At 43.2% G+C, this 69,314-nt stretch overlaps 6 protein-coding genes across 11 annotated transcripts in view; 2 read left to right on the top strand and 4 right to left on the bottom strand.

Annotated features, from left to right (window-relative positions):
• Positions 1–14,982: 14,982 nt before the first annotated feature.
• LOC128760758 (rac GTPase-activating protein 1-like) lies at positions 14,983–20,781 on the bottom strand. Of its 2 annotated transcripts, none has more exons than XM_053868405.1 (17): positions 20,693–20,781; positions 20,300–20,394; positions 19,964–20,166; positions 19,550–19,704; positions 19,388–19,457; positions 19,225–19,278; positions 18,924–18,998; positions 18,718–18,835; positions 18,301–18,446; positions 18,032–18,196; positions 17,865–17,960; positions 17,594–17,792; positions 17,287–17,392; positions 17,081–17,213; positions 16,908–17,016; positions 16,096–16,204; positions 14,983–16,005 (listed from the first exon to the last, which is right to left on the bottom strand). In XM_053868405.1, the coding sequence occupies exons 2-17, from the start codon at positions 20,382–20,384 to the stop codon at positions 15,930–15,932; spliced, it is 1,899 nt and encodes a 632-aa protein (XP_053724380.1). In that variant the 5' UTR covers positions 20,385–20,394; positions 20,693–20,781; the 3' UTR covers positions 14,983–15,929. The 2 variants fall into 2 exon arrangements, with proteins under 2 accessions (XP_053724380.1, XP_053724381.1); XM_053868406.1 differs by having other exon boundaries at positions 18,301–18,443.
• Positions 20,782–22,021: 1,240 nt separating this feature from the next.
• Positions 22,022–28,629, bottom strand: LOC128760804 (major intrinsically disordered Notch2-binding receptor 1-like). 2 transcript variants are annotated; one of them, XM_053868477.1, is made up of 5 exons: positions 28,595–28,629; positions 25,885–27,878; positions 25,364–25,573; positions 24,299–24,409; positions 22,022–24,191 (listed from the first exon to the last, which is right to left on the bottom strand). In XM_053868477.1, the coding sequence occupies exons 2-5, from the start codon at positions 27,865–27,867 to the stop codon at positions 24,177–24,179; spliced, it is 2,319 nt and encodes a 772-aa protein (XP_053724452.1). In that variant the 5' UTR covers positions 27,868–27,878; positions 28,595–28,629; the 3' UTR covers positions 22,022–24,176. The 2 variants fall into 2 exon arrangements, with proteins under 2 accessions (XP_053724452.1, XP_053724451.1); XM_053868476.1 differs by having other exon boundaries at positions 22,022–24,409.
• A 1,789-nt stretch (positions 28,630–30,418) lies between these two features.
• Positions 30,419–38,302, bottom strand: LOC128760315 (evC complex member EVC). 4 transcript variants are annotated; one of them, XM_053867619.1, is made up of 20 exons: positions 37,943–38,302; positions 37,765–37,878; positions 37,579–37,665; positions 36,477–36,700; positions 36,326–36,410; positions 36,148–36,246; positions 35,908–36,027; positions 35,678–35,836; positions 35,386–35,602; positions 34,687–34,829; positions 34,382–34,480; positions 34,092–34,304; positions 33,797–33,906; positions 33,403–33,604; positions 33,085–33,309; positions 32,893–33,019; positions 31,899–32,001; positions 31,710–31,821; positions 31,550–31,640; positions 30,419–31,480 (listed from the first exon to the last, which is right to left on the bottom strand). In XM_053867619.1, the coding sequence occupies exons 1-20, from the start codon at positions 38,120–38,122 to the stop codon at positions 31,335–31,337; spliced, it is 2,856 nt and encodes a 951-aa protein (XP_053723594.1). In that variant the 5' UTR covers positions 38,123–38,302; the 3' UTR covers positions 30,419–31,334. The 4 variants fall into 4 exon arrangements, with proteins under 4 accessions (XP_053723594.1, XP_053723593.1, XP_053723595.1 ...); XM_053867618.1 differs by having other exon boundaries at positions 30,420–31,480; positions 31,710–31,836; positions 34,092–34,301; XM_053867617.1 differs by having other exon boundaries at positions 30,421–31,480; positions 31,710–31,836.
• LOC128760314 (limbin-like) lies at positions 38,210–53,579 on the top strand. The gene is made up of 23 exons (XM_053867616.1): positions 38,210–38,649; positions 39,348–39,414; positions 39,491–39,651; positions 39,777–39,833; positions 39,897–40,083; positions 40,164–40,261; positions 40,330–40,392; positions 40,469–40,597; positions 40,684–40,823; positions 42,717–43,041; positions 43,109–43,348; positions 43,423–43,598; positions 43,691–43,850; positions 44,652–44,828; positions 44,901–45,211; positions 45,289–45,463; positions 45,629–45,757; positions 47,507–47,734; positions 47,820–48,031; positions 48,100–48,187; positions 49,065–49,231; positions 50,758–50,859; positions 51,045–53,579. The coding sequence occupies exons 3-23, from the start codon at positions 39,517–39,519 to the stop codon at positions 51,373–51,375; spliced, it is 3,630 nt and encodes a 1,209-aa protein (XP_053723591.1). The 5' UTR covers positions 38,210–38,649; positions 39,348–39,414; positions 39,491–39,516; the 3' UTR covers positions 51,376–53,579.
• A 212-nt stretch (positions 53,580–53,791) lies between these two features.
• Positions 53,792–58,479, top strand: LOC128760316 (cytokine-like protein 1). The gene is made up of 4 exons (XM_053867621.1): positions 53,792–54,076; positions 54,153–54,197; positions 56,459–56,605; positions 56,704–58,479. The coding sequence occupies exons 1-4, from the start codon at positions 53,936–53,938 to the stop codon at positions 56,803–56,805; spliced, it is 435 nt and encodes a 144-aa protein (XP_053723596.1). The 5' UTR covers positions 53,792–53,935; the 3' UTR covers positions 56,806–58,479.
• A 5,546-nt stretch (positions 58,480–64,025) lies between these two features.
• The window catches only part of msx1a (muscle segment homeobox 1a), an 11,210-nt gene continuing 5,921 nt past the window's right edge, over positions 64,026–69,314 (bottom strand). The window contains exons 2-3 of the mRNA XM_053868327.1: positions 65,768–66,337; positions 64,026–65,197 (exon numbers count right to left, since the gene is read on the bottom strand). Coding sequence (XP_053724302.1) covers positions 64,779–65,197; positions 65,768–66,176 — 828 coding nt within the window. The 5' untranslated portion in view covers positions 66,177–66,337 and the 3' untranslated portion in view covers positions 64,026–64,778. The remainder of the gene's footprint in view (positions 65,198–65,767; positions 66,338–69,314) is intronic.

The following is a 69,314-nucleotide window of genomic DNA, read 5'->3' as shown; positions in this document are numbered from 1 at the left end:
CTTGTTTTGATTCTATCGTTGTGGAAGCGATGACTCTATTGTGAGAGGATGAAGTGTCTGAAAGGATCAGAGACGGACGTCAACACTGAACGCTAATGTTAATGGAATGTAAAACTCTCTTCAGAAGGGTCAGCAGTACCAAACAGGTCATGGGTTTGGGACAATGGGACCAACTGGGTCTTTTAACGGCGAGTATTGACACCTCCTCACAAATGTTTTGATAGCTTCTGTGCTGTTTTGACAGGTTGCTGTCATGGTTTGCAGTTTGTTTTCATTGGAAAACCCTGGGAATTTGCACTTGGTTTCAAAACTCATTCTAGACAAACTTTCAGGGCAAAATGGAGATGCAAAGCAGCCAAACTTGCTTCACCTGTTTCTCATGACGCTCTCCATCTTTTGGTTAGAAGAACAGCTTCCATGCTCACTGGCTCCATTAGAACATCATCCAGATGTCATGCAACGCTTCACCATTTCTCCTCTGATCTGAAGCTGAAGAGCTTTTTGACCTGCATTCTAAAGGATCCACCTCCAGTGACTTCACAAAGGCTTGGTTCCGGTTCTGGCTTCTCGTTTTAGTTCCTGCTTTGATTCACTTTGAACTAGATTTACACTTAGTTGGCGTGATTCAGCAGAAGCACCTCTGTAGAATCAGACGTGATCATTTCATGCTGCAGATCTATGCACAGTTCCAGAGGCGTGTCATCATTCATACCTTCTCCTCTGTCCTCTCCACATCCGTCTCGTGATGCTCGAAACAAAAAGCAAACGCCGGTGGCTCTTGAAACTCATTTAATCACCGAATCTTGCATGAGCTCTTCAACATAAATGTCACATTTGCAACATAAAGTGCAAATGTTAATTTGAGCGCTAATTTATATTCAGGCTTTAATCAAAACCAACAAAGAAACTTGCATCCAAAAGAGGGAACTTCACACAGGAGCCGACACACAGGTGGCTCCAGTGGGCTCCTGCCGACTCCATCATTAAAAGTTGCTCACTTTAGTGTGGTAGATTCAAGTCAAACCTGATGCGACACCCAGGGAAGAAGCACTGGGACTGGCCCGACAATAGGTTTGCGCTGCGGTCAGCGCCACTCAGAACAGGTTGCCAGGAGGACCGATTGCATCTGTTGAGCCATAAATTAGACTCAAAATCCATTGAACCAGAAAATGGCAACACTCTGACCCGGTCGAAAAGCAAAGCAGCCGGTTGTTTGCACAGAGGAGCCTTGAGGAGGAGGACTGCGTGAGCATGAAGAAGATAAATGCTGCTGTTAGAAAGCCATTGGGCCGAACATATCACACAAAGCAGTACAATTACCCAAAGCATTGACTGAGCGGCATCTTGAAACGTTGTGGTCTGGATGAACGAAAACCAAAGCTTCAGTACTGAGTCATTTTAATGCAAGTTTGTTGTAGGAGGAGTGATCAGTTGTGTGTCACAATGATGATGGGAGTAGTTTTCTATTGATAAAAATTCTTAATAAAACGTAAGGATTTTTTTTTCTTTATCTCTGCAGCACCATCTCAAGAATAAATATTCAATCATATTCGTGTTCAATTGTGAAGACCGGTGCATGTCATCTGCAAACAGCAACTCTTTCTGATCCTTCTGATCTTTTCTCCAAGCTTCTATGACATGAATGCTCAAAATTGTGGTAATCCTTGTCAATTCAAAACAAAATCTTGAATAGAATATATAGCGAGTAGAGAAAATATATGTCAAACCCAGGCCTGACATGGAACGGTAAATTATTTTATGAGACCCACAAAAGCTCTCTCTCTCTCTATCTCTCTCTCTCTCTCTCTCTCTATATATATATATATATATATATATATATATATATATATATATATAATTTTATTATTTTGTCGTATGATTTTTTTGTATAGTTTACAATGACCTATTTACCTTAGTAATGAATCTGGAAAAAATGTTCAAGAAGGAAAGAAAAATTAAAAATAAAAGATGTAACGGGATTGGGGAGAATTATGAAAGATGAAAGATGGTTTGAAAAAAAAAAGTGCTGTGAGTCAGTGGTGGCGGTTGGACAGGTTGTGTGTTTTGAAGCAAACCACAGAGAGGCCCTGCGTCAAAATTAGCATGCAATTATTCAAATGGATCCTGATTTTGGTTTGTGTTTGAACTGTTTTTTTTTTTTTTTTTAAACAAAAGAATGGCTTTTACTGTTGTTCAATAACTATTGATTTAGTTTGGAGTTTGAAATGTTGGCGGCTGGCGTGATCCAGTTCCACACCTCTGCTCTAGGAACTTTAAGCACAGATTTATTGCCAGATATGAATAAAGTAAAACACTGGCCGCCCAAAAAATGTTTATTTCACATTAAACATACAACACTCTTTCATCTCAACTTGATCTGAGGGATCAAAAGGAGCAGAGAGGAGAACGGTTTGTGTCATTTCCGCCAGTGTTTATATATTTTCTTTCCCCAAACAGATTGTTGATTCCCAGATTTCTGTCTGTAACCTGTGAATGTTAGATACAGTGAGAGCCAGGTGTTGCTCGATAAGAATCAGGGCGAGGCATTGGTCTTTTTCACTGTCACTTCTTCATCCATTACTTCTCGTGTTCATCAGGTTTCTGGTCGTACAACTCTCTGTCCATACGCCTCACTCTTGTTCACCTATTAGTTGCACTACCGTAGTCACTGCAGCATTGTTTCTTAAGTTCTTTGGTTAAGTGAATTCCAATTCCTTCTTTAACCCACAACCTTATCCCTAAATCCAAGTGTTAAGGGACACTGTTATGTGTTATGTGTGACATAGAAATGGGACTCCCTTTAAGGCCCATTAATGCTCCCTTTATGTATGAAATTGTACCGTTTAAAACCATGTTAGCGTCACTGACCACATGCTTCCATGTTGGGATTGTTCTTCACTAATATATCCACCAGTTATCTTCATGTCTCTTTAGAGTTACGTGTGCGGTACTGCTCCGGTGGGTCTGTATCCATAAGCTTTGTGGGAACATGCAGAAATACAGAGGAAATGAAGGCAGAGCTCCATCCACAGCATGAAAATGGCCCTTAAAATGCAGCTACTTCCTCAGACTGTGGGGGGCAGCATTACGCTTGAGCTGCGGTCAGTCTGTCAATTCAGTAGAAGATTGACAAAAGATGGTAAAATTAAAGTAAATGTCACACAACAATGATTTAAATAATCCATAAATTGGGCATAAATTCAGATAAAACAATGGTTTTATAATATTTCTATATCCATTAACAACAACAAAAAAGTACCTACATTTGCAGCTCACTTTCTTCGCCGCATGGGACACCGTTTTCTATTGGCTGAAAATATGCAAAGCATTCTGGGTAGTTTTCCTCAGTCCTGAGGTAGCTGACCCGAATCTTAAAATTGAGGAAGAAACTTCCAGGATCATGCTCCTCAACGTAGCGTCCTGAGAATCGGCACAGTGCTCGCACGCCGCAGAAGTGCCCATTTTTGAGGACTCTGGTTGAGGAATGAGAAAGGAATCCACCAAACCCTCTTTACATCCCGAAGATTCTCAAGTTCTCACGTTCATGTGTGAAAATGATGCTCCACTCTTTCATAAGTTTAGAGCCTGATGAATCGTTTGAACGTGTCCGTGCAGTCTGATTCCTCAGGTAGAAAGGTGACATCATGCAGCTGGATGTTAGAAGTTGTGCTGTGGTTACACTACTCCCTGTTCTACTCTTCAGTTCTATTCTTCACGACTGCAGACGTGTGGGTTGTTAACACGTTCCCGGAGTGAGAAATTCAAACCTAACAGTCCCAGACAGCCGTGGAAGCTCATCGGAGAAATGAACGTGTGCACTACACCTGTGACGCTATACTCTCCACGACCGACCTGCGTTGACACGCGTGCGTGACCTGGGATCTGCTCAATGTAGTGCTGCCTCCCCAAGGCAACATGCAAGAGAGGACGAGGTTCATGCCTGTCACCTGTGCGTATAATGTCAAAGAAAAGCTTTATCACCTCAATTTAAAGTTTCAGCAGGGAACAAGACAAAAAAAAAATACCACTCCCATATCCTAACAACCACCAGGGAGCTATAGATGACAGCGTTGTGGATACGGCTGGAATGAATGGGTGTGTTTTCTGCTGCCATGACTACAGGGTGCAACAGTGCGTCCTAGTGGCCAAACGTGGAGCTGCACTTTAAATATCGGCTGCTGGAAAGGAGAATAAAATGAGCAGCTTTGATACACACATAGGTTGGTAGTTAATGTGGACCTTTACAGTCTGAATCATTTATGGGATGATGTTGAATGATTATGTGGCGAGTCCTCTGTGAGCAATACACACAAACAGAGCAGGATACCAGAATGATTTCTCTCGGCTATAAAGGTCCGCTTTGGGGTGTGTGTTGAGAACCAATGTATATTTACTTTTACATACAGATATATATATATATATATAAGAGAGAGAGAGAGAGAGGTTTGTATTCTCGCTCAGCGATGCAGAAAAAAACAATCCCAAATTCTAAGGCAGACACACACATAGAAGCACACACCTGCACGCATGGCATGTCCAGCCCCTCCAAAGCACTCGAGCATTCATGCACATGCGCCTCCACTATTCCATATCATGCCCCCCTGCACACACATTCACATTCAATTACGAGAATGGTGATGCAGCCATGCAGGAGGAGACACACAAACACACACCTGCATGCATGCTGGGGTCTGAGGGAAACGTGTGTGTGAGCTCAGTGTCACAAAACAACACATAAATCAGGAAGACTCCGGGAGCAGTGGGAGGTGCGCCGGTGCTCTGAGGCTCTTGCTAGATGTACAGTGAACATAGTCCGGAAAAATATATATATAACATTTAGCCTACGCTGGAAAACAACTGAAAATCACCACAAGGTCTTCAGCGTCTGGTTCCACCTTGTTCAGAATCAGAATTCAGAATCAGAATCAGATTTATTGCCATGGTCAGTGGGGAGCCCACTGACTAGGAAAGTGCCTTGGAATAAAGTGCATCAAAAAACAAATAAAATAAAATAAATAGAATAGCATTACAACAAGGCTGTTCATGAATTTAACAGTCTGACGGCCGAGGGAAAGAAGCTGTTCCTGTGACGGGAGGTTCTGGTCTGGATGGACCGTAGCCTCCTGCCAGAGGGAAGAGGAACAAACAGTCTATGTCCAGGGTGAGAAGGGTCGGCTCTGATCCGACCTGCACGTCTCTGGGTCCTAGAGGCATACAGGTCATGAAGAGGTGGCAGGCTGTAACCGATCACCTTCTCAGCAGAACGTACGATGCGCTGCAGTCTGCTCTTGTCCCTGGAGGTGGCGCTGTTGTACCAGACAGTGATAGAGGAGGTGAGGATGGACTGGATGATGGCCGTGTAGAACTCCACCAGCAACTTCGTCGGCAGTCGTAGTTTTCGTAGCTGCCTCAGAAAGAACATTCTCTGCTGGGCCTTCCTGATGAGGGACCTGATGGTTGACTCCCATTTGAGGTCCTCAGTGATGGTGGTTCCCAGGAAGCAGAAGGAGTCCACAATAGGAATGGATAAACCAGCCAACATGAGAGGGGACAGAGGAGCTGTTACTCTCCTGAAGTCCATGATCATCTCCACTGTCTTCTGAGCGTTGAGCTCCAGGTTGTTGTTGCTGCACCAGGACACCAGCCGCTCCACCTCCCTCCTGTAAGCCGACTCATCTCCATCTGAGATGAGCCCGATGATGGTGGTGTCGTCCGCAAACTTGATCAGCTTCACGGACTCGTGGCTGGAGGTGCAGCAGTTAGTGTACAGGGAGAAGAGCCATGGAGAGAGAACACAGCCCTGAGGAGACCCAATGTTGAGGGTCCGAGTGTCAGAGACAGTCGTCCCCAGCCGCACACGCTGACTTCGGCTGGTCAGGAAGTCTGTAATCCATCTGCAGAGGGAGTCAGGCACGTCCAGCTGGCGAAGCTTGTCTTCAAGCAGAGTTGGAAGAATTGTATTAAAGGCAGAGCTGAAGTCCACAAACAGGATCCTGGCATAGGTTCCTGGGGAGTCCAGATGCTCCAGAACGAAATGAAGGGCCTGGTTCACTGCATCGTCCACAGATCTGTTGGCTCTGTAGGCAAACTGCAATGAGTCCAGGTGAGAAGCAGTGATGGACTTCAGGTGAGATAGAACCAGGCGCTCAAAGGACTTCATGACCACAGACGTCAGTGCCACCGGTCTGTAGTCATTCAGTCCTGTGATCCTGGCCTTCTTGGGAACAGGGATGATAGTGGAGGACTTAAAGCAGGCAGGAACATGACAGGACACCAAGGAAGCATTGAAGATGTCCGTGAACACTGGAGCCAGCTCAGCAGCACAATGATTCAGGATGGCAGGGGAAACTCTGTCCGGACCTGCCGCCTTCCGAAGGTTCAGCCTCCTGAACTGAGTGCGCACGTCTTGCTCCATGATGTCAAGAGAAAGAGGGGGCCAGCATTCTCATAAGAGTACTGTGATTTTTACTCCAGGTTGATGAGGAGCCGGTGAGAGGAAATATGAGCTTCCAGGTTTGGAAGGATTCAGGATAAGATGATGTACTCACTACTGTGCCGTTGCATTCACTATGGCTATCAATCGAGTAACATTTTCATGACGGTTCATCGCAATAAAGCATTGGTCAGCCTGCAGTTACCAGGGAATTAATCTCACCTTTTGCATCTGTTCTAAATGTAACTTAAAGGAAGATGTGAAGACAGTTGGCAGGGCAGCGCCCCGACAAAAGTGATACTTCCCTGTTAAATGCAGCAGCATTCGCTCTTTTGGAGTCCAGTTTCAGGTTAAAAGGCTCACGAGGCTTTCTGAACTACTCGGCTCCGTACCACGGAACAGACGGAGGGCCATTCAAAACGCTCATGTGGAGAAGCACGTGCGCTTTATCAAAAACAGCAGCATTACGATCGACTATAGTTGAGATGATTTTAGCGCATTAACTTTGAGAGCCTTAATATTAACACGTATTTTGAATCCTATTTCAAACACTGAACTTTCTGGGTCAGTATTCCATGGCAAAAGCGGAACAGCTTTTGGAGGCAAGATGAAGCCGTCTGGAACGTGTTTCCGCTGTGTTGCTTGTGAGCTCCATGAACTTTTGCATGATCCCCAGAGGTGGGAAATGGATCCAGATGTGGCTTACACTTCCCTCACTAAAGATGGCTCTCTGATGAGTAAATGGTTAAGTGGAAATACTTCAAACCAAAGCATACAGCTTCTGTCAGACGGCTTGATGCTGAAGAGGGTCGAGGAGATAGCGCGTGAGGAAACAGGAAAAAGAACCAGCTGCATAGCAAATCTGTTTATTCTGCACAATTTGGCATCAAACACAACAGACTGCTGAGTGCCTGCTCCTGCTCGTAGTGCCCTATTAAAATGGAATTTATTGCTGCCTTAAGAGCAAAACCCAGCCTCGCACTCCTTTCTCTCATTTGCCGATTTTTCTCCCCCTCCAAACTGGGGCGAGGCCATCCGGGCAAGTTTCTTCCCCACGTTGAGAAGCAGCTGTCAGGCAAGCCTGCAGAGCCGCTCATTACAGGAGCCACTCGGCAGGAGAACACCTGCGTGCTCACCTACATGTCTGTCGTCACTGTCAACTCTCCAGTCACACAATACAGCAGCAGGAGGACTTTTCCAAGTTGGCAGCATTGGAACCAAAGCTTCTTTAAATGACTCTCATCGTTCAAGCTCCAGTATCAAAACAGCTGCATGTATTCTGGGAGTCCTCGAAGATCTCTAACCTTCTTAAAATGAATCATTCTAAATATATGCTCACCTACATTCGCTCTGATTTTTCATGTGTCTGGGCAAACACACAAACTGGTCACCTGGACCACTGTGAGCGACCTGTCATTGTGGTGACTGCTATAATAGTTTATATTAGCATTTAAAAATATTACAAATGAATATATGTACCATTTGCATGATTCACATTGAGGAATGGAACCTGTGTGAAATAAAAAATAAAAGCTTTCAATTGTCTTTAAATTTATATATATATATAAATATAAGATATTAAAGATACACACAGTCAAACAGCGCTGTGAGCGCTTAATTTTATTGGTCTAATGTCATAATGCTTTATGTCTGGACAGCAAGAATGCATATGTGTAACTGAAAGTACAGTATTTTATATTCAATTCAGGATGAATTTTTGTTGCGCAGCATAGATATTTTTGTAGAGATCAGCTTGAAGTCGAGCAGAACCTCATGTCATCATCTTCTACATGAGCGCTCCTGAGATTTGCCCTCAGACTCAGCTCCTCTTCTCCAGGGCTGATCAAGACTCCATCTTCAAGTCTGAACATGATCATCCATCCATCTCAATGGTGGAAGTTGGGAGAAAGTGTCATCTTTCCAAACATAGTGCATTTTTAAAAGGCATCTTTGGTTGAGCATTCGATCGTCAATCTTGTGAAAAAAAAAACCATTTGAAGCTACAATAAACCAAAACAGAAAATTGAAACTAACACTAAAACTAAACTGAAACTTTAAGACAAATATTAAAAACTAAAAATCCATTTGAAAAATCTATAACTACTATCATCTTGGTTATGAAGCCGTTTGATAACCTGGCAATTCTTCACTTGATTCCAGAGTTGCTCACCAGCGTACCTGCTCTTTAGCCAAGTCATGAGTCCTTGACACGGGCGAGGCTGCTGTTTTGTGGAGTTTTTTGGGCAGTTATTCAAATAACCTGACCTTACGTTTGACCACAACTTCTCAGTTTGCACCTGTAAGCAGCTCTGGAAGTTGTGCTGTCAATAAAAGACAAACTCAGGCGCAGGTTTGCTCCATAAATCTAAATAAATTCATATTTAATGATCAGCGCCAACGTCTGGGAAGGAGGAGCATTCTTTCATTATTGCTTCTTACCCGCGCTGCTCGCTGGAGATAATTGATTTCTCTGTGGTAACAAGGTATCGACCACGCGGCGTAGCGGGCTAAGACGGCAGTTCGATTCAAAGGAAGGGCGGGAGAGACAGAGCAGGGAAGGATAAATAGTCGGAGGAGGAGGAGAAGAAGAGGCAGAATGAGAACAGTAGTGCACAGAAATGCAACAAGCCATTTGGAAAGTCTTGTGGCAGATGCTAGTTCATTTTTATAGACGCAGCATCGACTGAGTTTTGTACGTCGTGAGTTCACCTACTTAATACACCAACACATTGATCGTCACGTGAGCTGCAACGTCAATAACTAGGAGCAAATGTTTTAGCTCAGCTGGCGTGGAAATCCACTCCTCAGCCTGTGATCAGAGATTCACTGAAATCACACACCGCTGAAACTTCACTGACTCACACCGGGGTGGGCATCAATGACCCCATGGAGGTCGTTGTTTTTGTCTCAGAAAAGACAAGCTTCATTGGAGAAAGTGTGGTGGGTTGATAATGTGTTTACCTTTTCGCTTTTCTATTCTCTTTAGTCTATTTAATAAATATCTGTTTTTGATTAGTTCTGTCTTGTGAGATCGGAGAGGAGGCGCTCGGCCCATCATGCTTCATTCCCACTGAAGCTGCCTTTACTGCGACACAGGCTTTTAGCTAGGAGGACGCCACAAACTGCAAAACATGAACAAATGGACGCCCTCCTGCATCCAGAACAGGACTCCCAAAATGTCAGTGCCTGTATGATGCGCAACTTGTAGTGTCGTCACACTACTTTGCATGAAAAGAGTGTTTCTGTTGTCATCGAACAAGATCCAAATTTGTTGTTTTTCAACACTTTTGCAGCAGTAGCTTGGTCATCGTGGGCGCCGTATTTGTTTACCGGCGGATGTCTGTCACTGATGAGAGGAGGAACTGCAGATCAGTTCCAAACTTTAAACAATCATTTACAAAGCTAACTCATATTTTTTAATTGTAAGATACATTTACACCCTGTTTTTTTTTTTTTTTTACAAAGTAAATTGTAAGGTCAGTCGTTGACATGGCGTGTCTGGAGGGCAATGGGCCGGGGGCGGGGTTTAGGTCACCCACAAGGTGTTTACTTTTATATCAGGTTATAACCTAATCCTTCTGATTTCAAGTTGTAGAGCGGTGACGAATGTGTGCGTGTTATGTTGCGGTATAGAGTGTTTTTAGTCAGTGTTTAGATTATTTTGCGTTAAATGTTCATTACAGTGGTACCTCGGTTCTCGACCACAATGCGTTCCAGACGGCCGTTCGAGAAGCGATTTGTTGGAAATCTGAATTGATTTTTGCCATTACAATGAATGGAAAAAGAAATAATGTGTTCCAAGCCTTAAAATAGGCTTTTGTAGGAGTGAATGTAGAGTGTCTGCTGCAGGTGCGCTGTTCGTCTATGTGTGTGGCCGCTGCATGTGGGAGGGGTTGCCGAGTGAGTGAGGTCTCTCCAGAAGTGAAGAGGTGCCCGGTGCGTGTCCAGCTCTGAATGTGCGCTTCTGTGCAGTTTGGCTGTGACAAAGTCATAAACCAAGTAACGCTCTGTCCCAGACTCGCCTCATCCCTGTCCCAGCTCCAGCCCACAACAGGACATCAAACCCTGGAGTGAGCGCTCCAGCCTCGGAGGTGTGGAGAGTGAGCACCTCCCCTGTGACACTCTACCACGGTCCAGTGCGGAGACAGGAAAGGTTTTACACCTCAATATGAAGAAAAAACAGTCCGTAAATGTAGCTAACGGGACACGTCTGCATACAGAGGCTGCGTTATACACAATAACAAAGCGCGTTGTGGGTCAGCTGATCGGTCCGCGCACGCTATGGTTTTCCAGCTTTTTTCATGGGTGTTCGAGTTCTGGATTTTCGGGTGGGGTTTTATTTTTGTTCGAACTCCGATTTGTTCGAATTCCGGGATGTTCGAAAACCGAGGTACCACTGTATTTGTTAGGTAGTGTAGCAGTTAGCAGTTGAGGTCAGCGTTGTGTCAATTCGACTTTGTATAACAACCATTATTTTCTTTATGTATCCGTTTTATGAATAACTGTGTTGTTTAGGCTTGTGCCTGTGTACATCATTTTATTAAATTCTAGCCAAAGCTGTCTGGGTGGAGACATCGGAATCCAGTGTCCTCATTTCTTTACTTTAATATTTGTCTTTTTAAGACCATTACACATGGCGCACATTAGAATAAGGGAATTCGGCCAGTTGTAATGTGATGAAAAGAAGTTGTATGAGGGGAAAAAAGCACACAAATACACACAATGTGATTTTATATGTGATTACAAAGTTGCTGTCCACACTGGAAGTGCTCAACTGGATCATCGTTTCATTGTCCTAGTGCCGTCATTTTCTGAAAATGTCATGGAAATTAATTTGTTTTTGACTGTCACATTGACACGTGACCATGATTAAAATTTTAATCTCAATTAATCTCACTAAAGATGAGTTAACTCTCAATGAATGGCAAAGGAATCGGCCATGTTGCATCTGCTCTAAATCAGGGTGGCTAACAATCTTTCCAATGTTCTGCTGTTAGCATGTTGTTCTGAGGTTGCGTCTGATCTGTTGGGTTGTTGGAGGAAACAAGTGTAGTGTCATTACTATTTATATTTAGAATGTCAACATGAAATAATAGGACAGATATTTATTCTGTCTGTGCTTTATTAGTATCATGATTGAACACTAGCTGCAGGGTGCATCATTGTGGCAGATGAAATCTTAATATTAATCAAGGAAAAAAAAGAAACAGAACTTCACCAGTGACACAAAATCGTTTCAATCGCACGTCATTATTTCTAAGCATCTTTATTTATTGGCTAGTTAAAGGAAGCCACCGTTGAAATAGCAGGCAGCAGCTATCAAGCGTGCTGCCCTCCTCTTGTTAACTGCCTCTGTAAATGTACCGACGCATTCGTCGGAAGCTTGACTGACAGCTATTGAGTTCACATCTCTGAGGTGCTGACATTATTGGATGCAAGATAAAGCAGATCCTACAGAGCCGCGGTTCAACACGGATACTCCCCCAGTTCATCAATAAGAGCAACAGCTGTATGAAGTGAAGCATCTATTGACTGACTGCAGCTTCCAGGGATGTTCATCATATTCTTCACTACGGTAAAGGAATCCGATTGCGTGGCTGCGGCTCTGTGTTTGCGGGCTGAGAATGTAATTTATTTAAAAGCTCTTAATTGGACGAGTTTCTCGCTTGGCCCCGGTGGTCTCACGGCGCGGTGGAAGCGCACTTGTGGAAGAGCGCCGCAGACGCGCAGCCAGCTGTTTGAGGGCTGCAGCCGGCGAGCGGCTGCTGCGCGGCGCCACATAAATAAACACACCATCCCCAGATGAGCGGACAGATCAACACAAAGGAGACCCGATTCCAGGCTAATGAACTATTAATGCTAATTGGAAATGCAAACATTTTGGAGGGTCTCCTCTTCGGTGTGGGGAGCAGCTGGGCCCAGCTCTCCCAGGGTGCGGGACCGTGTTGAATGAGGTCGTTTGGAATGTATGTCACAGTGAGCGCAGCTCTGCGGGCGCGCTCGCCTCGCTCTTCATGGAATCACTAAGGTGCGTCAATGATCCCGGCTTTAATTCCTGTCTGACCTGACGGCGCTGTCGCTCGGCCCAATAGATGATGGAAATGGTGGTGGCGACAATTGGACCGAGCCGAACCATCATCATTCATTTCCCGCTCGACCTCAGATAAGAGCGCTGGTGCGCGGTGGAGATTCAAATGACCGCGGTCAACACGGCAGCTGAAATGAGAACTGTTTCAGTCGACAAGGTTACTCACCTGGTTCTGATTCAGGTCTGTTTGGAAATGAAAATAACCTTTTGAAGTTTACCCTCATTTCACATATGCTTTACCTCCCTCAAATACAACCTTGAATGCTGACTTCCATTTTTTTTTTCCACGTAGGAAAATGTCACTTTATCACTTTCTACGAGATTGTCATGGTTTATCTTGCTCTCCGTGCTGCAGTCCCTCCATATAGACCTGGGTCTGCCCCGTGGCCTCCCCCCACACACAGGAAAGAGCTCCTTACAGGCACCAAAATGACCTTGGCCCTCAGAATGGAAATGAGCCATAATTTCTTGGAAATTGTTATTTGTCGTAATGTTGTGATTTGTACAGCTACGGCCTTCGCACACCAACAGCGACACAAATAACGCAAAAATTCGGAAATGAATTTTGACACACCTACGCATGCACATCAGGAGCAACACAACTGAAGACAGCTGCAGCAAAGAATGGGGCCCTATGAGTTCCACAATCACCGCATCACAGACGGAAATGCAGAATTTGCAGATGAAGGATTTTACATGGAACAGACCGAGCCGCGCGAAGCCCTGTCTGTTTAGGTATGTAAGAAAATATCGCTAAACTCAAATATTGCGAAACTTGATTGCACAACATAGAATCCATATTTTTTTGCTGAAATATTGCAAAACTTGATGATGCCTGATCATTTTAGTCAGCTAGATCAATATTTAATACTTAGATAAAAGGACATGTTGCATTCGTGACATGTTTAATACAAAGAGCATTTTCTTTATGTACACCAGAGTTGTTTTGCTTGTTTAAATTTTGCAAAATTTAACTGAAAGTCTGACTGTACTGAATTAAGTTCATTTCATGAACGTAATATTGTACTGCATCATCTGGTTTCACCTTTAAAATGATGATTGTAATTACAATATACTGCAATGTAACGTATCACCCCTCCTGTATGGGGATACGCATCATGTCGCAAGACTGCTAACATGGAGCCCTACGCCTGTCAGCAAGAGAGCTGTTCCCTGCGCTTACATGGAGCACGGGGACATTTGTATTCACCTTTCAGCGCGATAAACATCGGGGTGTTCATTATACAAACACTGCCGTCATATTCAATCACCGCTGTTACTTTCCTCCAAACGTCTCTATAACCATTGTCTTAGTAGATTTTATGTGTTTTGTCGTGAAGAACCAAGTTGTACGCAATGTTTTATTTTTTGGTGCGAGTCCAAGTCCATTTCAGCTGTGCGTAAAAACACAAGGATTTGATCCTGGTGAAAGATTTCTGTTCCTTCCACAGAACGATGAGCAGAAGGATGAGGAGTTTGCTGTTCAACTCAAGATTATGTTCCCATCATTGTGTTTTCATGATGGAATATGGGTTTCAAATTGAGAATCGAATTGACTGCAGGTAAAAGTGCTAACAATTGTGTTGGAGTGAAAAATAAACCTGCATCGTTGGAGTCTGAAGTCGCGTTTCGACTGCTACACTGAATATGAGAGAATAATGAGTTAATTGTGTAATGAGGCTCGATAACATCTTCAATGCTTTTATTCTAGATGATTATCTTTCAGGCGATGATTTTTAATCCAATAATTGGGCAGTTGTCGGAGTGAAGACGTGACATATGGCTCACTTTATTCACAGTGACTATGATAAATTAATTTCAATAATTATTTCCCACATGCAGTGAGAAGTAAAACATTCCCCTCAGTTTTTTGCAGTCCAATACTAGAGTACACAGGTTGTTGTTTTTTTTTTAATCCTTGAGGAGACAGCGTAAGGTTTCTCATTGCCATAACCCTTTACCCAGCCTCTCACCTAAAACCTAACCATCCAAAAAACAAAAAATACATGGCTCACCTTAACCATTACTCTGAATTAAACTTAAACCTTACTATAATGACCAGCCAAATGTCCCCACAATAGCAAACTGTCCTCACAAGGATAGTGTTTTGTCAAGAATTGGTCCCCACAAAGTAGAATAAAGAAAGTAAATGCACACATGTTTCTATCCATGTGTGTCATTGAGGGGTTTCTCATTGCCACAATGCTTTCTGTCCAGATGCTAAAATAAAGCACAACAGATCAACTCTCTACATATTTGTACTACACACCAGTGGTGGGCTGATGAGGTTTCATGACTGTGCACTGATTTTCAGTGGCCACCAGGTGGCACCGTCTGCTGTATAATGTTCGAACACCGTTAGAGCAACCGGCACAGGTTTAGTGTTCAGTTCAATATTAAACGAGACAACACTTGTTTTGGATTTCTTTTCAGCTCAAACATAGTTGAACTTCGCGTTTAATCCAATCTGCCAGACTAAAACACAAAGATTTTTTTTTCAACAAAAGACTGCACTCAGACAAGTAAAGGCACAGAGGAAGAAAATACAGATACAGCAGCACAGTGGTAGAATATCCCAACAGAGTTCTCACTTTGGCACATGATGCTGCCGGTGGTTTGGATGCACTAGTTCAGAACTTCAGTCCACATGATGGTTTCCTCTGTGCGGCTCCAACACGGGTCGTCTCAGAGAGAAGAACTGGCTCTTTCAGCACTGACTCATTTGGCAGTAAGCACATACTTTTCTTGCCTACATTTCTTACAGGTCTGCCATTATGACATAAATAACCCTTCATCTACTGTTTTTATCTACTATGAGCACTAGTGTCAGTGTTGCGGACTAGTTCTGTGCAAAGCAGAGCCGCTGGGTGCGGAGGAGTTTCAAACGTTATGCCGCAGCGTCCTCTAGTGGAGAACACCCAGAAGCGAAAAAAAAATAGTGACGAGCTCTCCACACCGATTCGGTTCTCCCATTTAAAGACCATTGCAACGTTTAAACCTGGTTCAAGGTGGCTGGGATCATTTAAAACATCCTTGTTAAACATAAAAAAAAATAGCATGATTTGTCTTCCAAATCAGACGGCAGTCGTTTTTTGGCGAGCAATTCTGCGGTTATAACCACAGGTTTGTTAAACATGAACATAAAAGTGATTGAATGACACATTCCAGACTAGTGGAGGTTACAAAAGGAGATTAGCTTCCTAAAGACCTTGGCAGTTACGCACTACATTACAGTAAACAATACAGTTATTAGTAATACAAAAGTGTAGTGAAGGTATGTGCAGATATGCATTGATTAAAAATAACACTTTGGAAATTGCACACTGTTTAAGCATAGTTATGATTTGGTTATTGCAGCTAGCAGCCCAACATTTAAAAGTGGGTCACCTTCATCTCCTCCACTCTCCATCACTTCAACTGAGGCGAGGCGAAGAAGTTGGCCTGGCGGTTCGAGAGAGTCGATGCTTTGTTCTTGCTTCCAAATCTAAAGGTGAAGAACCCAAAAATGAAAAGTCAAACTGAGCACTTTGGTCAGGCTCTCTTCGAGTCACGCATGTGGGAGATAAGGACGTACAGTGTTGTGCTGGAGAGGGTTTGGAACATGCGCTGGGACAGAGAGCTGGACGAAGGCGTCTTGTTCATCATCTGGTGCTCTGGTGTCCTCACCGGTCCCAGGATGCTCACTGGAAACAAGATGAAGGTCAACACAAACACAAAGAGAGTCAAGAGTCGTCTGTAAACACAACTGGTAAAGAGAACTGGAGGAAGTGGAATCATGACAAAACCACAGCAGACAAAGACAGTACTGACATCACTCAGTGATGTTCTCAACACATCGGTGCGATTCAGGAGACATGCACCTGCAGATGTAGAATCCCAGTGATTTCTGCAGTTAGTTAAAGGGGGCTACGTTTTAAGAGCAGGGGTGAGCAAAGTGTTTCAGAAAGAGCCACAGCGGGTGCAGGCTTTTGTACCAACTGATCATGAGGCCACCTTTTCACCTATCAGGTGTCTAAGGGGTTCTGTACGGTAAGTTATTGCCCATACCTACTATGCGCTCGATCAGTTAAAACAAAAACCTGCACCACCCCAGCCCTTTTAGAACTGCTTTGCCCACCCCGTCTTAAGAGTGTACCATTGTGAGAACCATGTTGAAATCAGCCTACACAATGTGTCACCACCGACAAGTGACATCAGTGATCACCAGCACTCTATATTAGTATGTGAGATATGAGATAAATAATTGGACCCAGGATCCCCACTCAGAGATCTGAAACCCGACATGACACAAGTTAGTGGACTCAATCACAGTCGGTAGCTTCTGTTTCGAAATACTATTTCAAAGATTACATTTACGTCAGGCTATTTGACAGTTGAAGTTGTTACCCTTTAAATCTGGAGTTTCACTTTGGAGAGCGCTGTCCATCTCTGTGTCTTCTGGGTAGGCAAACTGGTGCCAGTAGCTCACAGGGATGCTGAGCAAACGCTCAATCACCTGCAATGACAGGGACTTGGTGTGAAACACGTCTGGGAACAACATATGTTTCTTCCAAACTCACCCGTGGCTGCCGGCTTGTGTCCTGCAGAATGGTCATCGGGTCTGGATCGGGAACACTGTGACCCACGAGTGTGGGTCCAAACACTCTGGCCAGGTTGCTGTCGTTCATCTTGGTGTCCACACTTTGAGACACTCTATAGACAACAAAGACATCAGGCATATGGAAGCGGAACCCTGGTACGAAGCAGAGATAGAAAAGACCAATACTTTTGCAGATGAATCATGAGACAGGCCAGTGTGTCTCGGTTGGGTTGAGGAAGCTCATGGATGTTGTGGTACATCATGGCCAGGCTATTGTTGTCATTCTGGACTTCTACAAGAGAGCAAGATGTTCAATAAGCTTCACAAATACTGCAGAGTTGAGTCATTTAAATAAACTTACACAAATCAATCTCTTGCTGAAAGCAGTGGTTAATACTTGCAACAATTCATTTCATACACATTTGAGACAGACAAATTGGGATCTTGAATTGAACACACTCATGCAGCCATCTAATATGTTATTTGTACTCACCTGCAGCTTCCATGAAGGCTTTGTTCAGGCTGAAGGTGAGAAGTGGCTCGGGAAGATTTCTAAAGAAGTCTTTCAGCACGCCAGTTATCACGTTAATGTCTTCTACTTTGTCCAGAGCAGGGCGTGTCTTCCCCCTGATCAGCTTCTCCTTCAGTTCCTTCACCTGGCGCTCACTGCCAGAGACTCTGTACAGGCCAACCTGAGAGGGAGCATGTCCAAATAAGCTCCCGAAGCTGCTGACAAGAGTGATCCGCAGGTCAAAACCTCTCACCTCATGAAGGCCTCGGCGCTCAATCTCCCTGATGCAGAAGATGACCAAAGCGGGAATCTTCGGCGCAGTGAATGGAGTGAAGTCAGCCAACGTGTTCTGCAAAGATCAATCATAAGACGGCCTGGTCGAGCTGGAACCATAGCAAGTGAGTAAAAAGGTTTCCTTACCTCTGTGTTTCTTATAGGAGTGCTAAGCGCCACAGGATTGCATGGCAGGGGGCAGCGATCGCGGCATTCTGGGTGGGAAATCACCCTACAATCCTGACAGCGCAAGTATAGTTTGCCAAACTTTGTTCTTCTGCCGCAAGGTACACAGACCTCAGACCTGATCACCTTTATGAGCAGAGAAAAAGCCAGACAAGCAAACATTGTGGTACATCAGAACCAGGCCAGGTAGCTATTAAAATACAATCTGCATTAAAGAAAAATAGTCTCACAGTTTTGGGGATAAACTGGTGTTTCCTTCCTCTTCCCCTCTGTGTTTGGAGAGCAGGTGGGAAGTCTGACACAGGTGTGCTCGGGGCTTCACTCGCAGTTTCAGACTGGTCTGTTGTGGTGGTATCTGCCCAGGATGGACCCACTGCTGACAGTTTAAATATCAGCACCAGCAGGATTAAGTTCAGACTTTTAATTAAGTGGCTCGTTAGGATAACAAGATGAGGAATCATTCTTAAGTAATTTGCCATAGTGGCAATCTCAGATACAGACAGTGATGGTGAGAAACATTTTGGATCAAAATGTTATTTTTCACGTTATTCTTCAGATAAGTTGCAAACGTTTTGATCATTACTCTATAACAACTAAACCATTTTTTTCTTTATTTCAGATTAGCAGATACAAAATAACATTCTCACCGCTCTTTTTCCGGCTTCGTGTTGCATATGGCACTGTTTCAATAGTGGACACAGCCTCTACAGGACCGCCATTAGCTGGAACAGTGATGGTGGTTTTCGCCACGATAGATTCATTGATCTGTAGAGTACAGTTTTTATTAGTGCTAAGGGAACTATATGTTTATGGACTCATGACAAATCATCAGTCATATATAACCCAGCCTCACCTTATCAGATGGGCGTCCAGAGGAGCGGGACTTTTTAGTCATCTGTGGAGGAAGCTCGAGTTTTCTGGAGGATCGCTGAGGACAAGAAAATGCACTTTAAAGTGGTTGAACAAGACACTGTGATGAAGAGTGATAGAAACAGTGCTGGAGCACCAATAAAATAAAATTGTGAGTGCAGTTTGGGAAGTGCCTCATCTCCTACCATATCACAAAGCATGCATTTAGAGGCACTTGTCTATTGTCACAAAGTCTCTGTGAGTGAAAAATGATTCCCAATGGTGCTAAAACAAGCATAACTTACTCGCTTCTGCCGTTTACGGAGTCGCACATTCTTGACTGCAGAGGAATCCCAGTCCTATGTAGGAAAAGTACATTACCATTTTAATTGTTTATAATAATGGTTAAGCAAACAGCTCTGAAGTCTGGGAAATATCAGACACTGTTCGTCTGGATGGATAATTTACCAGCGAGTCATCTGTCTGGTCAAAGCTGATGTCTGACATCAAGGAGGCAGATTCATCGATGGTGGTTAATCTACAAATTCCAAACCATAAAGGAATAAATTCTTGGCTCACACATTTATTATTGCAATGGCTAAAGCTAAACAGCACATCAGAGGCTCGTACCTGTGACTGGAGTTGAGATTAGCTTTAGCAGCCTGTGCTGCTTGGGAGTGGGCACTGAGGAAGGCCAGGGCCGAGCGCTGCTCCTCACTCAGGTGGACACTGTTCCCGCTGTTTTCCGATATCAACAGCTCCCGGATCAGCTGTAGCTGTCGTTCCTTTTAAAACATGGAAGATATGAGCCTTAACAGTAAGTATATGTAGTTTATAGGATAGAATATATATACAGAGGGATATTGCTTCATGACAGTAACAGAAATTAACATTAGGAACTGTAAGAAGTGAATTTTTGGGTGTGTTTTGAAATCAATGAACCCCACTGGGGTATTTTAAATGCACCTATAAAGCTGTGATACGACAGATCAGGAGAAAAGAAGTCCAGAGGGTTGCAAAAGAGGTGCAAACAGTTCCACACACCAGCTTCTCATAGACGGCTTCAGCCTTCTGTCGGCGACGGATCTCCACATCCACCTGGTTGCGAGCATGCTTCAGTTTGACCTCCAGCGCTCCCCTCTCAGTTTCTGTTTTGGCCAGCACTTCCTTGCACGACACCAACTCCTCGTCTGTCTGAAGCCATTTTTTACGGCAGTCCTCAAAGTTCACAGCCATCTGGATGAACTCTAGAAAGGTGAGGGAGGGGGGGTTGAAACGGTTTCATCTAGAAACAAAGCCTCCAACCATGGACGCATCAGATTTACAGTAGGATTTTAGAAGAAAAAAAATATCGCCATCATCTGCAAGGACAGTACTTACGAGGTTCGATCATCTCATTCAGTCCGTCCATTAGCGGCTGTAGACTCTGGAACTGGTTGTACAGGTTCACTGTAGGCGACTCCATTCTGCTCAAACTGTGGGGAAGAAAACGCCATTTTGGTATCCAAAACGTTCACTTAGCACTAAAGGCAGCTATGCTTCGGCTCGTATGTAATATCGTTATTCGTCGGTAACACAATGACACTACTTCTACTCGGTACTTGAAAGTGTATAAGCACGCATGAACTCAGTTGTGTAGCAGACGCGAGAAACGTGAACGCCACAGTACCACACTTACTCAGTATAAAAAAACAAACAGCTTCAAACGTAATTCTGAAGATTCGACTGAACTGAAATTGCGTTCTGGCCAGAACGGCAGTATATAGTACTTACGTGAAGAAGCTCCACAGTTCACTCCAGCGGCCAAGAGGGTGACGAAGACCGTACTCCTCCTTCAGTTTAAAAACAGCGCCGTTTTTTCTCCCTTCAGTTGGGGAAACACAGTTGGCACTCTGCTGCCCCTACATGTTGGAGGGTGTAATTACATGGTGGCTGTATGTTTTAGATCAGATTAAACAGAAAAAATTATACTTCTCCAGTAATAGCAATAATATTATTATAAGTATCAATTATATAAAAATAATACTAACAACAATAATAATAATTTACAACAACAATAATAATAATAATTATTGTTATTATTATTATTATTATTATTATTATTATTATTATTATTATTATTATTATTATTATATCATGTGAAACAATGTTATTGTTATTATTATTATAATGTCCGACCTTCATTCTGACATTGAGTGGGAATAGTTGATGTAAAATTATATTATTTATTTATGCATTTTTTGGTGTTTCTATTGTGCATCCTAAAGATGTAAATCCAGCTCTTTAAATAAGAGGTTTACCTCCAGAAAACAAAAGAGGACTTCATTTTAAATGACTGATTGGATTAAAAATAACTTCAGGCTCTGAGTTCTCCTATCTATTATATAATCATGTATGGCTTTGATAATACTGAAGGAAAAGAGAACATTATGCAACATAATGAGAGCATCAAGTTGAGCAGTCACCTCTTTTTGTGTGGGTGATTGTTTTTCTTGTGGGGTCGGATGCGACCAGTTGCTACAGAAAGAAAACGGACAGCAGCGGCACAGTGAGGGACCTGGACTGATGCATGTAGGTGCATGGCCCATGAGGTCCGGTTCATCAGTCAGGCTGATACAGGGGTGTCAGAATCCATGGCAGTGAGGTGGGCTGAGGTGCCGCAAGCCTGTCAAGGAAACCATATTGACCCCTACCAACCCCCATTTCCTTGTATTGTTAACTACACGCAGCTGACATATCTGGGTGAGGCAGACTGAGACCAATAACTGGGGTCAGAAAAAAGGACATCAAGATAGAAAATGCCACGTAGAATTCATACTGCATTATATTTATTATTGCACAATGTGTGTGTCCTTTCTTAATCTATTATTTTATAAATTTTTCAAGCCCCATGTCACCTCCAGTGACATTCATTTTAAAAGCCAGGAAATGTATTACTGCACTTGCAGTGTGGCATCACACCAAAAGATAAATCAATGTAACTGCATATCTGCGTCACAAGATATTTTCATCCAACATAATGTAAAGCAAAGTGGATTTCCAAAGCAAGTTTGATCTCAATTTATTATTTATCAGTCAAATAACACATCGTAAAAGGCACATTAGCAACAGAGTTTATTCACACAGGCATGAGAACTCAATATGCACATCCAGCATTAGTCATTTGCAAGAAATAGCATCCAGTTTTTACAGTCTTGTCTTGCCTCACTGTTGACAAGTTTAGTTTACAAAACAATAACCAAATTGCATTATGTTGACTTAGGTAAGGGACGCAATGCATAGAACTTTGAAAGGAAGCACTCAGATGTGCTGACTGCATTCCTCTGTGGCACCAGTGTTAATGGATGGACAAATACCCTCATGGGAAACTCTCAGCAGATATTCATCTCCTCTGGATGCGTTGAAGCTATACAAATTTAATACACAACATATTTGTGTACACATACACAATAAAGTTATGAAGAAAAATGACGGTCAAATATGCGGTGAGGTGTGCATCTTCACTTTGTATGAATCCGCTGATACTTCGGTATCAACACGCAAAAGAATACAACGATACCAGCCTCTTTCTGCACCGAATATACATCCTGATGATTCGCCACGCCAACGGGGGCAGGGAGACTACCGGCCATCTTTTTCAATAAAAACGGAGGTGCAGTGAAAATGCATCGACTTATCAATAAACCAGGTAATTGTATTTACTTGAGGAAACACTTTGGATTCTAAGCGATTGGATGCTGGGTATTCTTAAGCTCACTAAAACTGAGAAAGACTTGGGGAAACACCTGAAGACAGCTACGGCGTCTCCTTAAAAGATTGAGAGAGTTTCAGTTTCTATCACTTGTGCTATATGAATCTCAATGCACCAGTTCTGAACTAAACTTCTTTTTTCTTCTTTACAGCATCAGTCAGAGAATAACCAGGAGAAAGGTAAAGTACAATTACTTACAGAAGACACATTGAAACATTTTTTTTATTAAGTAAGGAACTTGAAGTACTTTTATGTTGTATAGAATCAGTATCGAAAATCAGGGGGAAATTACTGGTACTGGTTCTGAATACTGACATATTGGTATTGCGACAACACAAGCAATATACTATGTGCCTCATACATTGTAGATTGTACGTTACGTTTTTATATCTTGCAAAAAAATTAAAAAAATAAGGACCTTTTCTTTGAACAATCCAGTAAACTCATGTTATCACCTCATTGTAATTCGACTCCTGATGACGGTTTCTCAGGGCAGGACAGATGCACTGCACTTTAGACAAAATAAACATCTGTTAATAACATTCATAACAAGCAAGTTTTGATCAACATTGCTGTGGCACCTTGATTGACTCTGTTTACAAACTATATACAGATGAGTCGTCTAGAAACGGAACCTAGCTGTTAAAACCAGCGTCATGGTTTATGAAGGAAGCACTAATGCAACTCATGATGTTGAGAGCGCCTGAGCAAAGGTGGAGAGGCCCTGGCTGAGTAGCTAAAATGGCAACGGGCACTTCAAATATTCCATCAATTGAATTACAAGAGGAATCTCCCACGTACAGAGTGTTTCCAGGAAATGGCCCCCTCTTCATAAGTACAGCACTATGGCCAAAACAGTATCAGTTACAAGACTGTAATGCTCCATCCTCGTAACCTGACGCTTGTAAACACCACACGCATTATTCTACAGTTTGAGAAATGTGATGGCAACTATATAAAAATATGATCTTTATTGATTGTATCTCTAGCAGTGTATCTTATTGCCTACCTGGATATTTGATATTAAATGAGCTTGTATATTTGAGTTGTGACATTTATCCTGATGATACATATACTTATTTGGCAGCCGCGTTCTGCAGACATGGCAAACCAATGATCATAGGTGGTCGGGGAATGTTATGAACTACAGTACAGTGACTACTATAACTTTTTCCAGCCTCCTGCAACTCTCGCAAAGCAGGGATTAGCAGCAGAAAATGTATGAGTCAATATATTAATGAAGAAGTTTAAGAAAATATAAGAATAAAATTTGCAGGTCATATTCTTGGTAAGGTACAAAATAACAATCGACCTCAATTTTATGTCGCCAACTAATGTCAAACTCATATGAAACCACTACAACAATTGTAAAATGATTGAATTTCCTGGTTGTGAATAAGAGCGTTGCATGCAAGGAAAGCTAAAAGACGTACCTTTGATAGTTAGTGATCAGCCCATTCAGTTAAAGTTGACTATCTGTGAATGATTTGCAGGCTCCCAGACACGTTACAAAAGAATCACCTGATGATAAACACTCCAATAGATCAGGAGAGCAAAGTGCAGAGGATGATGACAATGATGAGAATGACGGCTACAATAATGGCGACCAGTGCAGCCACCTTGCAGACCTTCGCCCGCCGCATGTCGGCCTCTTTTCGTCTGAGCAGAGCGTCATAACCGGGAGTGTAGACATCATCCATCCAGAACTCCACGTTGTTGGGATTCAGAGACTCCGAAGTCTGAGGAGTGTCATCACATGAATTAGGAATGGTGAAGTAACCATGGTTGCTCCTGTCTTATGACATAACAAGATAGAACTCCATAATAATGATAATAATTATATAATAATGATAAGATATAATAATGATAATAACAATCGAGAATGCATCTGTTTTTATTAGCTGTTTATGATGCAGCCATTCAAGTCGGCTCCAATCCTGTGATTTTTAAAGACTAAAATATTATTTTGAATTGGCCCAGAGGTGGAAACCACTCCCACCACTCACAGTACAACTCCCACAATGCACTGCAATAGCTGCAACAAACCATTTAAGAAAATTAAGAAAATAAACAGAGGTGGGACTTGACACCGGAATGCTTTCCACCAGAAAGACACAATTTAAGTCTTGTGGTGTAAACAACAGGATGGAAGTGCTCCAGAGATGAGCAGTCATTTTGGTGTTTTAGAGAGAGAGTTTTTTCTTTTAATTTTCCATCCATCAGCGCCATCATATAGATGTTGGTTGGTTGATGTTGGTTTCAGCACCACATTGTATAATGTAGTGACTGAACAGTGTTCAGACGCAATCATTCTATTATGAAAGAAGAATAATTTATTCCTGAAATTCATTCATCAAAATTAACCCCTTGAAGTCCCAGCACCAAAATAAACAAGGTCAGTTTCAGAAAACACAACAAATGTTGCCCTGTTTTGGCCTAAACTTTGCTAGTATTTTACATTTATGTGCTTTAGGTTTGGACCTTTAATTTTGACTTAAGAATCTTCAGAAGTAGAACTCAGCGTGCAATCAGGTATCAACGTTATTTCGACTCAGCTGCAATGTTCTCCTGGATACTTGCTGCTAAACGTCATGCTTGTTTAAGAAAATATTTGAACTGCTCTGTGATTATAGTTATCAATCTGTATTCTGTTTGAGGATTCAATGACACAGTTAAATCCTCAAGTGTTTCACCTGTAAGTCAAACGGAGAGATCCGTGCTTCCCGGTCATCTACGGTCCAGATGGGTCGGGCTCTCGCCTCAGCTGAGTCCAAAATCCTCCCAGATGTGAGCCCACCTGACAGGCTGCTGTCTTTGTGGCGAAACAAGGATGAGTTCAACATCTGGTCGATGAGAGAGGGCTTTTGGGCGAGGAGGTTTGTTGTGCTGCTCGACTGATCTACCTGCAAGTGCCACAGAAGTACCTTATAATTTAAACAAACAAACAAAAACAGCTGTAGAATTCAACACAGGGTGAATCGATCCCCAAAGAACCGCATCAAATGGGACGTTTCCAATGCATATTTACACTCACGGTCAGAACCAACATCCCACTAATGGGCTTTAGAGCTTTGAGCAAACCACACACTGAATGTCAGCTAAGACAGTTGTAGACACGTTTAATCAGAATCATTCAGTCCTCTAAATTTAGAAAGCGCTGACATCATTGTTTTTATCAGGAGAATTCATTTTCTGATGAAGAGGAAACACCTACCTTTCCAGGTTTTCCGATAGAGGATTTCCCAACTTTGCCTTTTGAAAATGACACAGTCCAGTCCCGCGGAGTGTTGGACTTATTTGGTTGCTTGGAATCCGGCCCATTTTTTCCATTTGACTCGACTTTGGTGCCACGACAAGACAATTCCTTGGTCCCGTCTTTCACTCTGGCGTTCACCGGCCCTTTGCTGTTGTCTGGTTGCTCGCCTGAATTGTTCCATCTGCTCCACTCCAGACTGCTGCTGCTAGTGCCTGGATACAAGTTTCCTGACACAGACAGAGGTTGAGGCTCGGACAACTCTGAGGGGGTGACTGGGTGGCTCATGAAGGAGGAGACCCCACTGAGAGGCTCCAGCCATCTTCCCCCGGTGCTTTGTTCACCAGCAACAATGGGCTGCTGAATCTTTTCATCCAGCCGCTGAAGGGCAGAGAGCACTTGTGAAATCTCTGCTTTTACATCATTCAGGGACTCCAGTTGTCTTTCTATCTGACTCATGCGGAGCAGTAGCTTACAGACGCTGGCCTTGAGTCCGTCATCGCTGCTCTCCAGAGAGTGAAACAGCCGCTGGAGTTGTCCAAGGCGTCCCCTTCTGGCCTCGTGCGAGTCAGGGTTCAGACCTCCAGTACCGTCGGTAGCATGCAAGACTCCTGTTGAACCACACATGCTTATGTCGTCTAAAAAACGGAATATGGCGCTGATGTCATCTTCAGCTAACTCAGGGTCATCCAGTGAAGTCATGAAGGACAAGCGGTCGGCGTGGACAAGGCTACGTAGGCGCCTCGTGTCTGGAGGATCAGTCTGTGTCCCTTGTGCCCTGACCTGGTCGCTGCCTCCAGGCAGGCCGCTATCTGCGCTCTCGCCCCCGGAGGACCCACCCAAATTGCTTATAGTCGGTGTTGACCGTCTTGGAAGTTGTCCACTCTTCGATTCCATCCCCAGCCTTGATCTTCCAAGTCCTATCTGATCCTCCAGACTGTGACTCTTGTTGGTCCAGATCGGTTTCTGACTCCTGGGAGGCTGGAGGTGTCGGGGCGACTTCTGTGAGACTGACCCAGGTCCAAAATATGTTGAGTCTTGTAGGTCATCGATACTTTCATGTTTGGCGCGTTGCTCTGGAGACTGGTTGGAGGCTTTAGGTGAAGGGTAGGGATTGGGGATCGTCTCAAAACTGGGATTGTCAAAGCTTTTTTTATCTGGGTTAGGACTCGGAGACTCACTGTTCACGGTTACCTGTGGTAGGAGAGGAGGCTGGTTGTGGAAGTCCTTCCTAAAAATGTTCCTCTTTTGGTCAACAGCAGACTCTTGTTCAGGTTCAAAAACCTCAATGGGGGCGGAGTCCCCACTTGACTCACTGTCCGTCTCCAAAGGCAAGTACATATTTTTCATGATCTCGTTGGGAACCTGACCACTCGAGTATAAAAAGGTGGTGTGAGGAAGATCGAAAGACACTGCTCTTGCTCTGGCGGGAGGGGTCGTCATTAGAGAGAGAGGATCGGGGGGAAGACTCGCCCTCTTGCGGGAGGGGTAACTCGGAAATAACAAGTGTTCGTCGATTAGCCTGCTACTGGAATCAGAGTGGGCACGTGCTCTTTCCCGGCTAAAGGTGTTTGGTGGCTGGATGCCAGGCAGACTGGGGCCTGGAGACTGGTCCACTGGCTGGACAGCTTTCCCTCTGTCATCAGTCGACCCTCCCGTCATTTGAATGAGATTGAAGATTGTCACAATGTCAGCAGCGACACCTATGGGAGAAAGCCCCTGACCTCTGGTGGAAACGCGGTCTCGGAACAGAGTCGCTGGGAAACAAGGGTCCCGGCTGGCAGCAGCGTAAAGCAAACTCCTGAGTTCAATCAGGTGCTCCAAGTCAAAACGAGTGCTGACCATACGACAAAGATCCTGAAAGGTCAGCCACTGCCGCATGTTGGCCAGCTCCTCCAGGATTCCCAGGAGGACCTCGGGGTACTCCTGCTGCAGGCTGGCCATGGCTGCTGACCCTAGCGGAGAAGGAAAGATGATAGCTTAAAAGGCAATTTCAATTTTGTAAAATGGTTAAAGGGATAAGATATTCTACAAACCACTGCATAGATACATAAACAGGGATTCACTTTTCATCCATTAGCTATGTTTATTTATCTAGTAATGTAAAACAAAACACATTTTAATAGCACCGCTCACTCAAAAATTCAACCTGTGTTTAAGCTATTGATTACTATTTGAAAACATTTTACCACTAACACATAGTATAAATAATGATTGTACTGTTTAAAATTACAACCATGCCTTGAAATATTTAAGGAAATATTTTATATATTTAAGGAAATATTTTACCTATAGATATCTAAACAAATGGACTCGAAAACACTGCTTTCTAATAGAAGTAAAAATGGTGCCCTAATTATGAGTCCTAAAATAACTGCTGTATTTATACCAGCACAGTGCACCTTATAACTCCAATACTGAATATCTTCTGCAAAGCTGACTATTCAATAGGTGGCAGGCTCAATGTAAGGCTTCTGGATCGATCATCAGAACCCAGAAGCACAAATAAACTCTCCCCTTGGCGGTTGAACGACAATCTAAATCATTGGCAAGATGGAAAATCTTGTGATATGAGTAACAAGAACAGCAATTTTGTGGGTCATCCAGGCGGTTCCCGCTGCATCTCAGGTAGCTAACAATACACTGCGTTTAGGAAGAAGGTTGGTATTACCTGGATAAGCTGATTTGAGAAAGATCCAGCCACGCCTGGGTCCGTCAAAGTGTTAGATGCAGTCCGGTGCACTGACAGCAGAGGAGAGCAACGGTTCCCGCTCATTTCTCGCAGCCATCCTCTTCCTCTGGGCTTCTGCATCTAACCCACAGTCCAGGCAGGAGAAAAATTAGAAATCAGGTCATCTACCCACAAGTCTCTGCAGTCCCCTACGGGACCTCAAACAAGCGGCATCCCCTCACCGCAAATAAGAGACTTTTGCAAAGTCAACGGTGATCGGTGAACAGCGTCTCTGATTGATGGGTGGGAGAGGAAACGCATGACTGATGAGTGTGCGAGGACCACATTTTTCTCAAGGTGCTTGAGAAGTAGCTGGCCATGTTGACCAAAGAGCAGATTAAAAATTGATGTTTGCTAATTGACACACTTCAAACTCCACACTAACAGTAAGCCATGAGGTCCAGAGTAAAGTGGCTGCTAGATTGCTGCCTACACACAGAACTGTCTGGCAGACTTTTCACCATCACTCCACATTATCATGCATAATGGTTTGTACTTAAAACCCCATTAGGGCGAGCGAAGGGTAAAGCTTTCATTGGAGCAGCACTTAGAAGTGACATGTCTGATTCACCCAACATTCTACACTGGAGCAAATCCATCATCAGGAATCGATGGAGTGGAAAGACTGCGGGAGAGCTGTCCGGTCATGGAGACAGAAAGCATGTTAAAAGGTGCAGAAAGGATTGAATAAGTAGCCCAAAACATTGTTCACAGAAATATATTTGACCCTCGAGTGATTCAATAAAAAGACTATTTTGTGTCTCATTTATTTCATTCAAATACCCACTGAACTGCTCACCCCTCCAAAAACACACACTATCAAGAGTATATACACATATAGAACATTCTCTTTCAGCAGGCTGTTGTTTTTTCATGCCACCATCTAGTAACATACTGTATATTTCTGGATCATCATCATCTTACAGATGACAAAAATGACACCTTCAATGCGGCATAATTTCATGCCTTTTTTGTTATTCTTCCATACTTGTGAGTAACAGTCATAGGTGTCAAACACACATTTGTTTGTTGTTTGTCAGGACCTCTCATTGACATAATGCTTTCCCCCACTCATCCTCATGTAACCATCCAAAACAAATGGCTAACCTTAACCCAATTATAATAAAGTACTTTTACTGACGTTTTAACCATCTGAACCTTGTGAGAACAGGCCAAAATGTTCTGGCTTGTCAAGACTTGGCACTCACAAGTATAGCAAAAACATGCTCACACACGTTTTTAAAGGTTTTCTTTTGTGTTGAATTCATAATGTGTTTAATTATTTTTTGAAAGAATTATTGATAATTCCAAATGTATACATTTCCGTTTTGTCGACTTGGATACTTCGAGGTGTGTTGAAGTGTGTGCGAGTGGTGTGTGGACACATGTTGTTGAACACAGACTCGGGACGAATGACGCCTAAACTGGATGAAGTCTCGTCTTACAAGAGGGCAACAAATTGTGTAAGCCATCGTAACCACGGTTATTTTTCACTGGGCCCACTCATACTTTCAGACAGTTTAGCACTCAGCCAACCTGTGTACTGTGTTATAAGACTGTGAGGGAACCCGGGAAGAACATACAAACTCCACGCAGAGAGGTTGCTCTAAACTGGATGCCAGCATGTTACCTTAAATTGTGTTGTATAATGACAAATTAAAGGTCTCATTTCATGTAAAAAAAAAGCAACAAAGCAGTTTTGAGTAACACACTGCTGTCTGAAAGGACCCTTCCCATTTTGTATCCTTGAATAGTCCCACCCAACCCTCCTCCCCCAAATAAAAATTCCATAAGGATCAGGATTTTTTTTGTATTTGGATCGATTCAATTCAAATTTATTTTAAGTTCCAACTGATAGCTTCAATTCTAATCCCGCCATTTATCTGTATCAAGCTGTGATTTGAATGTTAAATCATATTTTAGCTTCCAATTGACCCACATTTGTGATGGTTAAGGGATTTTCTTTCTGCACTTTGGAATCACTCTGTGAGGTGTGATTTCCCTCAGAATGAATATTCACCCCAGGTGCAGAGAAAGGATCTCCATGTAGATCAGACGACAGACGTGCAGTGACAGCACAGCTTCAAACAGCTGTTTCCCTCAATGGTAACTAACATCTATTCCACTCACATCTACAACTGGACTCAAGTAGCCTCCACCTTATATTCAAAAATCACAGGAGAGGAAACGTGGCAAGAGATTACCATGTCTTCTGAAGAGATAAAACAATGGGGCACAGAGAAATGAGGAACTTCTCCTGAACATATTTACAATATTCAACTGGGACGTAACATCAATTTTAAAGATCCAGATATTACATGGGAACTTTCAACAGTTGGTTTAAATCCCTGCATAACAAGAAAAAAAGCAACTACCCTACAGAAAGTCAGGGTTTTGTAAGAATAATAATAACAACGATAATAATAAAAAATGAAATAAACTACATAAACCATAAGGATAACAGCACACACAGCGATGAGAAACTGTTTTTTCAAGCACTGACCTTGCACATTTATCAAAACAAGCACCTAGTGCAGGAACCGTTTTAGAAGCTTTTTGCAATATGGATGCAAATCTAACTCACATAAAAGAGAATTAACTTCACAGACTAAGCAAGTGAGCTTTTTTTATGAGGAAATGTTGGTGAGACGAATGTAAGAATGCAGAATATTAGGCTCTGTCATCGGATTTCAGACTCCCGCTCCTTTTTCTTTTTTCTTGGCTTCTTAACAGGAACGACAACAGTCGGGGTGAGTGACGGATTCAGTGCTGGATCCAGTGCTGGGTTCAGAGCTAGAAGCTCTAATATGGACGGGTTGACTGCTCCTGTTGAAGACAGAACCCATGGGACCAGAGTGCATAAGGTTAACTGTTATAACTGTAATCTTTTCTTACCAGTGATCTCCTCATCAGCACTCAGCTCCTCATGTTGGACGGAGACCCGAGCCAGGCTGGCCAACTCCCTCAGAAAGTCCTCTTCCTCTCCCTACACATCAGAAGACGATACTTGTGGACCCTGCCTGGTTTATATCACAATATCACAGTTGAAACTAACCAGAAGCTGATTGTTAAGTTGCTCCATTTTTTGTTCAACAGCGATCTTTCTCCGACCCAATTCAACAAAAATCTCTTCTTCTTCACGATCAAAGTGTTCCAACATCTTCCTCCTGAGGGTTTCAACCCTGAGACAGTGTTGTTTTTAAGCTGCAATACATCCACTGCAGGGTCGATCGGTTTGCTTTACCTGTGTTGGAATTCAGCTGAGCCGGGTTTCCTTCCCCAGTTGGCCAGTTCTCTCAGCAAGATCTTGCTTGACTGGCTGCTGCTCTCCATTCCTAGTTTCAAATCTGTTTCAAGTTTCCAGAATATACACTTGTTGTTAATCAGCTGCACACAGTCAAGTTTGACACTTCCATTTCAAACTCATAAATAGGTTTATTGTAGTCTTGCATGTGATATGAACCGGTAACCGGTGTTTCTCCAAATAGCCAAAATGCCACGTGTCAGTAACTACGATTTTTCACAAGCTAAAAAGGATTTTCTTCAGGACTTAAGCACAATTGCGCATTAGCTGAGGTTCCTTTGGTGATGTTCTTTGGGATTTTCTCTATGAATGAAGGTTGAAACAAACTACTATAAGCAGTAGGTCACCAAGAACTTGCATGCAATTGATCACTAAAGTCTGCACATGGATACCAGACCATTAAAGTTGTACATGAACCTTGCCAGCAACAACTTTTCTTCTGACTCGAGCACCTGCCACCCCAAAATGTCTGTGCACGTGCCTGTGAAAGGGCACATGTTGGCGGAGGTTTCAGTGGTTGTCGGCGGTTGTTTCCAGCTGCGTGTGTGCATGTCTGCGCAGTGTTATTGAGCTCCATAGCTTGCTGTTGTCAACTGATATGAATATGTTAATAACTCGGGAAATACATGGGGTGCAGAGCATCTGATGGGCCATTTATCTGCACGACTGTAGTGATTAAAACACAACCACTGGTATTGATGCCTGTTTTGGCTTTAGGATTGCTTCACTATATTTACAACAGTCACTATAAAAAAGAGGATTGATGGAAATGGGGTGTTATTTCACTCAAGTACTGACAATAAGTTCAACTCAAAGAAACAACAAATACAATCTAAGTACACTGGTGCACTACAAAACTATATTCCGACAAGAGCCTTAATAAATGTGAGTTTTCACTACCAGGAAACTAATCTAGTGAAGAACTTTGTCTCACCATGGTTAATGGTTGACTCATGTGTTTCAAGAATGTCCTGCAGCCGGGAGTAGTAGCCTCGTACGACCGTCGTGAGAGAATCTTTGGTCACATACACACTCTCTGCAGCAGCCTCGGTCAGACGTGTCTACAGGGGAGCATTCCATGATCACAACCATGTTGTGTTGGTGAATGATCAAGCTCAAATTGTACCTTAAAATCAGTGTCCTGTTTGTGACTGGTGTTCGACTCCATGGCAGGGTTCTGCATCAAACGTTCAATGGCACGACTGAGGGCGTTGCCAAGCACCAGCTGAGCATGACTTTGAAGATGTTCTGTAGCTGTTTCCAGCTCAGACATGTACTCCTGGTGGAAGTTCTGGTCCACCAAGTGACTCTCAAGGATGAGATGCGTGTCTGCCAGGCTGACCTTGCTGCTCTAGAAATGACGACACAGCAGAAATAAATCCAAATCAAAACGCCTCTGTGGAATTTTATTGATGAAAATATATATCCGAGTTCAGGGTGTAACCTTGAAAGTTGAGTCAAAACAACTCCGGCTCATGCTGGAACCTTCTCTGAGCAATACTCTGAAGTCAGACTGAGACAGCGCCTTAAGCTGAGACAGTCGCATTTCCTTCAGCATGTGGAGGCTGAAGTGTCTGGCCAGGAAGTGCCGCTGAACGGCCACCAACAAATGCTCGTGCTTCATCTCAACCAGCACCCCAACTTCCCTGAAAAATCAGAGTTCATTCAGTTGCTTGAGAAATTGTGTCAGTATCGGACCCATAAATATACTTCATAGTGCTGTGACTCAGAGTAGTGACCAACACAAGAATTTCAGTTTTATCTTTTCGAGAAACTTTAGCCTCAGTCAGGCTCCTCTCTCCATGTGATGGAGGTCACTATAGCCCCAGACACCTCACCTGTTGATGGTGTAGTTCTGTCTAACCACCATGGACCTCAGGATCTTCATCTGCTGTTCACTCAGATGCTTCAGGCAAACCTGCACCAGAGCCATCTCCTCCCTCCAAACCTACAATGTGGAGAATGCCATTCCAATGGCTTCATATCACTCATTTCAATCAAACCTCAGGTTTAAACACAAAATGAATCAGGAAAAAATAAAAGAAAGGAGACCACAGGCAAAAGGAAGCATTAGAAGAGAATGTTGTTTCCCTTCTACTGTAGAAGGAACTGGAGCTACTGCCACATGCGCACCTGTTGATCTTTATCCAGCTGAACTCGCTGTTCCTCCAGCTGCAGTTTGACTGCGTCCTCTACTCTCGGAAGCTGTGCTGCAAACTCCAGCTCCAGGTCGGACCACAGCCTCTGACAGTACGACTCTGTGAATCTTGAGTGTGAGCACACGGAGGAGCAGAAGACATCTTTGGCTTGGTTCTCAAATCTTTTCGACCATGTTCTACGCAGCTTCTGAATGAAACATTTAAGTTACGTCAGAACAACCGTATAATGTGTAGCATGAAAAACAAGTGAAAGGACAGTCCTACCGTCCAGAGGTTACACAGGGTCTCAGCCATCCTGTGATCCTGCTGCGAGTCCAAATCAGAGAGCTGTTGTCTGTGTTTCACCAGCAGCTCCAGGTAAACCTGCAGGAAGGAGGAGTTACAGGAGCCATTTAGGCTTCACCAACCTGGGTCTGCACCACTTTCACAGACAGAAAGGCCGAAGAGGTGGGCAGCCTTGGTAACAACAAATTGCTCCTGTCAGGTTAGATGAGCAACTGCAGAAGGGACTGAAGCAGAATCTTCTCCCTGTTTTTCAGTGGGGACATTTGTTCTTGAACAACACTGACCTGTGTTAGCTGCAGCAGGTCGTCATGTCCGGACTCCAGCATATGACTCTTCTCTTTCTCCAGGCTTCTCTGCAGCTTTTTCTTCTTGGCATCCAGTTTCCTGCACTTTTCTGTGACCATTTGGTTTGTTTTCTTGGTGTAATCTAAATGGAAGCATTAGTCATCACTGCAGCAAATCAAACACTTTTTGGTAAAAGCAGGGCTGGGACTTTAATAGATGAATTCAAATACGAAAAGATAGTGTTTAACATTTTTTCAGTGCATCAATTCCAGGTGGACAACACTATACAAAGCAACGTCATAACGAAAACATCCATGATGAAGGAGACTTAAAAAGACTGCTCAGAATTCTATCAAGATTATACAAAAAAGTCCAGGACAGAAACAGGCAAAAGTGCCTCACTTGAAGGCATATTAAAATGTGATTCATGGTGGAAATTAATTAGACAGCACATTTTTTTTCACAGTCCTAGTTAAAATAAGTCCACATTTTTCATTTCTAACAGCATCCTTTATCTTCCAGAAAAGCAATTACTCTCACCAAAAATACACATTTTATTTCCAGAAAAGTATCTGACACAGCAAATGTGTTTCAGTTCATTGGTGATCTTTATTTACTGTTAACGGATGTTTGTGCTACTGCCAGCAGACATTTTCCTTGTTTATCATTTGTGTATGCAGCAGTGTCGGTCGCCTCACCTTCAAGGCACTGCTGTAATCCAGCTAACAGTGCACTCTGGACATCCTGAAGAATCTTTTCCATCAGTGGAGAGCTTAAACCATCATCACTACTGAGTTTCTCCTGCGTTGTTGCCAGAAGACTCCGCCTCAGAGTCACTTCTTGGATGAGTAAAGCAGGCTGGGACTGAAGCAGCAATGTCAGCTCCTCCCACCACAGCACTCGCTCACGAATCCTCTGAAAAAAGGGGATAAAATGGGGTCTAAAATCAAAGGAACGGATGCAAGGTTACTCAAAATCCCTACACTGTACCGTTAAGTCTGATTCTAGCATCTTTAAAAGATGGTTTCCCGCGGACAGAAGAGTCTTGGTGATGGAGATTGTGGCCTGCTCTGCTTCACCTGCACTCATGTTGGCCCTCTTCAAAAGACGTTGGCTCAGTTCCTCTAGGTGTTTACTGAAGCTTTTGGACTGCACACAAGACACACTGCAGTGGACACCCAAGAACACTTCACACATTACAACTTCTCTTCCAACTTTACCACTTCAAGGCCAGATTCAAGAAAATATTTTTGGGCTCTTTCCACTTCCTCCAACGAGCAGATGGCGTCGTCACTTTCACGCCGATGTGTTGCCATTTGTTTCCTGAACTCATCCACCTTCTGCAACATTAAATAAGTGGAACATGAAGATTTCTTGTTGCAGGTTGATCGGAAAATGGCAACAATCATCCAATAAGCAAAATTACATTCTTGTTCATATTCACAGGACGCATCAGATACCTTCTGTTGCATTTGAAGAAACTCCTTGGAAAATTCAGCATCTGTTTTGTCTTTGGGAAAATGGCTGGTGAGTAGCATTTTTATGCTTTGAAGGAAGATCTGAGGCAGAAAACACCCTTTGTTAGGATATTTATTTGAAGAGATTTAGGAAAAGAAGAAAAGTGAAGTGAAAAAATACCTGAAAGGTTTCATCTTGGAGTTGACAACAAAGCGCTTGCACATCCTGCAGGGCCAAACCATGGAGACCGATCCTTCCTTCGAAACTGCCAAGCGACAGAAGACCGTGAACATTCTGCAGTCGCAGATTTAAAACGCTTCAAGACACTCACCCTGTTTGTGTTACAATATGAGGATAGTGGGAGACCTGGTGGAACGTTTGGTTCTGCAGGCTCTTGGGGACCAGTGAGGAGGAGAGAAACTGACTGCTACCGTCGTTGTCCTGCTCTTGGCTCAGAGATTCATTGTCAGAAGAAGAGTAGGAGTCCTCATTGGCTATGTCTGCCAGCTTGGACTGCTCGTGCAGTGAAGGGTTGGACGCTCCGTCAGCTAAAGGCTGAATCACACACAGGAACAAGCAAGTATTTTAGCAATTTAGCAACCGTGCACGCCTATGCTGGCAAATTGACTGTCAAAATAAGCCATGTTTAAGCCCTATTGCTAAGAGAAAAACATGCAGAAGTCCAAGAAGCAACCAGATAATCGAATTATTTTCATGAAACTTGATGTCACACTTGAAACTTCTGCTTTGGCTCATTGACGGATCTGTACCGACGGATCTGATTGAGGATTCTAAAAGGTTTTTGGATTGGAATTATTTAACATCTACTAGTGCCTCACACCTGCATTATGTTTTATTAATGAAAGTGACAGCAGAACACTAGAGGACCAAGACACTCTTGACATGTAGCTCAACTGTCACTCAACTCAAGTTCAGCCGCAACAAGACAGATGCAACGAAAAACTGTGGCTCTTTGGACGATCATTTCAAATCATTGCGCATTAAACACAAATCACATCAAGGTAAAAATGTAAAAATACAATGGCAGTATTTATTGTACAGGTTAACCTACAAAAACAAAACAAACAGTGCACCATTATATCTGGGCGACCTTCCTTGGCGCCATCTTGTTTTTTGTTTACACCCTAGAGTTAAATACTGTACTGTAATTTAAAAAAAACAAGGCAAATACGATGGAAATATCAGATAAATGTATGTATTTGGGAAAAAAATTAAACCATTTCTCGAGCAACACTGGATCACAAGATTAATATGAGTTTCTGAGTTTGAAAATGACCTCATCTGAGGCAAAGAAACCGGGTAGCAAAAAAGAGATCAGGTGAGATAAGAGACGTCTGGTTTTCCCAATCTTTTGTACACAGTTTTACTGCACAATATCTGACAAGTTTCCAATGCATTTACAACGGGCTTACCCTGTATTTCTGGTTGATGGGATAAACCACCTTCGCTCTCGATGCAAAAGCTGCCACATCACTCATGTTCATGTGATTCAGCCTCTCCTGGATAACGAGATATTCATATGGTCATAATGCTGATAATAACACTAGGACGCACGAGTCCACTCACAGCGCGAGTAAGTTGCTTAAACAGTCCGGTACCTCATCGTTGTTAGCGGCACTCGCAGTGTCCGTCTTGCCATCGCTGGCACTGTCGCTGTGGTTGTTCTCCACTTCTCCATCATCCGGTTCCAGCAGCCTGCGAGCATCGTTTCCCTGTTCCGATTGATCAATCCAGACTTTAGCCAGGGTCGATCTGAAACACAAGTGAGTGACCTACTTGTTTCGTCAGAATCAGCGGCTTCAGGCAGAAGCCATACAGCAGAAAAGCCACCAATACTCCGGAGAGGGCTCCACACGCCGTGGCCACGGTCAATAGTGCGGGATAAATCTGTGAAGACTCCTGGAAATGTAGCGCAACATCGTTCCCACATCCTGGGAGCACGTCTGGATCGGACATTTTAGCATCTAAAGAGCTACATCACCGCGAGTCGCCGTCCAACTACTGCCATTGTAGTGTTGGAACAAGAAAAACTACAACGAAACCTTCACATGTTCACGTTAGATTTGCAAAAGTAGCTATAAGCTTTCAGACGCGTCCGAACCAAAACGTTCAAACTTTTTTCACGTCAAGTGGAAAAAACATTATTCTCACGGGCGGAAAGAAGTAAAACATTTCAATATAAAAGCACTGTTCATTATAACGCAAAAAGGTCGTGCGCTCAAGTCATGCGTACCTACATTTAAGTTCAATTTGTTATACGTTCCAAATAAGAAAAGGACATAGACAAGTGTTATATTTTTGCATTATTTTCATACTAAATGACCCGACAAATGGTTGTTTGTTTTGAAGGCTACAACCGGAAATAATGGGATACATTTGCTGTACTTTACAAAGAATGGTTTAGTGCTCGTACGAAGTTTTGAGAGTGTTTTGTTTGTCAATGACGTCAGTTATACGCCGTTTTCTTGGGGAGAAGTGTTGAAGTAAGTGGATATTCGTCATTAACTTAGACTGCGTCGAAAATCTTCATCTAACGCGGTTGGAAATGGGTGCATTTCAGTATCACAATAGCTGTGATACTGACCAGAAACGTAGAGTCCAGAAGATTCAATGGTTAATAAGGTTACGACGTCTGGTTGATATCAACCTAGTATAGTTTTTCAACGATATATTGATCGAGCGGTTACAGACAAACGCGTCTTTGCGTCCACATCGGTACGGCGGTAACGGGACGTGTTGTGATGCGTTCAAGGCTCCGTCTACATTTAGTTGCTAAACGTGTGTTTATTTGGTTTATTGTTGCGTATTGACATCGTATTTAGACATTTGCACACAGCCCAGTTAGTCAGTCCAGTCCAGTCATTACTGTCCTGTTGAAACAAATTATGTTTACGTTTGTCTTCGGCTCCTCATTATGTTTGAATGTGAACTAGGTAGGAAAATTACATTTTCTCACGTATGCTGCTATTATTTCCAATAATGTACCGGAAAATAATGTAGTATCCACCTTATGTTTGCTTTTTCTGGTGTAGTTCAATTGTTTATCTGTCGTTTTGAATTGAATGCCGTTTATTATTTACCCAATGATAATGTTGAACCTTTTTGTTTGTACATAAGACCGACAAGATGCCATTGAAGAAATATTGAGCTTATATTTTCTTTTAAAACCTTTCATTTTAAGTTGTTTCTCAGTGACGATGGACATAGAGATGTTGCAAAATGACCATATTTATTGCTCCAATCATTCTGTGAGTATACAGTATTTGTATGGATCGTCGCTGGTTGTAAACAAACACTGCGTTGACTTGTCTTATTATCGAACAGAATGTGTGAGCACACCGAAGCTCACCATGCTCCCATCTGGAGGTCCACTCTCTTCTTCAGCTCTTCCTGGTCCAACACTCAGTCATTCAGCAGGCATGTTCTACGTTCGCGAGCGGCGGACCACACTCACCCGGAACAACCCTGGACACTCACTTCCACAGGTGGGTATGGTTTTCCTTGCTTGCTTGCACATCAGCATCACACGTGGTTCTCGAACACACATAAGGTGTGATGATCTTCAAGCATGACATTACTGTTCACTAATGCTGTGTGGAATCTCTTGCAGTTTCAGAGTGTGGCGCCACCAACTGAGTTTGGAGTGAAATTTTACAAGTGTGCAAAGGTACTTGAATTACTGTAAGTTGTGTGTGACCGTGATTCCATGAGAATTTTTCTTGTGATCCAGGTGGACTACAGCTGGAACCCTCCTCTGCTGACCTTCTTCCTGCTCATTCACAACACGGGTCCCTTCGGAGGCACCAACCTCTCCCAGGTGGCAGTCAGAGACTCCATATCTGGATTGGTCCCGGTGAGAACCGATGGAAGGGTGGTGGAAAAGGGATACCAGATGTTTCGGATCGACGTTCTGTCTGGTGAGATGTGACAGGGTTAAAGATGGTAACACATTTCAGTGCTTTGTCAACTGTTGTACAATTTGTTTTGAAAATCTCAGGTGGGTCTCTCGTTCTTCTCAACTACACGGCTCAAGTGAAAAGCTTCTGGGGTGAAGTTAAACTTCCTGCTTTTCTCACCTTCTCCAACCGTTCTCAGGTATTGCTCCTCTCTTCTGCTTCCGTCTCTGCAAACACCAGGTATTTTAAAGTTCTCTGTTCTCTTAGAATGATGTCAGCATGTTTGGGTTAACAGCCTATCTATCCTTGAACGCAAATTCAACCAATCGGGTCAGTGCATTTTCATCTATGCTCAGTCACCACTGCACCACTGTGTGTTCATGAAGCTTTCCTTTCATTGCTGTAGGTGGAGCCCAGCCATGGTGTTCATTTTGCAGGGTTTTTGTGTGGGCTTTTCCTAACAGTGATCATGCTCTTGCTGTTCTTCCTGGCCCGGAACTTCATTTGCTCCGGAACAAGAAGGACACAGCCAAGGGTACCATATCCAGTTCAAGAGATTCACCATGTGTTGATGATGTGATGATTTCATTTTTTTCCCTTCGATTGGTCTTATTGGTCCAGGAATGCCGGAGAGATTCTGATCCAGAGTATGCTGACTGCAGAGTTAGCGAGACCATCAAGGAAGAAGCCATGTTTGAGGACAAGATGGTGGACATCATGTTGCTGGAGGATCCGCAGAACATGTATCGCGCGTTGGACACGTGAGTGGATCAGTTAGTGGGACATTTGTAGCTGGAGTTTTTTAAACATTCCATTCCGTTTTGCTGGTGCTTTGCTTATCCAGGTCATCAAGTAGTCTAAGATACGCCTTTCCTTAATTATTGATCATTTCATTTCTATTTTAGTGTTGGACACAGACGGGTTGGCAGACAAGGAGGGTTGTTGGGTGACAAACAGACAAGATAGAGCTGTTTGATACAGATGTTTCTGGGACGAGCTGCTGCTTTGGCAGTGGCTAGTAAACAGGGCAGTTAAAAAAAACGTGTTCAACTTCAATGCAGTTATTTACGAATGTAAGTTTTGATTCATGTTAGGTGAGAATTGGGTGACATTTTTATCCAGAGCGGATAACATTGGATCACTAAGGAAGGAAGGAAGATGAGCAGGGCTTCAATTTATTTTCTGACGTCTATCACTAAGGACTTCACCATGTCTCACTTGCCTCATCAGTTATCGATATCTGCCACATCTGCTCATACAGCAATGTGCCAAACCTCTTCCCTTTTATATCATTCACCATTCACTTCTCAAATCCAATGGTGAATTTCAACTCCTTCCTTAACCTCAGTCGTCAACCTCAAAAATGCCTGCTCCCACAAAGTGCAAGGTCTGTCCCAGTTCTACGGAAGTTGTGGAAAGTATCTTCCTCAATTTTGATATTCACCACCATTTAGGATCGAGGAATTTCTGGAATTGCCAGTTGGCCAAATATTTTCAGCCGTACAGTGCAAAAAAACAAAAGCAACATTGTGCTTTGGTGGCAAAGATTCACCGAAGCAGAATAGTAGCGTGTGACGCTATCACTCCGTGAAACACCATGCAGAGCAGTCTGACAACGATACTTGTGCTTCAAATCGACAGCAGGATATAATAGAATGTGTTTTTCAAGTACAAAACTCTGTCGTGGAAGTGAAACGGCAACAGCGCTGACTCCCCGGCTCACTGCCTGGTCAGCTTGTGAGCGAACAGTTGCGGTTCAATACAAGTCGAAATGATTTTAACATCCCAACCCATGTCTCGCATGTTTCCTCTTTATCTGGTCATTTCTTTGTTGTTTCTGTTGTCAGGTATGAAGCGCAACAAGCTCAGTCACAGTCACCATGACGCCTTAGTGCAAAATGTGATTTACTGAACGCTGCCTTTCCGCAATGTTCTCCCCACAGTCCGAGGACGTGTCTGCAGTTAAGGAATAAACTCTTCCTTAACTCTTGGTTTTGAGGAATGAGGTTAGGGGTTAAGGTTGAGGATCAAGGAAGCTCTTCAGCTTCAGCATCACAGGAGAAATGGCGAAGCGTTTGATGACAGCTAGTTGTTTTAATGCTGCCGGTGAGCGTGAAAGCCTGTTCTTCTGACCAAAAGATTAAGAACGTAATAAGAAATAGGTGAAGCAATTTTAGAGAATGAGGGACGAGTGGCACCTACCTGCGATTGGCTGCTCTTATTTTGCCCAGAAAGGTGTCACTACTCGCTGGTAAAAGGCCCAGTCACTCCTGCTGTTGACCCAAACACATGACATGTTTTCTACTGCTGACCCTTCTGAAGATAGTTTTCCATTCCATTTACATGAGCGTTCAGTGTTGCTGTTCGTCTCTGATCCGTTCAAACACTTTATCCTCTCACAATAGTTGGAGTTGTTGATTCAACACTGATGTGGTTGGAATCAAAACAAGTCCTTGGTTTAGCTGAAGCTGCTCTTCTTCCTCAAAAACTGTTGACAAATCCCTCATTATCGACTGGTATTGCCACTACTTACACCGCTGCCCCGCGCTGTTTTGCACCTCCAGTGACGCCACAAGATGGCGCCTGTGTTTGACCCTCTTTGTCACTACTTATTCAATAATGGAACTGTGCCTTCTCCTCATTTTATCTCCCAGTCTTGAAATGTCTTCCCTGCTCCAAACCACTAACTGCCTGGAGGCCACCCGTATCCAAATCTACAAAGATGTGATAGCAGTCATTCTGGATGGTGTGACGGCTGAAGACAAGACCAACCTCCAGGTGAGGCAGAGGCTGCTTGGCGTGCTCCATGAACAGCGGTTAGGCATGGAGGGCCGCCTGAAGGAGGAGAGAGCAAGTCAGATGGCCGCCCTGGCAAGTCAATGCAACCAGGAAACCCGTGAAGAGATGGAGCTGGAGCATCATAGGCAGGATGCTGAGAAGACCAGAGCAGAGTTGCTGTGTCAGCATGCAGATCAGCAGGTAGGGATTTCACTTCCTTACCCGAGTAAAAGCTGTGTAAACACATCGGTTCCCATTGCTACTCCAGGATGCTCTCCAGTGCCGGAGCCTGCTGGAGAAGCTCCACAAACTTAGCCAGAATCACCTGCAGAGACTCCTGTTGGTTCGACACGAAGAAGCGTCTGCAAAAGTCCAGCGGCAGACCATTGAATGGCGTCGCATGGAGCTTCACAAGATCTTTTCTGAGGAGTTGGAGGAAGCCGTTAAGAAGGGGGACGTGGAGAAAGGCACAGCTATGAGTGTCCAGCTCAGATACTTTGAATGCCAGGTAAGACACCAGATTATTTTGGTCAGTTTTTCCCTAACTCTTTCATCCCTGCTAATATGCTGTGCCTTTTTTAGGACCAATTGGAGGAGGTTCTAGACGTTGTCCTTGCCAACTTGCGCTGTGTGATTGCAGAGCGCCACGCACAAAGAAAGTTTTTGATTCACAGCCTTCAAAGTCTGAACAGTCTGATTTGTGATACCTTCTCCAGCACCTCAAGCCACTTGGAAAGCTGGTTCTCTCACATCAGGATGTAATGTCATGTGACGATATTTACACTTTCATTTGCAGGTCCACTTCCATTCTGTTACTTTACCGAGCGAATGTTTGTTTTTCCACCACTAGGGGGAGCTCTTTGTCGTCTGAAGTGATGGACCATCTGCAGGACAGGTCTCAGAAAGAGCTGTTAGTGGTGAGACAGAGGTTGGAGGAAGCTCTGGCGCAGGAGAGGAGACCCATGCGTTGTGAATTGATCAAGAAGAGGAGAGACCTGATCTCAGACTTGGTCAGTTGGGGTCTATCTTATTGAAAAAAAATAATACAATAATAAATAAATGAATAAAATGAACAATAATGATAGAAGTAACTAATAAAATAATAGTAAACTACATCCCAAAAATGACCACCATAGTCTTGCACACAATACAGGCTCTCCCCATTGCACTCTCCATGACTGTACACAATGTTTCAGATCCTAAACACCAGGCTACAGCTTCTTCACTGCTGCATTGGTGCGCACAGTGCTCTTTGGATCTCTTCCCACTAGTGATCCAGTGTTTAGGATTCAATCACCAGTCAGTGACCGTGAAGACCATCGAATGTCATGTCATAATTTCTTTCAAAAAGCCATTAATTATAGTTTCAAATAAAACAAAAATAGCGAAAACAAAATTAAGCAATATAGTTAATGCTATTATATGCTATTTTCTTGTCATTGTGTTAGTTATTTTTGTATTATGTCAGTAGCTATCATGTGCCTCATTGTGAGGGAAATACCACAACTTTATACCTGGCTATATCTTTCATATTGTTTTAGCTATTTTAGGAAATTCTTCATACTATGATCTAATCTAATTCATGCCGTTAAAAGTTGAACAGATACTGGTAGTCTGCACCTGAGCCTGATTTAAACTGTTTGGCAGGAAGCAGCATCTAAGTGGAGGTCGCATCTCCACTTCGCACATATTTTATTTACATATTTTTTTACGGCTTTATTTCACTGTAATTTAAAATACTAACTCCATTATATTATATTATATTCTCCATTCATCAAATGGCTTGGTTTAACACTCTTTTGCTTCTCCAGCTGAGGGTCCACAAGCAGAGACAAAAGGATCTCTCCTGCCTTTTGAAGGATGAAAAAGGCCCAAGAAAAGTGGACAGACTTTTGGAAAGCTGGCAGGATTTACTCAGAGCTAACAGCTCAGAGCTAGCGGACCTCATTAACAGTCTGGACGAGGAGGCCGCTGCCGACATCCGAAAGGTGGAGGAGACATCAACTCTGACAGTGTTTGTTGTTTTTTTCCTGACAAAGAAGTCGGCTTTTGTTTTCCAGGCGACCATGCGTGTGATCCAGAGTTCAGTAGCAGAGGTCAAAGCGGTTCAGACGTCCACTCGGGAGGCTTTGCTACGAGTCCTTCCTCAAGGGGAGCAGGGTTTACTCCATCAGGAGGACCAAGAGGCGCCTTCTGGAGCAAGCCAGGGGTCAGGCCATAATACCCTTCTGCAGTGTCAGGAGAAGATCAAGCGTGAAGGTGAAGCTGCTTTTGAGACTCTCAGTCGAACCAGACAAACTCTGCTGGAAGCCCTGAATAGAGAGCTGCAGGAGCAGAAGGACATCAGAGCTCTGTTCCGAAAGTTTTTCAGGTCAGTGATGCTTATAGCTATCGAGTTCATTCCACTGTATTCAGCTGCTTAGGTGACTGTGTTGTTGTGTTTCTTAGGTGTTTGTGTGCATCGCAGCTGACTCTGTCTGAAGAAGACAAGCTGAGGATGAGACAAGAGTTCCAGAAATGTTTTTCAGTCATGGATCACTGCCTTGTTTTGCCACACGCTGTCACCAAAACTAAACTTCTCACTGCATTGACTTCATGGAGGAAGGACTTTGAGCAAAAGATGGTGAGCGATCACCTGTCATTGTTTGACGTTAGATTCTGGTGTCAGTGTGACCAGCTCTTCACTAACACAGTGTGATCTACTGACGACATGATCGACCTAGAGCTTTATTTCCTAATCACATCTGGCATTAGTGAGCCACGTTTATGGATGTAATGTCTTTTGCAGTCGACCAGAGCGTTGGAGAGCGGTCATAAACCAGACACTACCGACTTGCTTGGATTCCAGGAAAATATACGGGAGAAAATTCAACTGTTTGAAAAGCAGAAGGAGATGGAGAGCATGGTTTTAAATGAGGTACATTTTTTGGTTTGGATGGAGCTTCTTCTAACTTTGATCCTGAATAAACATTGACAAAAAGCACAGACTTCTTGACAGAGCTTCAGAACCTTGGGACATATATTATCGGTTTTGTGTTTTTCTACCCACAGTTTTTGCATCATTTCTAATTGTTGTTTTATTAATCTACTTTATAGCTGTTTTAAAGAGGTCAGTAATGAAATTTCACCCACTAATGGAGTAGGTTCATATGGAAATATGACACACCAATAATGGTGTAGTTGACATGAAGGGACACCTGTTGCAGAATTATGCATGTATTTCCAATGTGGTTAGTCAGTATGAAGTCAAACTCATGAAGTTTGAACGCAACGACTGTTTATGAGTCGACATGTTCTCTCCCTGTCGGTCCATATCCTGTCGTGAACAGCATTAAGTTCAGTTTCATTCATCCAAGAGGAGTTGACTGGTTTTAGAATGTGGCAAAATCATAGTGTTCCTTTCAGCGACAGATGCTCCATTTAAGAGTTTCACAGACTCGGACTCTGAGTCCAGATCCAGGACGGATCTATGAAAAGCTCCCGAGCATCCCATCTCTAAGTGCCTTCAGTTACATGATAAAGATGACCTGTGATGTGTGTCAAAAACCGCAAAACCCTTTACACCCCCACTTCTGTGGCTCTGCCTCGCCAAGACTCAGCCACTGGTGGCCCCTGATCAATTGAGTTCGAGACCCCTAATCTAAACTATTTTGATCGTCCTTTATCATTTCCATAAACCTCCATAGTTGTCTTCCTCTCCTCTTTTGCCACCCCTTTCTTAGATTTTTCATTCGGCATGTGCGCATCGCTCCTCTCCAAACCACTCACCTTCTGGCCTCCTTAACACTGTCCCTGTCTGTCTAGTTCTATACCAGCTGTCCCTCCCTTGCTTGTCTTGTTCTTCCTAGTCACTCCCATTGAAAGCCTGAGCATCTTCCACTCTCACTCTTCTAACCTCGCTTCCTGTCTCAGTATCAGAGCTACTGTCTCTAAACAAAACCATGCCAGGCCTCACTCCTGCCCTACTGAGCTTCTCTTTTACTCTATCTGCCACTCGGTCACAGATCATGTCTGACAGTGGTTTTCACCCCTCCACCGTGCCGCATTCTCCTCTTAACCTGTCAACCCCAGGGGCTGTTCACACTGCTTGTTCTGTCTCGGGTGGCCTGAGTTTGCTTCTCCCCCTGCTGTACAGCCTCGCATCTCTACGCCTCAGGCGAAGTCCCTTCCTGAGCGCAATTTTTCTGCACCTCAGTGTTCTGGGAGTTTGAGAAGTTGTTTCAGAACGATGTTGTCTGCTCAGGTTATCTGCCCTTTACTGCCTGGCAATTATCATGTTTGTGTGTACTGAGAGTTTCCCGAGACAAAGTGCAGGTCTCCAGCCGGGATCACATCGCGGACTTCGGAGCCAGAAGAGCTGTGTCTCGAGGCAGAACCGTAGAATGAAAGCCCACTCTATCTCCAGGCAACACTTAGTTTGACTGATCCCAAACACTTGAACTCACCTGTCCCTCCTCTATCCTCCACTCCTCCCTCTCATCTACTCACATGAATTTTCTCCTGGTTCTTGGTCTTTTCATGAATAATAATGTCATCAAAACAACTTGAAGTTTTACCTTTGGACAATGAATCCATTGATTGAACTAGCCAATTAGGTTTGGCCAAAGAGAAGTAGAGGACACTGGAAATGTTTTGAGAGAGGATAACTGCGTTGTGACTTCCACAGATCATGTTGGACATGGGACGAGAGAGAGAAGAGGCCCTGCGCTCCCAGACAGTCAGCTTAGCCATTCAGATGGCTGCGATTGTCTATCAAAAGGCCCAACGCAGAGCCAGAGCTGTGGCGACTTCAAGTGCCGTGCTTACTCTCATCCGTCTCCTCATCCATCAGCTCAGAGAGAGGAAGAGTCTGGACACACCGGAAGTGGCTAAGGGTATAGAACGTCACTGTTGGGTAGGTGCTGTTTTGGGTCCAAAGCATGAAATATACATGATAAACTGAGGGTTCCAAAACAGACTTGTTGAACTGTGTTTTGCAGGGCTTGGAAGAAACAAAACATCAGAAGGACAGCATGGCACTGGATCAAGGTGCAAATGCCTCTAGTGATAAAGCTGATGGAAACTCAACAGAAGAGCAGGTGGATGGTCTGAAAGAAACACTGTTTCAGCTGCAGCCAGAGAGCAGGATGATGTCCATTCTTCAAGATGCACTTTTCAAATGTGATGGTGTCTTAACGTTTCTGAGTGAGAGGTGGGGTTTGATCACTTAAAATGTCCATCCACTGTACTGTGTAATGACAGTACTTCCTCTTCCTGTAGGTCACAACAAATGACTGCCTGTGAGCAGACTACTGAAGAATGCAAGGAAGAAATCAAGTTCCAGACCCTTCAAGCTCATTGTGATCAGGTCTGAATCAAACATGTGTGAACGTGGTGCAAGTTTTTCTCTGCTATTGTAATAATAATACTTGGACTTTCAGCCTGTTATGAGGAGTCAGCTGTTGGTGTATAAAATGCAGTTGTTACACAGACAAATTCCCTGAGAGGACTTGAACATCTAGATCCCATGAAGCTCCGCCCTTTAATCTCCAATTCTCTCACCAAGGTCCTTGCTGCTGAGAGTAGATATTTTTCCTGTATCTGAACCTGATATTTGCCAGCGACCCACAACCCACTTGTTCCCTGACTCATTCAGAATGAAAGGCAATACCAATTTGACCTGTCGACGGCTGCTTTGATTCGCCAGCTCTTAGTTTCTCTTTTCCCCTCTGGAAGTCTTTACTTGGGAGACATGTAGGAGGAACATGAGAGCCTCTCACAGACACAGTTGAAGAGGCAGGCTTTCATACTAAATAGGCTGGGTGGCATCAGAGTTCTGGCGATGCTCCTGAATGTGGTGGCATCGGTCATCTTCTTTGGGCTGCGCTGTTGGAGCGATTGGGCCTCGTCTATAGTGGAGAACCCATATCACCTCCGTGTGAGACTCTGACATCACTCAGCAGCTCCTTTTGTTGCAGAATCCTTTTGTCCTTTCTTACTTGCAGCTGTGAGACGTTGTCTGTGTTGTTATCGGTGGTGACACAAATAGGTCCATCAGCTTGAGTTCATTTTGTCACAGATGGAGTATTAGTCACCAAGTTTTTTTTGTTAATTGTTACATGCAAGAATGCAAGTGTGTGTGTGCGTATGTGTGTGTTTGTGTACCTGGTTTTTGTCCTTACTTGTGGGCACCAATTCTTGACAAAACACCTCCACGTTTTCATCCATGGCATTCTTTCTTGAAGGATATTAAGTTGGCGTCCACACTAGTCCAACTGAATCAGGAGACGAATGACGTTGTCCTGGGAGTGCTGCATCTTCTCCTGCCTGCAGTGTCTCAAAGCCAGCTGCTCTCCGTGGCAGATGCCATTTGTCCCAGCGGACACCCAACGTCGCATCAACAACATTTAGGGTATGTGCCACCCTCAGTGTGCGATAAATGGCTTGTTGTCTAATGTGGATAGTTACCATGTTGATCTCAAAAGCTACAATATTTCCTGCTCTTATGATCACAAATGAAGTAAATGCTGAAATGTTTGGCCCGGAATTCTGTGTCAGACATTTTTTCACAATGCTGTGCAAGTTAGTTGATGATCTTATTGGCATCAGCTTTAATTATTGTACATGTACTTATCTTTTCCCTCAAAGAGAAAATAAAGACTTTCTTTATGAGGCCATAAACAAATATTCTCCCAAGCACAAAGAACTACTTAAATCCGAGCAATTTTGAGTATTAGGTCCTGGAGTGAGTCATCGGCTTTATACCTCCAAGCTTCATCTGAAATGAAATGAGAAATTGTGAACCGTGTTTCAAAGGGTCAATTTCCTTGAGCTATGATCAAAAGATGAGTGCTTTTACTCATCAGTGAATTATGTCTGGCCCCTGCTGAGCCTGGATTGCTTTGTTTATGAGTAATGTCTCATGCATGAAGTCTCCAGGAGAGCTGTTGCCACAAACATTTGCAGCCATGTTTTTTTCTCCCGAGACAAAAGCTTCCATTCAGTGAAAAGTGAATGACAAAATGGAAGAGTTAAATGGAAGCTGGCTTTGTTGTTGTTTCAGATATGTGCCTGCATATGTACACAGACGTCTGTTTCTGCTGTACTCAGGTTTGACCCTCTTGACTGATGTTGAGGGTTCCATAAAGACGTACCTTTTCTCAGGGAGCTAAATAAAACCAGTCGGCACTGGTGATTTCATGACAACATAACTTATCTAGTGACTTGTCTCTACCACCTTTACCATTTTTTGGTGATGTTCCATCTTAAAGTCTCACTGACAACAGCGTCAACCAATACATAATTGTAAAGAAGCATGGTTCAGGGTTCTTCAGAAGGGTCAGCAGCACAAAACATGTCATCCGTTTGGGTCAACAGTGGGAAGTATTGACGCCTCCTCACCCATGTTTTTGACAGCTTCTCTGCTGTTGTGACAGGTTGCTGTCATGGCTTGCCCTTTGTTTACGTTGGAGAAACCCTGGGCATTTGCAGTCGGTTTCAAAACCCATTTCAGGCGAACTCTAAGGGCAAAATAATCTTGAAAAGCAGCCAAACGCAGATGGTTGCCACTAGTCCCTCATTCCTTAAACTTGCTTCACCTATTTCTTATGGCGCTCTTCATCTTTTGGTTAGAATGACAGGCTTCCATCCAGCTGCCATGCAACTCGTCCCCATTTCTCTTCTGATCCTGAAGCTGAAGAGCTTTTTGCAATGTGATCCGCCCCTAGTGACCTCACAAAGGCTCGGCTCTGGTTCTAGCTTTGATTCACTTAGAGCTAGAGTTACACTTCTTTAGCGTTGTGATTCAGCAGAACCACCTATGTCCATGATATATGATCATTTCATGCTACAGATTCATGCACTGATCCAGAGGTATGTCGTGACACTGCTATACACGTGATACATTATAATGCGAAACGTTGGTGACCTTCCAACCAGGTTTCCCGTGGCCGGGAGTCATCAGCTTGCGGTCGCCCTGAGGGAAAACATTCTGCAACTAAATATGCTGCACACAGCCAGCTGCTCTGCAGCCATGGAGAGGTGAGCTCAGTACATCTGCCATGTTATTATTTAATGTCCATAAACATCAAGACTAATTTGAATTTCAGTGGTCATCAAGAGTAGACTTAATCCTTTGCTAGAGTGAAACCAGCCTTTCATCAGACGTCCGACCACAGGCATGAGCTCACACACTAACAACACCCTCTTTGTCCTCCTGAACTCAGACGACTGCGACGGAGAAGTCTGATGGACAAACTCTTGCCCAGTTCTCGGCGAGACGAAGACAAGCTTGATGGTTTGATGGAGGCAGTTCCTCTCTCTGTCACCCAGCCCAACGCAGATCAGCAGCAGAGTGATCCTGCGGCGGAGATGATCCAGACTGGAGCTTTAAAGCTCTTCGCACAAGACAGCGTGGTGGACCATGCTGGGGAGAGGCTGTTTGTGTTTCAGGACAGCCTGAGGTCAGAGGACATGACGGGATCTGCCAAGAGAAAAAGGAAGAGAAACTTCCTTAACTGGAAGAAAAATCTGGTGACTCCAGAACTTCCTCAGTGAGAGTTGCACAACACTGGCTGTGGACTTGGACTTTGTGTGGAATTTAGGAACGAGCTTTGCCAGAAGGCAAAGTGGTCCTATGAATTAATGATGGCTCCTCTGTAGTGATAAACTTCATTTTCCACTGCATGTCTGGGTTCAGGTCGGAGAGGCAGCACTCACAGTGAAGAGTCTGAGACTGTCTAAGACTGTGTCCTGGGTCCGCCCGTGGAACTCCCCCTACCTGGAGGAATCAACACATTTCAGGCCTTGTTGTTCCTGTCTCTCCTCTAACACATTGTTTCAGTAGGAACAAATCTGGAGGCCACTCCTGAGGTGTGGAATATAAGTGTCTACTGTGAAGATTGTGAGCTTACATCACTGGTTTAACTTTGCTGTCAGTTATATGTAGCACCTCATGTGGCTCTGTCAGCGAAGCACAGAGTCACATGAGGTGACTAAAAAGTGGCACAACCCTGACTTCCATCCATGTTGTGTTTCTACTTCTAAATCGAGAGCTTTGCCTTTTGGCTCAGCTCCTCCTTTACCATCTCAGACCGGTACTCACTCCAACCACCTGGCACTGCTGTTCACCTGACGTGTCTGATGGATCAAGCTGCCGCATACACTGATGCTCAAACACACTGTTGACCTCTGAGTGTTTGTTTGGCCCATTAGCACTCGGGACTTGTTGCCAGTCCAAAGACAGTAGACTTTAAACTTCCTAAGGAGTAGTCAAAATGAACCACCAAAGCACCAGCATCTTACCTATATGACAGCGCTGTCAGGCAAAGAACAGCAAAATAGCCGATGCCTGGTCAGCCTTTTACAGGTGGAACATCAGTGAAACACCAGTGGGCATTGTGTGTTTATGGTATGGAAGCTGGAGTTAATGTAAAGGTCTGTCTTTTTCAAGAGCTTAACCTGTGTTACGACTGCGAGACAGACATGTTGAATCGCTACAGTGGTGTGTGTTTTTCGCATCGATGTGGAGCACTGCAGAGACCACACAGTATAATCGAAGGTCTTCTAATGATGCCACGATGTCATCACTCTATAATATATTGTGTTGTCTTTTGATTTTTTTACATGAGGTATGACATTTTTATTTCTCCCTGAAGATATTCCTGCACGCAAGCCTGATGTTCAGGCTGCCAGCGAGAGGTTTAATGACTATAACACATGGTTTGATGACAACCGTTTTTAAACTACTTTTTCAACTGCAGAGAACTTGTTTGGGCCAAATGGAAAAGCTGCAATCTTGCTCATGTTCTGCGCAAATGGTGATTTTGTGGTTTGGTATCGGACCAAGTTGGCTCCCTGAACTCAAGGAAAACAAGATTGTATCATAAATATCAGGCACATTTGGCCAAATATCTCTGTGAAAGTAGCCGGTTGTACTGAGTCGTCAACATCATTCATTACTCGTGCAACAGCAGCTTTAAGGGATAAAATATTTTTTGAGAACATTTTGCTGATGTGTTTTTAATCAATGAAAAGACAAGCAACAAGATAAGACCTACATTACACATCGGGGAAATTCAAATGCTGCGTTTGGGAAAATAACGTTAAAAAGTGGAGAAACAGTGCTGAGAAAATAAACAAAAATAAAAAATATATATATATACATATATATAATAAATATATAAATATTATATATAAAATAAGCTCTAATGTAAAATAATTAAATGTAACTATAATAATCATGGTTTTGCTTTCATACTTTTTGGAGTTTTTTGTATTGTATTTTATTATCATTATTATTATTATTCTCATTTTTGTCATTGTCCCCTCTGCAAGTGTGGGGCAGTATGAGTGACATTGTTATATTTAGTTTTATTCATTTTTTTTTTTTTTACCATTTAAATGAATTAGCAGTTATAGCTTCATGTTTATTTTCCATTATTCATTTCTACATTGAGTGTTTTAGTTTCCCAGTTATGGCACGCCCAGTATTCCATATATGAAATACAGATTTTCATGATTGTACAACCGGTGATTATCTGTCACATGTTGAAAGTGTGCTAGAGATTCTTGATGGGACTTTTGAAGCAACTGTGACTGCTGTTCGACTCTTTTGAAACATGCACACACTGATCGATTATCATGAAGGCATCCAATTCAGAGTCAAACACGTGGTTTAGGATGAGGCTAAACCAGTGTTGCAGACAGCTTAATTTATTTATGTTCAAAACTGATTTATTTTTTCATGTATTCATGTCACTTTCTCTCTCTCTCTCTCTCTCTCTCTCTATATATATATATATATATATAGTATATTCCTGTTTATTTCCTCCATTCCAAATCAAAAGTTGAAAACATATTATGGTGATTACTGAGTGGAAAACATGAATTGTTTTTGGAGATGAGGAAGGAGCCAGGTCAAGAATGTGGTGAAGAATGCGCACTGCCCCAAAAACATGTTTATAGTTAAGAGTGTTTGTGCCCTGGTTGTTGACTTGTGGAGACCCCGACTCCCTCCCCACGTCATCGCACTCTTTTTTTTCTGTCTCTCCATCATTTAAGCAGCAGCCACTCGGCCTCCTCAGGAATTCTCCACTTGAGTCTGACTCTGGCAGACATGAAGCTCCTGTGTCTCGTGGTTCTCGTCAGCTGGGTGTCCCGGGGCGACTGCGCTCCTCCGACCTGCTACTCCCGGTCTCTGAGTCTGAGCGGAGAAGTCATGCAGCTGCTGGACAAGATTCACACTTACCACCGTACGGTGAGGCTCTGCACACATGCGCACTAGCGTGTCCTGCTGTCACAGATCTTCCCATTGATCTGCGTTGTTTTGACAGAAAACGTGTGCCGAAGTTCTCCCGACCATCTTCCTGGACGTGCATGTAAGTTACGTATTTATTGTTGTTCAACTGATGGCAAAAAAGGAGTGTGTTAAAGAAGATGAGTGACAGCTGTTTTACTCACAAATAAATACAAAAGTTGCATTATTACTCTACAGGTTTTGGATCCACATGAGGTTGGTTATCTGCAGGAGAGTCAGCACAGTCCAAGTCTAATTTGTGGAGGCTAAATTTAGCATAAAGCAGCTGTGGTTTGTTTAAAATAAACAAATTATTCTTCTCCTCTTTGCTTCGGCTTAATGACAAGAGACATCTGGGTTTCGCTTTGAAGCACAAACTTGCTTCCAGTTTCCTTTCCGTCTGGGGAATTTCCAGAGTTGATGTGTATGATCTAGAGCTCTTTGTCTGCCATGATGTTGTCGCATTTGGTACAACTTTTTTTGAGTCACCTATAAACATGTAAAGCTCTTGCAGGCCACGCAGAATGACTCACGGGACGATTTTTGACCCCCGAGCCTCAAGTTAGCCACATTCATGATCTACGCCACAACTCGCTCAGTCGATAGATTAAAAAAATTCATTTCAATTTGTCGCATTATAGCTGAGTTAACTCGCGATTAATGGCAAATGAATCTGTTCTGTATGTAGCTTAAAGGAAGCTGTTCTGTATGTTATACTGTCAGCATGTTGTTGAGCCTCTTCAGAGCCTCTGAGGTTATTCTGAAGCATGTTCTTGACACTATCTGTTCTGTTGTTGGAGGAAGCAAATGTTTGCATGAGGAAAGCATTATTGGCCACTCAGCTGTTGAGAACAGCTTCCATTAAGATACATTTAGAACAGATACAACCTGAGGGATTCATTTGACATTAACTCATCTTTACCAGGATTAATTGGGATTAAAAATGTAATCTTTTGAAAACTGTATCTGTAACCACGTGAAACAAGAGAAAGACTTGAACCTAGCACCTTGGCTGTAGCAGTGTGGAACCGGTGAACATAACAATACAGTAATTACTCATTAAACAAGTCTTCTACTGACTTTGTGTTAAACCCATGAAATATGTTATTCAGTGTTTCCGCTACATGTTAAACATCATGTGTGTGAGAGTCGCCACGCCTTCAGAAAAATGATCTCTTTAAATGAAGTGGAAGTACGAAACACTGGATGACACATAACACATCATGCTGGTGGACCTGAACATGATTGTTTTCCGTGTGTTATTCTCGGAACAATCCCAAAAGACGCATCATAATGGCTGAAGTCCATCGCTCACGGAACACACTACGGCCAGACATATGAAGAGACGGACTGTGTGAGGACGGCTGTAGATTTAGCAAATGACAAAACTTTCCCCTCCGCCTGTTTCTTTCTCACTTCTTGAGTGGCTGTGTTCCATTGTTTTGTTTTGTTTTTTTATCGGGGAAGTCGGCAGCTTCACCACAGTTTAAAACAAATCCTGCCAGAAAACCCTGTTATTATTGATGAGTGGCTGATGCGAATGCATTGAAGTGCACAGTACACAAGGTTCCGATCCTCTGGTGTCGCTGACTGACCTCAATAGTTCATGATGATGCTGTACACTGTGAGGCATCCCACCGTTGCCTGTGGAATCTTTGATGTTGACTGGCAAGTTTCCCCTCACATCTCCTGAATAAGAAGCTGTTGAAAAGAGGATTTAAATAGACTCATTTAAGTCCTAGAAAAAGCCAAGAGACATTTACCGCGACCCTTACCTATAGGTCATAAGGGAAAGAAGGAGAGCTCTGATACAAGCAGCTGAAATGAGTTTACTTTGATGGGTGGAGGGCGTCTCCCGTAGAGATAGGGTGAGGAGTTCTGTCACTCGGGAGAGACTCGTGTTGAAAGGAGCCAGATGAGGTGTTCCCCCTGGCGGCTTCCTTTGGAGGTGTTTTAGGAAGGTGGGAGAAGAGTGGTCGACTGGACCAGGTGGAGGGGTTATATCTCTTCACTGGCCTGAGAGCGTCTCTGTTCCTCAGTCAGAGCTGGCAGACGTTGCCTGGGAGAAGGATGCTTGGTGCTCCCTGTTGAAGCTGCTGCCCCTGTGACCTGGCAACAGATAAACGGTTGAGGATGGATGGACTTAGGAAATATGCTTCTTCATTAAGCACCTCTGGAGCAGAGGTTTTCTGACCTCAATGTTTGCGGCATTCAACTCTAGACTTCTGTTTTTGACATCAGAGAATCAGATAAACATAGACGCTGGTCCTGGCCTGGAAGCCATTTGACCATCACTCGACCTAATAAAAGAAAAGTTAATGCTGTATTTCCTTGTCCTTCCAGAACGCATGCGTCACCACAAAGCTTCGGGACTTCCTCTACGTGGTGATGAACCACCCCAGCCAGTACTGCAGAGAGCGCCCGCGAATGGTTCTGCTGAAGCGTAAAATCCAGAACCTCTACACAATCATCACAAGAATGTGTTATCGGGTGAGAGCATCTCAAACATCTGCCGTGTCCTCGACCCTCAGATTCTTGTTTTGGAGCCCAAGGACGGCAGTGAGCGGGTGTCTGTGTTGTTTTGGCAGGACTTGGTGTTTTTCACAGACGACTGTGAGGCCATAGACACCGGACACAGCAAGCCGTACTACGCTGAGGACAGACTGCAGCTCCTGCAGGAGGACAGATGAAGAACTGAGGAGGACAGATGACGCTATAGTATAACCACAGAGCCACACTCATATTTGCAAAATGTAAACCTGAACTGCACAACACGTCTTTCATTCAGGGCGTCTTCGGTACACGGCATACACACGCGTCATGTTCATGTAAAAGGGTCTGTGTAGCCAGCAGACATGTGTGGTTGCATTCCATCCAGGAGTGCGCGGCGTTCCACAGGAAATTTGCTGGATGCCAGCCATGCCTATGAAAACCTAAAGATAATAATCCTTCATAAGAAATGCTTGTGAGTGGAGCTAACAGCTGCTTGTTTTCCAAAACACATCAAAGCTCGGTGGCCATTAAGTGGCGTTTTGATCCGGATAAAAAAGGCGGCGCAAGCGACTCTTATGTAACTTGTGTATTTGCTCTTTCACACCGTTCTGCTTTCAATGAATGAGATTCTGTTGGTTTAGATTTTGAAATAATCATTTCAGTTCTGATAAACCGTATGTTCTGCCTGTGCTGCTTTATGTTTGGTCCAACTACTGATGCAAAAATTGTGGGAAAATCTTTTTCTGTGTGCTTCAAAGGGTTTGCATCATACTCACTCAAACAGGGTTTTCTTTATTTTCAGTAGTATAGAAACTTCAACTGACGTCCATGCTGCCCTCCACACAATAGTGCAATGCGTGGGGTCGGTTAAAGGTGGAAACTGACAACGTAATCTGGCCATTACTGTTTGGTCAAACTAATGAGCATAATAACTTGGGGAGAATATAAAAAGAAATAAACTTGCATTTATTCGCGCCTGAGCCAAGAGAATTCATCTGTAGTGACATCTGGTGGTTCAATCGCGAGTTGCAACGTTTAAAATAAGGAGGTGCCCTGAGAAGCAACAATTTTTCATTTTATTTTGACCCTCTTGCACAAGCACCAGATGGAAAACAGACATCTGAACGCAGTACAGAATAATCATCACTCCTCTGAGAGACAGCATCATTCCTCCATCCATAAATATGCAGGTTTGAAATTTAAAAAATAGTCCACAAATGTCAACAACCGCAAGTTCTGTTTACACATTTTAGGTCTGTACCTTGGAATACAGTCTTTAACATTTGACACATTTATGACATTATTATTACAAGTTATCAAATTCTAAATTAATATTCTTTAGTTGTGAGCATAACTCAATGCCCTTCTTAATCAAATCTTATGACTATACTCATATTGTCTTTAGAAAACACTTTCAAATGGAAAAGACTCCATGGGCACCATCAGAAATAAACATTTCAGACTTCAGTCAGAGACAAAATACAAAGTTGGGAGTGAACTTCCAGTGTACACTCAAAGTACTTGCCTTGGTACCTATTTGAGAAGTGGAAGTGTTCAACAGTGTTAATATATGGAAACAGGAAACTAGTCCCCTCCTCAGCCCTCAAACTTACACTTCCTCTGCGGTCATGTTGATCCTCTTCATCATGTTGTGTGTCTCTTCCATTGGTTGTCTTCCTCTGGTTTGACCTGCTGCATCTGTGCCCCTCTCCTTGACTTACCCAAACCTTCCAAATCTGTCCTCCATAACTAGGCGACGGTTGCCCAAGCAACTGGTGGGTTGGGACCAAATAGTGGTTCGCAAAGCTGCTTTCAGTGGGCCTGTCCCTTCCCCTGGACAAAATAAAACCTTCTGCTTTTAGTCTCTTCAATTATCCTTAAACTGGCATATTGTGTTTATGTGATATGAAAGAGAGAAAGAGACAAGGTTTTTCATCTGTATGTGGGTTGTCTTGAGGTGATGGTCTCATCTGGGCTTGGACTGTGGGGGATAAAGTGGTGGTGAAGTGTCATCGTTCTTCTCCCAGCTGAGAGAGCTGCATTGCACTGGAAAGACCACAGTATCACAGTAGAAATTGACAAGTTGACTCCATTGTTTGAGTGTCATTTTCTCTTTAATATATTTACGCAAAGGTGAAGTGTGACATAGGGCCATTATGCATCGCTTTTATTTTGTTGCTATAACGTGTGGAGCGGAGGTCACTTGGAGTCATTAAGTGACACCTGTGAGACATAGAGGGGCGGGGCTAAAATGTTTTTGGGGATTAGAGTCGAGTTAGGTAGCCGTAATTTTGGTTTTTTATTCATGATTTATGACTGGACTGTGTGTTTTTTGGAGCCACTGCATTGCGTCACACAATTATTTTGGACCTAACTTCCCCTCACAAGTGACTGTGACCAAGCTGGAAACCGCAATACTGAGCTTTATCTATTTTCTTTCTTGTCTCATTACAATGCCATTACTGCAGTGGTACATGTACATGCAGAAGTACGTATACACACTGTTTAACGTTCATTTGAGACATGATGGGGGAAAAAATCAGTTCAATCATTTTCATTTTTTATATATATTAGGCATTGGATTCGATTTAAAAAATTAGCACAATAAATCAAAAGGGTGGATATATTCAAGTTTTCATATCACCTTATTTAAAATAAAGCTCCTATAATGCCTTGAAAATATTTGTATAATAATTTCAATTTTATAAGAATTTCAAGTCCATTCAGAGTAGTGTAAACCCTGGCCATTGTGTAGCGAAAAACATCCCTGAACAAAAGCAAACAGATGCTTTTGTTTGCTTTTGTTCAGGGATTCCTCCATGTTTGTTGTTGTTGTTATCATCCCAGCTGCCACGTGTCTTGTGCATCAGTGTGATCAGTGGACCAGGAACTCCTGCATGTGTAATAATTTATTTTCTGTATATGCAAATTAAACAGAGCGTCACTGAACCTCTCCACATGAGCCGTCCCTCTGATACACTCTTGTCACTCCCCATGAAAATCGACTTCTAACCCTACAGAAGGAAGCAATCCTCCAAGACTGAGAGACCCATGTTCCTGAAGAGACACAACCAGACGCATCCAGCACTGCACAGAAATGAACAAAGACGGATGTGACTGTAATATATTCTTTATAATTTAGTGCCTTATGGCATATGAGAATGAGCATTACTCTAAACTCCACTGACTCTCATGGTGTCTACAGCACACCCTTGATATCCCCTCTCCCAGACAGTCATGCTCTGAGGAAACTGAACTGCTACGCAATGCTAGCTTGAGAATCTGGGTCAGTCAAATGAAAGCTGCATTTCGAAGGAACTGAGAAGGCTGCGCGCTGCCATGGCCAATAAGACCAGCCGGATCATTAAAGCTAAAAGAAAATCCATCTCATTGTATTTAGGTTATTATCCGATACAGCAATCATCTGACTAGACTGCAAAAAACAACATTTGTCAGCAACATGTGGCTCATTAAGCATGGAGGTTATGAAGCTCAATTGCTCCGCTCATTGGTGGCCATTACAGGGCTGAAGAATTCCCATTATTCTCTGCCATTAAGCACAAATAAGAACAGATCATTAAGGCTGTAGGCGTCCGCATGATTTAGCCGTTTAATGTTCTCTGACTCTGAACCAAAAATGCTCAACGCCGGCTCATAAACCAACAAGTCTTCGCCGAGGGGGCGACAATAATCATCCTCTGCTTTGTTGAGATGAATGACCTTGTAAAGGACAGATCAGAAACCTATTCACATGAAAGAGTCTGTGGCCCGGTTGGGGATTCACTTGGGTTTATGGTGTTTTCAGGCAATTTTCCATAACTCTTTTATTGCATCTTAAAAGAAATGTTGCCTCATTAGTCGACATAAGAAAATGTTTCCCTCTAAATTGCCAATATAAGATTGGCAAACACTTCTCGCGGCGGGTTTTAATCGTGCTTCTCACTAACTTTGACACGGAGTGCACTTTTGTGGCCAGTGCATCTGCTGGTTTGCCATGGAGCTGTAGCGTTGCCTTCCACTAATAGACACACAATGGTCCAGTCTTCTGCACAACCAAGCAGGGGATTAAGTTAGAGTTTTTCCTTAACCCAGCACTGACCTGCCTAAGTGGCTATTGTCTGTAAAATCTCCTGGAAACAATGTCCACACTTTCTTAACTTAAAGTGAACTTTTAAAAAAAAACTAGTGCCAGTTTTTAACCAAAAAAAAGGTCCAGGGTGCAACAAGTTTAAACAAATGCGCTTTATTTGCCTAATAAATAAATAAATTGTTAAATAAGTCCATCTTTTTAATGATGATGTTACGTGAGTAGATTCCAGGCTGACAGCGTGTCGTGAGCGCTAGTTGTTTAGTTACGGAGCTCCTCACAAGGGCGGAGTCTGAGAGGTAAAGGTGGGGAATGTTTGTGTGTGTGTGTGACCGGAGTTGTTCATTAATACAGTCAGTTAAAACAGTAACCACTGATAAGTTCCACAGGGTCGCGATGTATAGTGTTCGAAATAGTGTGGAGGGAGATGGATCTCATGGTCAGACATGTTTTTTTTTACATCCGCCCCATATAGTGTTTGGGTGACGGCGCGCTGCACTAGTGAGTTCCGCTTTTCAGTTCCGTCTTTTTTACATTTCAAACATGGGAATTTGGCTATTTATTTCGGCCAATGTGGGTCGCTCAGTGGTCTGGTATTGAGTCATCCAGCCCAGTGTTTACCACCCAATACAGCGTGAGAGAGGGCCTTCAGTGAAGACTCCTGAGCCTGAGACGCTGAGATCAGGTCTGTGGCCAAAACCCGACTCGCTTGTATTCACATCTCGGACTTCTGAGACGAAAGAGCTTTGTCTCGAGACAGAACCCCTCGTGTGAAAGGGCCCTAAATGACGCTTCTCTACTGGCCCCTTGTGAACACTGTGGCAGATTGAAGCCTTTCAAACGCATAATCCCAATCGACATCACACGTTTATTTACTTATAAATTATTTTATTTATTTATAAATTATTTTATTTATGTTCTGTCTTTCCAAACGAATGAGCCATGTTTTATCGTTTTAAACACTGCCATTAAGCTGACCGATCCAAAGGCGTGTGGTTTTCCTTTGGCGATGCTTCATCCCGTTTAGAAAGCCGCACTTTTATGGTGATAATGTCCAGTTGTGAACGGCTAACGCGGATGCATAACACTGCGGTTGGATTCGTCCTGGTTGTAAAAACCTTTATAGTGAATTCAAACGGCGCAGAATGGTCACAGTATTATCGACGATTAAATGATGTATGTTTATGTTTGAGTGACAAACTCAGGCGTGGCACAATTTGAACTTTAAATACTGCGCAAATATTGCAAATCCCCACGTAGTTCATGCAAAAGGAGAATAACATGTAGGCAGTTATGTTACTCAACGCAAGTTAATGTGATTCATTTAAATTACCACGTGTCATGAATACTTATGAACGCCAATATATGTCCCCCGTTTTGCAAACAGACTCAGTTAAAGGGTTTTTTTTTAGTTTTCTGCTATGCCACATTTTAACGCTAGATGGAAGCGTAACATCTGGAATGAGCAAACAACTCCAGTTTGCGTGACGAACTGCTTAAATCATTGGGGGGTTTTTTCGTTGAAATAAATGTAATTCAATGAAAGAAGCAACGACTGATTCTCATTGATAATTCGGTCTTTACTTTTTCCTCATTTAGATTGCAGAAACGTGAATCGATTCAATTCTCCAAGAAAAGAAAATTACGCTCACATTTCATGTATTTTTTCCCCATTTATTTTATTTTTTATGTTTAATTTTCAGACCGTTTGACTTCCTCTAAACAGCTGGTTGACCCTCAAGATGACTATCTAACCTTCACATCCGGGACCGTTTCCGCCGCCGCCGCCAATAAAACTTGAATTCTAATAGAAAGCGCAACAACTGAGTGACCCATACACTTGCATCTGTGTGACCCAATAAACAGGTTTGGCGCTGGCGTCGTTTCTTTGACGCTAAACAAGTCACAGCCTCGTGTGCGAGGTCAGAAGTTTCGTGTTAGTGGCTGTTTTGGTCCACGTCAGGAGGAAGCGACAGCCCTCTGCGGAGGTGAAGTGTGGCCCGTCCCAGTCCCCGCTGACATTTTAGAAAAGATAAAAGTTCCGCTTCGCCTGGAGCGACAGTCTCTCTGGAGCCGGACTCTGTCTGCGGCAGATTGCCTCGCTCATTACCGCAATTATTTGACTCGAATGTGGCCCCTGACTGAAGAGAAAGCCTGTCATTTCCCCCCCGTATCTGATCCTCACGCTGTCACTGACTCTTCCTGCAGCTTCACACTTCACTCCGCCGAGCGAGAGCTTGCTCTCCGCAGTGACACTGGACTCGTTTTACACGCTCCTAATGACACCGACGGATTGTTTACTGGCCCCCGGACCAGTCGGGTAGCGTTTAGAACCGTTCAGTTTGTCCGTCCTGGCCCTTCACCCCTCCTTCTTAAACCCTCTAAAGTCCACTGGCGCCAACAGAATCTAGGTGAGTCGCTTCAAAGCCACGCAGCTGCAGGAAAACATCCCATTAAACACCGAGTGACAAGTTGAGTGAGAGTGAAATGTGTCCAGAAGAAAGATGACAGAACAGAATGCTAACCACTAAAACCCAGAATATTTGAAGCCTCAAATGAATCTTTACATCGTGGACATGAAGTATTGAAAAAGAAAAAACAACAGACGCCTAAATTGTTCACTTAATTGTCTGAAATTGGAAAGAAAACAAAACGAATGCAGGTTAAAATATGCTTAAACAATAATTATTATTTTTGAAAGAAGTGAAACAACAAATGATTTCTACTGAAGTGGAGCTCATAGTTGTACCTTTTAATATACGTGGGATTGGTAACAGAAATATGGTGGTATGGAACTAATCTGCAATACTTTAACTTAAGTAATGACTAAAAGATAACTCGTCTTTCAGAAGATTCTTGGTATTGAATATAGTTTTTACAATGACAGATCTGTATTCATTCACCAACAATGACTTAGAAACTTCATTTCCAAACTGCAGCCGAGGATGCGTCGCTATTTCCAACTTCTGGTGGGAAAAAATACATTTAAATAATACAGAAACATTTAAAGGGCATTATTGTTATGTTGTTGTTATCTTTTAAAAAATATAAATCTCTTGAATGATAGAAAAGCACATCACTCTTGAATGTACAATTTAGATATTGAAATAGTACCATTAACGTGTTCTCACATTTAATTTAGCATCAAAATTATACCTTTAATACCCGTAATATTATACCATTTTACACATTTCAGCATCTTATATTGTAAGATAATTTCAGTAAGAAATTGGGGGGGAAATGGGCATTTAACCACTTGATCTAAGCGGGTTTCCATTTGGGTTTTTTTTTTTTGCGGATTGATATGCTGAAAAATAAAAACAAAACCAATTGAAAAAAAGAATAAACAATTTATTGTTAAGTTATGTCACAAATATAATCATAATAAATGAGGATATTCTTCAAATATACAGTATTTTACACATTTCCCTTGCAAAGGGAGTCATTTAAAAACAGACAACGCTGTTAAGTAAAAACACAAAAATAAAAAGAAAAGGAAAAACGGCTGTAATTCTCCAGAATGACCATTCATTTGACACTTGTTTCAGATGAACACTTTAGCAATCGCCTCGCAACAGCGTTAATATCATCAAACATGGACTCCCTTTTGGTTTAGTTTGAGCATCATACTGGCGATTTAGAGCAGGATCAATGATCCTTTTTGTTAAGCATCTAATTGTTATTGGCCTGTTGTTGCATGTAACAAGCTCATACTGGCAAAAGTTCTCCACTTATCGATGGAATACCAAATCAGGTAATGAACACTGTTACAAAGGGCTCAGGAATTGATGCATTTCTACACTGCTCCCGTTGTAAAAATGGCAACATTGCTCTCCAAATAAAATGGTTTGTTGCTGTGAGCCTTTCACAGTACAGCCCAAACCCCCTTGTCACTCATAGTAAAGAGCTAAACACGCGTGGTTTAAGTGATCCCCGGCTGTAACCCTGGTTGTTGACTTACTGCTGAAGGGTCCTCATCAGGTTTGGAGACATGATGTGACACCACCAGGATGCCTTTCAGTTTCAAATCTAGATATGATCCGAAGTGCCCACTTGCCAAAGAGGGTCTCCAGGTGGACGTCATCAGGCCAGGTGGTACATGCTGTATCCGACGTGGGCCGCGTACAGACCCACGGGGGACACGGGCAGCGAGTGTCTCTGGAACGGGTGCGAGCCTGCGTAAGAGCCGGGCACATGGGCGCCGAGAGGAAAAGAAATCCCGAATGCAGGCGGCAACATGGGCTTTGCTGCCATCTTAAGTTTCTCAAGTTCTGCCTCCTGAAGCCGCTTCGCTTTGGCCCTCCGGTTCTGGAACCAGATCTTGACCTGGGTCTCTGTCAGGTTGAGGGAGCTGGAGAACTCGGCGCGCTCGGCGATGGAAAGGTACTGTTTCTGTCGGAACTTGCGCTCCAGTGCCAGCAGCTGGGACGTCGTGAAGGGGGTCCTGGGCTTTCGGTTCGTCTTGTGCTTCCTGAGCGGACAAGCTGGAGGACTTAACCGACCTGAGGAGGAAGCAAAAAAATGATCAGCACCACCACTTCGGTCTCTAGTTGATCATCGCCGTTTTCCTAAAAAGTTTCTTGTTGTTGACTGTTGCACCAAACTATTGGCCCGAACTACTTCGAGCGGTTCTGGTTTGACGTGTAATGGTGCGTTCGAAGTGCCGTCGTCAATCTCAAGTTGTCATCTTCCAGGAGTTATTCACAATATAACAGTTTCAAGTGGCGCGTTAGTCGCTGCTCCCCACCGCGCTCGACCTCACGGTTCAGGTCGAACGAGTCGGAACGTCGGAACACTCCAAAATATAATTATCTAATGCGACGCGGATCCATACAAACCTGTTATTGAAATTGATTTCACCGATAATTGGTGGGTAATAAAGGTATGGACCAACTTTGGCGGTGTTAAAATTCCTGATGTATACAAACTTAAATGAGACAAATAAAACAATTTGAACTGTCAATAATTTTGCATCGAAAATAAGGGAACTATTGAAACGCCATTGCAATTTTATAGTTCAAATGTATCTTTATATGAAGTTTTTTTTTTTTTTTAAAGAACATCAGACTTACGTGGAGGCGTAGGAGAAAAGCGTGGACTCTGTATCCAAGAGTTTCTTTCTTTACTGTCCGGGCTCTCTGGCTTTATTAACACGCCGTCTGGCATGTTCATAATGTCGCCCACTGAAAACGACGAGCTCATGGCCACAGCGGACGTATCCAGACTCCCGAAAGGGCCCAGCCGCGGGCTCTTCCCCAGCGCGTGCGACGTCCCGGCCGCTGCCACAGCTGGGTCCGGGGACGGCGCCTCTCTGCTGGGCTTCCTGTCGGCCATCAGCGCCTCCACGCTGAAAGGCAGGATGGCAACTTTGGGCTTCCCGGTCTCCTCCGGCGAACTGAGGCTCGTCGTCTGCATGTCTCCTTTGCTGCCTTCAGTTTTCAAACCAGCGGTCAAAGCTGACATGACGGTCGATGGGGCCATACAGGTCCGAGGGCTACTTGGGAGAACTGGTGGTGGAAAGACTTGTCGCAGCCCTCACTGAGTCGGTATCCTCATGTTTGTGTGACCAGTGTGGAGAGCTGGAGTTTATGAGTCCAGGCGGAGGGGAGCAGGCAGCCAATGAGAGGCCGCGGTGGGCCGGCCTGAGTCGCGGGGGGAGAAAGAAAGAGAGTCAGTGGGAAGCCGGCGACAATCCCAAATAAAAACAACTATCTGCAAGATTGATATCAATTAAAAAAGATGCATGACAGGCACAGCCGCGTATGTCCACATAAGGTTGAATCATATATATATATATATATATATATATATATATATATATATATATATATATATATATATATATATATATATATATATATATATATATATATATATATATATATATATACACACATACTAGATGCTGCCTTCACGGCCTGTCACGTGCCTGGAACTTCCAAACTCACTGCAAAATCCCCTAGTCAGGTCTATTGACTGTCATACCTGACTCATGATTTTTTTTTTTTAACGCGGAACTAACTATTGTGAAAAAGTTAATTGAGATTAAGCTTCATGAGGAAGAGCCATGTGATTCTCACAAAAAAAGTTGGTTTGCTCACCTCTACTATGAAGTGAAGTCAAGAAACGAGTTCATACAGCTCAATATTTTGATGTACAGATGGTGGCATTGAACGCTAAACAACGATTTCTATTTTCCCGTTCCAACCCCCCTTATTCTTTTAAAAAAGATCCCGTGGCAGTTTGTTAAAACACTTGAGGGGTAATTGCGAGGCTTGAGTGAGAGATCATGGGATTTTTTTCCCCCCTTCAACTGTGTAGTGGCGACAGGGGGCGGGGGTGGGACAGCTCCAGGACTGTCATTGATTTACCTGCGCTACCTTCTCATTACCTCCACCAACTGCAAAGGTCAGATTTAATTGGGGTGTTTATTTTTACATAGCTATATAGAGCGTTCTATCTATAGCTATATCTATCTATCTATCTATCTCTCTCTCTCTCTCTCTCTCTCTCTCTCTCTCTCTCTCTCTCTCTATATATATATATATATATATATATATATATATATATATATATATATATATATATATATATATATATATATATATATATATATATATATGACATTTTAGTGTCGGCTCTCATGCGAGCGTCTGCGTCGCTAATTGCCGCTCATAAACAATCTGTTAGGTTTTGTCAGCGTCCTTAATGGGCAGACAAGTTATGTTGTTTTTAGGCGCCAGCGGCGGCCCGGATCAAAGAGCTCCACTTCGGGGCGACTATTGAAAAGTTGAACCCAGCGCTCGGAGCCGCCTCCTCCCCTCCCCTCCTCCCTCTCTCGCCCAGGGACACTGGACCATTCAGCCTGAAAAATTAGCCTTTTCTCAGCCCGATCGCACGCCATTGCCATCTATTCAAATGAGGTGTGATAGTGGGAGAAAAGGAGGTCAGCAGCGCCCACAAGTCAGTCCACACCGCTCAAAAGGAGTCTCCGATTTCCCAAGATACGTGGCTGCGCACTTGTTTTGGCCCCTTTCAGACGCATTTTTACTCCGGATCAAGGTGACACATGGATGCGGGCTGCTGTCTTCCAGCACAGATAACATGAGAGGGGAAATCATTTGTTTGGCATACACCTGAGATCAAAAGTGAACGAGGTGGAGTCACAAAAGAAATGGCAACACATTTTGGTTTGTTTTTCAAGGGAAACATGGGGTTTAGTTAACCAGGGCAGATGTGTTATTTATTTAAGACAGGGTCGAATTAACAATACAATATTTGGGTGACGACACTTCTGAGTTCAAAAACAAGTTATTTGTCGCATTAGCATATATTAAATATCTCTTTAATAATGCAGGGGTAAAGGTCTTGCTCAAGGACTCAACGACATCAACATGCCGAAGCGGGGTTCGAACCGGCAACCTCTCAATCACAGGACGTTACCGATAACTTTAGGAACATGGCCCATGACAGCCATTAAAAAATACAAAATTGGTCACGGTCTTTTCAGGAATATAATTTTAGCAAACTACATTGTATCTAGTTGTAGTCAACAGATGATTAAAAAATAGGAATCGAGTAGATCAAATCCTCTCAATCGGATTGAGAGGGATGTTACTATTCCAACACGTAACCCAGGACCTGTGTTCACCCAAACAAGGCAAAGATTCTGGCTAAATTAATGCCCCAATAATGAAAAAAAAAATATATATATAACCCGGATATGGCGATAACCAAAACGTCACTGTATAACTCAGAAATGAAGGCACTCTCCTGAAACACAACCTATAGTTTAAACCCAACACAAATAAGTGTTCTTTAGGATTATAATGATAATTGTAGAAATAATGGGCTTAATTTGGTCATTGTCATTTTTAACAACCTCCTGTTTAAATCCTATTTGTGGACACATTTCAAAAGTGCGCGCAATATGGCAAAACGGCATTGGAGTTGATTTGAGTGCAATATTGAGAGTAGACGAACACAAAATATTTAGTAGTACTCCACAAATGGTTTCAGTTGTGTTCGAGGTCATTTGTTATTTATTCATTTTTATATAAATAAATATTGGAGGGAGCGGGGTCGCGTCCAAACAAATTTTTAACCAGGTAATAACATCACAGTCGTGTAATAAATGCAGTTTCCACTTCCTCTTTTCATATTGAAATTGGTCCGCGGAAGTTCCTTAAAGCTTCTTTTACGACAGGTGCCCCCTGAAGCACAACCTTCACACTCTGGGGTCTTAATGCGTCGTTTCCTGCGCGCAGGTACAGCGCGCTCCGTGTGCAGCTGCGACAAGTTTGGAAACACTTAAAGCCTCAGCCGTGGAAAGAGTGGCGTGGATTCGAAAGTGCTTTGAAGTGAGCGGAGTCTCCGGGCCCCCACGTCCGTCTGAAGTCTCCTGTGCTCGGGGCCCGAAACACTTAACCCGTCGAGCAACATCAACTCGTTAAACAAGTGTGCGTAAACACCAATAATAGCACACATGAGAGGAGTTAGTGCTCCATGTCACATGCCTCTTTTTTTCTCTTTGGAAAACACTGAATGAGCATCACATTTTATGTATTTATGTAAACTTAGAAATCCCTACTTCAAATTTCAATATGCGTTCACATATGA

The sequence above is a fragment of the Synchiropus splendidus genome, chromosome 6 (assembly GCF_027744825.2).
Source record: "Synchiropus splendidus isolate RoL2022-P1 chromosome 6, RoL_Sspl_1.0, whole genome shotgun sequence".
NCBI lineage: Eukaryota > Metazoa > Chordata > Actinopteri > Syngnathiformes > Callionymidae > Synchiropus > Synchiropus splendidus.
This window is presented reverse-complemented; position numbering and strand designations above follow the sequence as displayed.

Coding starts and splice junctions, on each gene's coding strand:
- LOC128760804 (XM_053868476.1), bottom strand. CDS start 27,867: ATGGCCAGCCTGCAGCAGGAGTACCCCGAGGTCCTCCTGGGAATCCTG. Junction 25,574..25,884: donor CTATCGGAAAACCTGGAAAG/GTAGGTGTTTCC, acceptor TGGCACTTGCAG/GTAGATCAGTCGAGCAGCAC. Junction 24,410..25,363: donor TCTCTCCGTTTGACTTACAG/GTGAAACACTTG, acceptor GACACTCCTCAG/ACTTCGGAGTCTCTGAATCC.
- LOC128760314 (XM_053867616.1), top strand. CDS start 39,517: ATGCTCCCATCTGGAGGTCCACTCTCTTCTTCAGCTCTTCCTGGTCCA. Junction 40,393..40,468: donor ACGCAAATTCAACCAATCGG/GTCAGTGCATTT, acceptor TCATTGCTGTAG/GTGGAGCCCAGCCATGGTGT. Junction 40,598..40,683: donor CAAGAAGGACACAGCCAAGG/GTACCATATCCA, acceptor TTATTGGTCCAG/GAATGCCGGAGAGATTCTGA.
- LOC128760315 (XM_053867617.1), bottom strand. CDS start 38,122: ATGTCCGATCCAGACGTGCTCCCAGGATGTGGGAACGATGTTGCGCTA. Junction 36,028..36,147: donor TTCTTCAAATGCAACAGAAG/GTATCTGATGCG, acceptor TTAATGTTGCAG/AAGGTGGATGAGTTCAGGAA. Junction 33,907..34,091: donor AGCTGGATAAAGATCAACAG/GTGCGCATGTGG, acceptor TCCACATTGTAG/GTTTGGAGGGAGGAGATGGC.
- LOC128760758 (XM_053868405.1), bottom strand. CDS start 20,384: ATGGAGTCGCCTACAGTGAACCTGTACAACCAGTTCCAGAGTCTACAG. Junction 17,017..17,080: donor ACACAAGCCGGCAGCCACGG/GTGAGTTTGGAA, acceptor CTGTCATTGCAG/GTGATTGAGCGTTTGCTCAG. Junction 16,006..16,095: donor ACCCTCTCCAGCACAACACT/GTACGTCCTTAT, acceptor CTTCACCTTTAG/ATTTGGAAGCAAGAACAAAG.
- LOC128760316 (XM_053867621.1), top strand. CDS start 53,936: ATGAAGCTCCTGTGTCTCGTGGTTCTCGTCAGCTGGGTGTCCCGGGGC. Junction 54,077..54,152: donor TTCACACTTACCACCGTACG/GTGAGGCTCTGC, acceptor TTGTTTTGACAG/AAAACGTGTGCCGAAGTTCT. Junction 56,606..56,703: donor TCACAAGAATGTGTTATCGG/GTGAGAGCATCT, acceptor TTGTTTTGGCAG/GACTTGGTGTTTTTCACAGA.